The sequence below is a fragment of the Amphibalanus amphitrite genome, unplaced genomic scaffold (genome assembly GCF_019059575.1).
Source record: "Amphibalanus amphitrite isolate SeventyFive unplaced genomic scaffold, NRLGWU_Aamphi_draft 001620F_arrow, whole genome shotgun sequence".
NCBI classification, from domain to species: domain Eukaryota; kingdom Metazoa; phylum Arthropoda; class Thecostraca; order Balanomorpha; family Balanidae; genus Amphibalanus; species Amphibalanus amphitrite.
Genome location: NW_024883113.1, coordinates 74022 through 135394, shown reverse-complemented (window position 1 = coordinate 135394; position 61373 = coordinate 74022). Strand labels below are relative to the sequence as shown.

Genomic DNA, 61373 nt, shown 5'->3' with positions numbered 1-61373 from the left:
ATTGGCGTTTCTTTCTTCAAGGCTCTTCGGAATCCAAAAATCAGTCCATCAAGAATGCAATCGGCGTCTCAGGTAGCATGACTTCGGAACAATGTATAAGACTGATGATGGCGGCGGCGGCGGCCGATGTCCGTTTACAATCGCTCCAGCGAATGGCGCGGCAGGCCGGCGCCGTCCGCTGGCGGACCACTAATCGCCTCCCGCCAGCGATGGCCACCGCCGGACGCCAGCGATGGCCGCCGCCGCCCGCCAGCCCGCCCGAAATCCGCCCGGTGCCCGCTCCGTCGCCGCCAGGACCAGGGCGGGACGGGACCGGCGGGTTCGGGTGACGTGATGACGCCAGATCACCGCCTGGCGCCTGTCCGCTCTAGAGGTGGTCTGAAAATGACATGCGCCGGCGTCTGAGACTAAAGGCCACCGCACACTAGCCATTCGGCCGGTTCATTCGGCCGTTACAGCAGCGATTTTGTTGCGCGAGTCTTTATATCGGCCGAAACAACGAACCAACGACGGTGCATTCGGCCCATATTATTCAGGCATTCGGCCCAAGCGATGTTCACGCGACGACCGAAAAAAAGTTCGACCGGTTGAACTTTTCTCGCCGAAGCAGTCATTTAGCGGCCGAAAATCAACAGCCGCCATATTGTTTTCATACAACCTTGACAAGTGTTGTCTACATTCCAATCATTTTCGATGTGAGGGAGGGGCTCGTGTGGTGTGGGGTTGTTTGTGATGGAAATGAAGTAAGTATTCGAATGAATATCTGTGTTGTGTATTTTGTCAATTGCATATGTGATTCAGATTGAAATGTTGTTTAAATATTGGTTTCAACCATCTCTGCTCCACTTTTCATTTCAATTTCAATTTCCATTTCCCCATTTTATCCATTTCAATTTGCCATGATTATACATAGTCAGTGGGCATAAATTGTCTACTACTAAATGCCACAGTAGGTATTCTTGGAAAATGGCCATTTATTATCCATATAAGCAAATATTTTCTGCTTTTGCCAGTTAACTTGAAATGCTGGACACAAGTTCTAAGTTTCAAGGAGCTATTCTTAAATTATTCCATCAAAATTCAAACCTTGCAAGTCAAAGTCATTGAAAGTACCTGTAATGTTCTCATATAATGTTCTTACCATGCAATCTGGGTTTTCATTTATCATTTCATTCACATTGCCTCCGACAGGCAGGCTACTGTCACACTAATGTGTCACATATTAGATATGTAGGTACTTCATTGCATGGTTGGTGAAAGTGTTGAGCACAACTCTTTCTTATGGTACAAGAAGTGCCATAATTCAAAATCTTGATCTGAGTTGTCAAAGTATAATAGAAATTCCATTTTTCAAAGTATTTTTTTCCTTTTCTGTGTTTCTGCCAGATCAAGATGTTGGTTGTGTCAAATGCAGGGCCATGAAAGAAAAGTCTGGAACATTGTTAAGGCTTTATGGGATGCACACAAACACTTGCATGCAATATTTGCATTGAAAGAGTTGTGAGATCAGCATGCTGAATGTGTTTTTTTTTTGTGTTTTTGTCTGCTCTACAGGAGCTCATTTTATGTTAAATAAAATGTAATGGCACTGAACAAATATAAAAATAGCCACCTGTCCTTTCTGTAGTAACTATTCACCATTCAATACTGTTTTGTGTATCATTTATTCCCCAGAGATCTTTCACAATAGTGATAGTTTTCTTCTCTGCCGGGTCAATGAACCAGGTACCTAGATGTGTCCACTCCAACCAGTGCAGATCCACCTTTGTGTACAGTTGTACACATTTCAGTGTGATGAGCGGACCTTTGATAGCTGTTCCACCAACCCGCCTTTAGATGGCGCGCGCGTCTCCCAGCAGGCAGCAGAGGCGACATCTACTGTCGGCTCAGCCGGTGTGGAGGGTGTACCGAGTGTCATTACCAATATACCTATAAACACGCCATTGCAGTGGCCTCACTCGAGGTGGGCTGGACCCAAGAGGATGGATGACTCGGGCTAAAACGATGACGCGGGTCGTGGGCCCAGCAGCACAACAGGTGGCGTTCAAAATTAACAAAGTCCCTATGTTTTCAGTTGGGTCGGAGAAGTGGATCTCATTCAAGCGGTACACAACAAACCAGTTTCATGAAACACGAGTCTTCCTGGACGATGAGGCACCAGCTGAACCGCAAACGGCCGGCGCACCAGCTCTGTCCCCGGGGCCGGCGCCCCGGCAAGCAGCACCAGCTCCAAGGCCGGCGCTCGGGCCAGCCCCGTCTCTGGAGCGGTCGGTGCCGGCATCACCAGTGTCCGCAAGGAGCAGCCGTGCCCAGTCGAAACGCTCGCAGCACTTCAAAGTGTACAACAGGTGGCTAAACCGTTGAATGATGCCGACCTGGCTTTCGGTCAGTGTGTAAAAGCGGTTCGAAAAAAGCCATCGCTCCCGGAACTTCCGCTCACTGGCGCGCGACGTCTTCTCCGTCGGCTCCGGCAGGTACACTGCACCGCGGACGTTCACGATCGCGCAACAGATGTACACCAACGCGCGCGTGGTCGATTCCGCGAGCCGGTAGCTCGGCGCCAGAGCGGAAAATTCAGCCCCCGACGCCAGATAGTGGAGTGTAATCGCCAGCCGCAGCGGTGCGCTCACCGGCTGGAGGAAGGTGGTGGTCGAGCGGGTGATCTGGCCCTCGATCTGTGCTAGTAGGAGGCTGAAGACTCTCCAGCTCAGTTGGAAATACTGAACCTGTGTCGCTGGGGGTCGTTGAGCCGAAGCTCCTGCTCTCGGTTGGCGTGCTCGCCCAGCTCGTCTCGGCGCTGTAGCGGAGAAGCGCTACACTAGCGCTGCACCCTTTGGAGTGCCAGCTTGAAGTAGGTACAGTATCGCGATGGCTAGTTGAAGTGTGTACGGGTTGTTTGGTGGCTCAGCATGCAGATAACTAAATCTTTTGGTACCAGAGCATCAATACAATGCACATTAATGTTGCTAAGTTTGGTTAATCGCTTGCGATATGCTCAGACCATTTAGACCTCAATAGTCGGTGTACTTTGCTCAATGTTTGTTTTTAACAGCCAATTTGTTTTCATTATCAAGCAAGCTACCTACTCAAACTGCAATTAACCGATAATTTTGTTTCTTTTTTGAACGATGCACTAAATATATGAAGCTGGATTATATTTGGTCTTTTCCAATATTCATTATAAAACATTCATTACTTGCGCTCTTGGAATTCGGTTACAACAGTTTAGGCGATATTTCACCGACGATATTTCTGCTCTAAGCGATTCGGCCATTCGGCCGATATAGACACTTGCGCGAGAAAATCGCCGCTGTAACGACCGAATGAACCGGCCGAATGGATAGTGTGCGGTGGCCTTAAGAGTAGGGGAATGAGAGTGGGATATTTACCATGTATTGACCATATTTGTAACAGCATCTGCCAAAATTAACCAATGTAGGCAATAAATAGCTAGTGCTTTACCTAGCAGACATACTTATTTGGCAACCGAATTTAGGCACGCATACGGGCCTCCGTTGATATTGCACGCACATTTTATGCAGTAGCGCAGGGTGCAGCAGACCTTCTGTTGCTGCAATGGTGCAGGCATGCGTTATAGGGTTCCCTGCAGTGGTTTAAAAACCGCGATAGACTTTGAAAATCGCTAACTTTGAAAATCGAACGTTGCTGTTAATTACGTGCTTCCGAAATGAATATGTCAGTCATTCTTTAAAGTTTCTTCTCGAAGTTCGATCATGTTCGTCGAATAACGTCGCGTATTTGAAGCTCATGGTAATCATAGGTAGCACTACAGGGAGAAAATGATCGAAAAATAAGTCGAAAAATAACAACAAATAAAATAAATAGTTAATGGGTAGAGTTGGATAGAATGGATGTCCAGATCTAACATCCTTTTTGTGGTTATAGCGGATAAAGTTCGACTTTTACAGAAAAATACAAATGCAGGTAGCAATGTAACATCGTTGCTACCTGCATGTGCCATCAACTAAAATGCGTGTAGAACCAAAAGCCTAGGCTCCACACCACTATAATTTCTCGCAGGGAAAGCAGAAGCGAGCGGGTCTTACGACCCAGGGATCCCGTGTCCCGTTACCCTCCCCCCCCACACCCAGCGGGGTAGCGGTCCCCGCGCCGGCCGGCCCACGCATATCCGACGCATAGCCGCGGGCAGGGCAGAGGGGACCGGGCCCGTCCCAGCTAATCCCATTGGCTGTCAAAGAGTCCCTGTGCCGGTCCTAGTGCGTCTGATTGGTAGGGGGACTGGTGTGACCCCTGGGGCACCATATCCGGTGTGAATCTATAAAAGGATGCGCTCCACACTTTAATCTCAGTCATCAGCTAGTCAAGTGCCGCGACGAAGATATGCCTCCGCCTCAGCTGAAGAGCCGCCTATCGAGAGACTGGAATGGGAAAGCTGCAGAACGCGGAGAAGCTAGTGAGAGTGGTGTTGTTACCGGTGCTGCTGAGCGTCCCGAGGCTGAGGAGCGCCTCGTGCAGCGGGCGGGTGCGGCAGGGAGCGCTGCACGTGCCGACGACTCGTCTGCAAATGATCAGGACGCCGACGTCCAGGAGCCGATGCAGGTGGACAATGTGGGCGACAAGCTAGTCAATTATCAAGCAGGACCATCAGCCCATGGGAACCAGTCCGAGCAGCGACAACAGCGGCAGCAGCAGCAGCGACGGCAGCGGCAGGAGCAGCAACGGCAGGCGGCGGCGGCGGAGGCGGCAGCGGCAGCGGAGGCGGCGGCGGAGGCCGCGGCGGTGGTAGTCGTGGTGGCTGAGCGCCGGGAAAACTCTTCACCACCAGAAGGTCGCTCTCCGACGGGGCAGCCGAACCAGCCGATACCCAGTGAGACAAACGGCGAGAGTGACGGCCGGTCCGAGACCGAGAGCGACGAGCCACAGCCGGGACCCAGCAGAGCAAACGGAAAAAAGGTAAGATCACGGCTATTCTGTAGGGTTTATTGGTAAAGTTTGAATGGTTTGAGACTTTTTTAGCATGATTATAATCATAACTGTAGAAAGAGTTAACCTTTTGCTCATGCCTAAAGTAAGCCAAAAACAAATCCAAAATATATTTTGGGTGCTGGAGCTTCTTCCACTGAAGAAGGTATAGCAACGAAAATATATTTTGGATTTGTTTTTAGCTTACTTTATCTTCTTCCACTGAAGAAGGTCCAGCACCGATAATGTATTTTTTTTTTTTTACTCACCTTTGTTATGAGCAAAAGGGTATTATTAATTCTTTCTACAATTATGGTTATTGCTAAATAAAAGAAATTTCTACTATACATATTGTACAATAACTGGGAAATTTTGGTACGTTCTAGCAGCTGTTTCTGGAGAAATGGAATCTCATTTATCGATATGTTTCCCGCAGAAGGAGGAAATCCCGTGCGCCGTATGTGAGTCACCAGCCGCCGGATTCCACTTCGGCGTCTTCACCTGTGAGGGCTGCAAGGTGAGAAGCAGTAAAGTGCTAGAATATAAAATGTCTGCGTCTTATAGGTTTCTGTTTGGGCTCCTATACTCGTTTTAGCTTTCTATCTTTATTTTTTTCAACTAAAAAGCAAATTGCACGTTATGTTTTCACGTTTAATTAACGATTGGATCAATTTACTCAGAATTAACGAATTAAAAAGTGAATGTAGTCAAAGCTACAGAATACCCATACACAATACACATTCTAGCATTGACGAACTAATTTTTACAAATGTGTTCAGAAAATGAAAGGTGCGAGCGTCAATCAATGTCTCACATACATACCTGTGTTTCCGCCTGTTGTGCTCCGTTTCCCCTGTCCCGGCGTGGTATGAGTACTCAGTAGGTAATTTGTGTTGTCCTTTTTCAGTCATTCTTTGGACGTTACGCCAATAAGGAGAAACCGGTGTGCACCAAAGGCGGCAACTGCAACATCCTGCTAGATAACCGGAAATTCTGCAAGGGATGTCGCTACGCCAAGTGCATCAAGGTGAGAATGAATTGTTTTTTTTTTAGTTTCTGAGCGAGTTTCTGGTTAGGTAATACAAAAATGGACAAAACAGTGAGTTCGTTTTTAGTTGTAGCCGCATTGTCTGACCGAGTTGATTCTTACCTCCACAGGTGGGTATGGACCGCGCAAACTCCCAGTTCGGTCGCCGTCCTGCCAGCTTCCGCTACACCCATCCAGGCAGCTCGACCACTTTTCCGAAGGAGACTTCCAGCGGCTTGGCTACGGCTGGGACGTCCACGCCAGAGGAACCTGTTAAGGAAGAGGAGAACCAGCCCGCTCAGCTGAGGATCTCCGACCAGCATGAGGAGGAGCAGCAGCGTCAAAGGCAACAGCAGGAGCAGCAGCGTCAAAGACAAGAACAGGAGCAGCAGCGGCAAAGGCAGCAACAGGAGCAGCAGCGTCAAAGACAACAGGAGCAGCAGCAGCAGCGTCTGCATCATCATCAGCAGCAGAGAGGACAGCTGGAGCAAGAGATGCTGAACCAGTGGCAGAGGCGCCAGGAAATCGACCAGGAAGTCAGTCATCTGGAGGCCGAGTCTGCGCTGCTCGAGAGGGAGTCCCGCCGTGTTCGGGAGAGGATCCAGCAGCTCACCGAGGAGCGTGATCACATCACGCGGCGTCTGAGCGGCGGAGCGGGCCCCTCTTCGGCCAGACAGGTGGATGTCCAGCCGTCACGAGTTCAGGTGAGAAACGTGTTCAGAATCAGGGGGCAGAATCTGATCGTAGTGCCTTCTGGCTCTCAGTGTGACTTGGTGACTGTTACATGAATATAGAAAACCAAAGTGTTGCGTTGCGTATAATAAACCAGATTAGCAAATGCGTCTTGTGGGTCTTGATGTGATGTTGATCTCATCTAGCGTTCAATGATGCTAGTGCAACGTGCCGGTCTCTTCTTACTAACGCGTTTTTCCTGTTGTGATTGGCAGGACCGTCCCAGCTCTGCCGGCCAGCGGCACCAGCCGTACCCTCAGCAGCGACCCGGCCCGGTGGCCAGCGCTGGCCATCCGTCGCTGGTTGCCCCGGCGGCGTTCAGACCGGTACCGAGCGGCCAGGCCAACCCCGCGCCGGCCGTCAGCGGCTCGGGCGCTGCTGCACGCGCGCTGAATGCCGAGATGATCAACTTGCTGCTGCAGCAGCACGAGATGCGCACCACCCTGCTGAGCCAGCGTTTGGGCATGCTGCCCTTCCCGTTGCCTCTGTCTCCGTCTCCGCCCATGGATGAGTTGGACCTCCGCGTGCCGCCGCCGGGCTCCCTTCACCCCTCTCTGCTGCAGGCGCACCGCAGGTCGGCTCCGCTGCCCGGCGAGCAGCCGCCCCGTGTCCCAGCTGTTCCGCCGCTGCATCAGGAGCTGCTGCGGGCTTCGGAGGCGCGGCTGCCGCAGCTCCAGATGCCCCGCCAGTCGCCCGTCCAGCGGCCCAGCAGTCACGGCGCTCCGCAGCAGCTCGACGCGAGTCTGGTGGAGAGCGAGCTGCTGCGCCGTCTGCGCCAGGTCTGCGGCGGCTGCGGCCGGGCGCCGACCGACTGTTATTGTGATAGCTCGCCCGTGGATCTGACCAGAGCACCTGTCAACAAACGTAGTCACTAATCTGGTGATAGGATACAAATGTCTTCAGGACACCACCGATAAGTAAGTTTATTTACATCGACAGCCAAGGGAAGAGACAACCTTGGTCAGGGAATCAAGTTGTCAACCTTTGCGCAAAAGGATACAAAGTGTCTAAAAGACACATCTGATAGGTCATTTACGTTCGACGACAAGGAGATTGAACATCATTTGTCAACTAAATGATTGACGCCATTTTCACCTTTCCATCGTACATGCATTGTCTTGCATTTGCTGTATTGTAATTATGTTTGTATGTGTTGTGTTTTGTTGTATGCATTTGTAGTGTAATTTATTGATTGTATTGCTATGCTGTGTTTTGTCAGATGCATTGCATCATGCATGCATTGTGTTGCACAATACAATACATTGTATTGTATTGTGTGATACAATGCACAAATATTGTATTGTAAATAGTATTGTATTGCATTGAACTCGGGTCGGCCAGACCATATAGTTGCTAATCGAGCAATAGAATAGCAATAATTCTGTGAGTAAGTTATGTAGTTTTGTCCAGACATTGATAGGGTGAGGGAAGGGGATTACTAGCCCTGGAGGCTAGAGTCACGTAGAGGCTGCTAGTGTAGTTTGTTGTTGTCATGCCACGTCATGCCACCTGTCATCCCGGCGGTGCGCTGCCGGGCTGAAAGGCGATTCCTTGTCGCTTTTCATGTTAGATTTAGTTGATAGATTTAGTTAACCATTTGCTTGTCATAACTGTTTTCGTGATATTTATTCACTTTCGATGATAACACAAAAGCAAATATTCTAAATAGCCATTATCATCGAAAGTGAATAAATATCACAATGTCTGACACGATACATAACTGTTTTTGTTTCGATCGTAGATGTTTGGTAGTGTTGTGTAGTGAAAGTGAGCTCAGGTGATGGCTTGTATATATATTGGACAGGAGTGTAGTAAAGAGCCAGTAGCCTACGAATATATTCAAGAAACACTTAGATTTATGTCTAATTGTTTCTTGAAAATATTCGTAGGCTACTGGCTCTTTACTACAGGTAATGGCTTATGTACATTGCACCTGACCGATGTTTAGCCATGACGAAGTGTTTGTATTGTACCCCGACGTCCCCCCGTCCAAAAAAAAAAAAAAAACTTTCAATAAACGCTCAGAAAATGACATTTCGGCTTTCGCCGATCAATAAAAACTACAAAATGTCTTTTGTATGTTTTATTTACTTACAAAGAGCAGCCATAAGGTTGAAACAGACTCTTTCCGCGGTTGGGAAATCGCATGTGAGAACCTATTCAAAACCATTGCCTATCATGCTTCCCGTATCAATCGGACGCACCTCCCGCATGCGATTGAAGCGGGAAGCATGATAATGTATTTGAATAGGCTCTCGCATGCGATTTCCAGACTGCGGAAATAATCTATTTCAGCCTATAGTGTGATAACTACCTCAACAATCGGCCGACCAGAGTTCCACTCAGGGCTGGTGACAGTACTTTCTGAACTTTCTGAAGCTGAGGCCAGTTTTACCAACAGAAAAATAGCCGCCTGTCGGAATTGTCTGCCTGAAGGCAGTTTCACATACGGTAAAGCCCTATCCGCTTACGTGCCCATCGCGTTTACTCCGTATTTAAAACGGCCTTTAGGCAAAACAAGCTGGCAGGCGGCTATTTTCCAGTTGGTAAAACTGGCCTCAGGTCTCCAGCACATATCGCAGGTATGTTATTAACCACCACCGTACAGCAGGCTATCCAGCCTGTCAGGTCAGCCGATTTAAGTGACAAGATTTGTAAACCAGGGCAGATGGCACTATTTCCGTTTTCTGGGTGCCCCGAATTTGTATGTTAGCCATATTCAGGATACGTTGAATTGAAAATAAATATACGGCTTTCCCTATGCTTACCGTTTCGTTTCTCTTTTGGTGAGATAACCTGTGTATTATGCGGTCTAGAAATGTATTACTAATTTTTAGCATCACACCGTCCTTGGAATATACTTTTTAATTGTCCGTACATAGATTCCAATGATTATTTGCGTAATAACTCGTGCAACATAATAATGATACAAAGAAAAGCAAACCTGTTCGTAGCGTAATACAACGCCCTGGATATTATGAATTCGTAGTTAAAAGAAAACATGGATTGATGTCCTGAATGAGGACTAAAATAGTACAAACGGGTTTCCCTTTGTTTTTCTTTTTCTTTTTACTTAAAGGCAACAGTGCTGATCTAGGGCGCGATGGAGGCTCTCACCCTCGGATTCTCACGACCCATATTTGAAGTTGTTACATCTTCCTAAACAAAAAGTGGTACGGGCATCACAGGGCCACTTGAAATCATATGAGTGAACTCCATTTAACTATCGTTTACTAAGGATGTAGGCTACTCGCTTAGTTATTCTATTTTCATATCTATTTTCAGTCTGTAAAGCATCTGGTTAGGTACCGAATGCGTAGCGTATCTTTACTTTTTCAGCTACCGAGTACGGATGGCCCGCTGAGCTATCAAGAGGGCCTTCTAATATATATCGTAGCGTCGCCTGAACTACTGAGACAATCTGAGCCTCTGAAGGACCTTTGGGCATGTGGCGGCTCCTAACCTACCGACTTTTAGCACCCAACAGCGGACCTTGAGTACGCGGCAAAGCCGTCTGAACAGTCGGTAGGTAATTAGATACCATCTGAGCTAATTAGGGGGTCCTTAGCTCATCACAATACTTCTGATTAGCCGAGGAGCCCACTCGCCCAATGAGCGCTTGACCTTTTGATTTCGCCTCTGAAGTCTGAATTCTTCGTGCCTCCTGTTCAGTACCAGAAGGGGCCGTTCCAAATATCCCACCTGATCGTAACATTTTCGTTGAGCCGCCACTGCTCTGGCGCCGTGCGCCGATGGTACGGTGACGGTAGCGCTGACGCCTTGTCCGGGAGGTATGTGCCTTTTCTGGCGTCTGGTGCTCCCCTCCCAACCCCCCATCGGCACCCATTATCCGTCCGCGGCGGCCGGACCCCCGCTGTGCGGGAGGGTTGTTTGCGCGACCATTCCCAGCCCGACTAACGGACCCTCCCCCTTCCCCCCAACCCGCTAATCGTCTGGGCGCCGGACAGGGCACAGGCGGGCAGACCCTCCATGGAAAGCCTTCCTTACCCGTCCGGAAGGGCGAAAACAGGTTCTGAGACCATTGAATTACGGTACTTATCAGACGCCCGTCACATTTGGCGCGGAGCGGCGGATGGGACCGCAGTGACATTTGACCGTGCCGTATGTAATCCAGGCGGGACCAGATGTGAGGATAAGCCGGGTCGATCCCCTGTCACGCAGTCATACCTAAATTTAACCTAAAAAATGTCGTCAAATTCGAATAGAGCGAAATGAAACAGTGCATTCCTCGAGATTCATCTAAGCCTATCGTGCACCACGGCATCAACGCCCCCCCCCCCTCCCTGTGCAGCGGCCCTGTCTCATCCTCAACGCTTCAGACGCCGCCAGATCGAGCAGCTTGAAACGCAACCCCTGTCTTATTAGGACATCGTCTGAGGTCGGCGTTGCAGGCTTGTGGGATGGGAACATCTCTTGACAGGTACTGTTTAATTGGTGCCTATAAGTGATATTTACTTTGTATCGCTTAATTAAATCGACACATTTTAAACGTTGATTTCGTTAGAAGTGATATAAGCGGTTACAACTGGCACGAATTACCAAAGCATATTACACCAGGGACTTAATTATATGATATTGCCTAATTAGTTGATATGAATAACTTTATCCAAGCAACCATAGGCGCGGGAGCCGGGGGGCAGTGGGGGCAGCTTGCCCCCCCCCCCAACTCTAGGGCCGTGGGGGCGGTGCCCCCACAACTTTGAGACGAAATACTGCACTTTTTTTGCAAATGTTTTTCTTTTTTGCTGAAAAAGCCAAGGGATGAAAAATAAGTGGCCTAAAACCGGTGAGAAAACTAGATTTGGGGGTACCCTAGGTTCATCTCCATTATGGTGTGCCCCCCAGTCTGAAAGTAGTTCCCGCGCCTATGCAAGCAACCAAGAGGTTGAGCGAGACAAATAACATGATGAGATGAGATAATCGCGTTTCTTATAGAAGCTGGTTGTTACTAAGGAACAAAACATCCGTAACTCAATAACAATGCTACAATGCTATTTACTATCCATCGCCCCTTCCGTTCAGATAAAAACCATACTGGCGCTCACGCGTCTCCACCCAGTCTGTGTCGATAAGGGCGGTTTTTGCGCCGATCAGCGTGGTGCGGTGGCCCGTATAACCAGCCAGCCGACTGGGCATGGCGTGGGCGCTGCCGTGAGAGGGAGGGAGGGAGACCTTGGCACGCGGGATTAGCCCGTGCACCGTGCACGGCGCTCCCAGTGCACGCCCGCCGCCGGTGCCGAGAGCAGCCCCACACACCTGCCGAGGGCCACAGAGGACAGCCTCGCCGACACAATGGGTAAGTGACCGATAGGGTTGGGAAACTGAGGGTCCGATCTATAAAGATAAGAAACATTTGGTTTGAAAGCTTACCATGGCGGAGTAATACATAATGATCGGGAAAGCTATTGGCTAGCAGGCTCGACAAAGCAAAGAGGAACTGCATTGACCTTGGCAGTCCTTTGTGCATCTATGAACAAAGTGTCTTGCTTCAACTTGGATAAATTTGCATGAAAATAGCAGAATGCCGTGCCGTTTTATTTCTGGTACACATCATGGCTACCTTGCGTCCATTGGCCCACGTCATACCGGTTCACGTGAAGCAGGTAAAACCGGTTGTTGGATGCTGCATCCTGGACAAAGATCGGGCGGCGGCCGAGACGAAACCGGCGGGCCACGGGGCGCGCTAAGAGGGGGTCGTACTGCACTTATGTGTTGCATGCAGTGCAGTGTGGAAAGTTATTATTGTCAAAAGGGCGATTGCTATATCAAATATTAGCTAGTGTTCAGAGAGGGCGAATGTTCTATGGAATAGTAGCCACTGCCAGTGTCCAGAGGGCGACTGGTCTGTGGAGTGGAAGGCAATGCCTGGAGAAGGAAGGTTACTCCTGCATGCGATATTTAATTAGGTATACCTCCTGATCACGCTGCGTTTTTAATTCTGACTTATTCAGTGGAGGAGAAATCGCGTGCCTGTGGTTGGGACTCTGCTAGTTATGAATGGTGTGTGAACTGTGAATAATTATGGAGATGAACGCTTCATGCCAGCGGTGCAATGTTTTGTTATCTACATACATTACCTATAGGTACACCTACTGTATAAGTAGCGGAAAGGTGCATGGTTCCTTAATCGTTTCAAAACTCGTGGCATGTTAGACCCTTACAACCATTGTCCTTTCACAGGGAACCTTGGATCCATCACATGCCTGTTTTTACTGGTGAGTAAAATTAAGGATGAGCATTGAGCATTGGATTCACGTTTTTTTTTTCTAACTTATTTCCGTGTTCATTCATATGCATTGTAATAATTGAAAACTTTGTTTTATTGTGTAAGTAGGTACATTGTCATTGTCATTGTCATTGTCATTTATTATAAGGCTTATCCACCATTCAGTGGCTATTACGGCCTAGTCAGTTACATTAATAAAGACAGCATACATTACACGACATAATGAAAAGTAAAGCTTACAAGTCAGTATAAAACCGCAGCGTCAGCCGGGACAAAAATGACGCTCCAGTGGCAGTTGGCACCCGGAACGCCGTGCTCGTCACTTCCCGCGGCAGCGCGTTCCATGACACAGCGGCTCTATGAGGGAAGAGCCGCCGTGTCACCACCATACGGAAACGAGGCGGCTGCAGCACAGCCGCTCCCGCGGCGGTGGCGCGCGTGACACGCTCGGAAACAGCGCTACGCTGGACAAACATTGTCCTCAGCGACTCTGGGGCAGACGGCACGTGTAGAGCCCGGTACGATCACCTATCCGTGCTTCTATCCTCAGGAAACTGAAATCCTTCTCCTCCACGCCACAACCCCCCTCCGGGCTGGACAGGCAACTTTATCTCATGCGGGCTGCTCTCTTGGAGCGGCACCGCTGCTCCCGAGGGAGCGCACCCCGTAGCCGGGTGCAGTGAGTGCCTTGGGGCTGGGTGGCCTGTCTTCGGACGGGCTCAGCCCCGGCGACTCACTAGGATGCCTGCCCAGACCAATGTCTCCCCCTAATTCCTATCATCCTTCCGGCTCTGCAATGGTCTTGTCGACCGAAAGGGCCTAACCCAACAAAACAAACAAAAACAAAAAAGAGCCCGGTACACATTTACCGCGTCGCGCCGCGCGACCACGCTCCTGATGGTGGGCCAACCGAGTGCGTGGAGGGTTGAGGTAATGTGGTCGTTCCGGCGAAGGCCAGATACGAGCCGAGCGGCAAAATGCAGGACTTTTTGGAGTCGGTCCAGGCTGTAGTTGTAGGCACCGCCCCAGACTGATGAGCAGTACCACAGGTGTGGGAAAACGTGAGCCTGCACAAGGATGTTTAGGATTTCAGGTGATAGGTGGTGACGGATTTTGTAGAGGGATATGAGGATTGCGTTGGTTCGCCGGACAATGGAGGATATGTGGGACTCCCAGCTCAGGGTTTGGTCGAGAACACCTAACATTTTAATTTCTCTCTGTGGTCGAATGCAAGTGTCACCGACTTCGAGTACAAACCCGGAAGTTTGGTCGATGGAATTTTGAGTGCCGAAAAGAATAAAGGAGGTTTTGTCAGAGTTCATTTTGAGACTGTTTGAGCCGAACCAGTATTTAAGATTTCTAATGTTTTCCTCGCCCCGAGACTTCAGCACTTGGAGATCATTGGGATTGGGAGGTGCTGAGTCAAGGATTTGGGTATCATCCGCGTAGGATAGGAGATGACCATGGGGTAGGAAACAGGATAGGTCATTGACAAAGATAAGGAAGAGGATTGGGCCGATAATGGAGCCCTGAGGGACTCCATGTGAGAGAGGAAGAGCCGCTGAGGAACCTCCGCGGACGAGTTGGGAGCGGCCGGAAAGGTAGCTGCTGATCCACCTTGGGGAGATGCCGTACCACCCAAGCTTTGTTAAAAGTATCGTGTGGTCGACGCTGTCAAAAGCCTTACTCAGATCTATCGACGTTAATGACGCAACATCACCAGCGTCTATTCTCCGGGCAGCAAAATTGACAGCGTCGAGGACGGCATCTTCAGTTGAGTGGGATGTACGGTAGGCGTACTGGGAAGGGGAAAGGATGTGATTTGTGATAAGATAGGAACTGAGCTGAGAGCATACTACTTTTTCAAGGATTTTGGATAGGACTGGAAGGATCGAGATCGGTCGAAAATTGCCAGGGATATGGGTGTCGCCAGACTTATGAATAGGTGAGACTATGGCAATTTTCCACGCGTCGGGGAAGGTGTGGGTGGAAATGGAAGCGTTTATTAGGTGATGGATGTGGGGGGCAATGGCAGGATAACATTTCCTGATGGCACTGATGGGCATGCCGTCGACCCCCATCGCCCCGGACGCACTCAGGCCCCGCAACGCGACGGACAACTCTGGCAGCGTGACACAGTGGGGCACAAATGCCGCTGCAGGCACCCTAACTACGGTCGCGGACCGGCACGCGGGACGCCGGACAGGCCGGTGGCCCGGGCGGCCTCGGCAGCAACTCGGGCACCGACACAGGCAAATTGCTCATTGAGCTGGTCGGCGCTCAAACAGGTCTCATCTGGGGGTGTTTACATTCCACTTGGGAGTTGAATACCTGCATGTATATTGTACATATATCTACCTGTAAGTGTAGGTATTTAACCCTCGCCCGCCCATGCCATTTTCCCATCCTAGAACGCACATGGGGGGGGGGGTGCCACCCCCGCGCCATTTCGTTGCTGTTGGAGATACATAGAGCTTCGCGGTAAAGACCAAAAATATTCTTTGGGAAGAGACAAATCCAATGGGCAATGATACCCAGTCTTACCTTCTCAAGTCAGGTCAAACTAAAAAATGTTGCTGTTTTGGGTCACCGTTGGATATCAAGTGCGCTGCTCATCATACACCGATGACGATGCCGAATCGTGGTGCCAAGCCAGCTAGAACCTCTTTGTCACACTATCCGACCAGGTTTTTGCTGCTGAGGTCATTTCAGGTCAACTTAGGCCAAGGTCAATGATATTTGTTTGTATGTCTGTGTGTGTCTGTGTGCATACTGATGTGTGCACCGATTGATTGTGTCCATATTACATGAGATCATGAAATGAGAAGCTTTTATCAGCAATACAGTCAAAGAAACTTCACGAAAAGTAAATTCAGCCCTAAAACGTAATGTTTTTAGATGACCCAGGTTGACCTTGATCCTGACCTTGACATCTGCACATCGTCGAACAACATGTTCCATGATGGTTGGGAGGTAAGACTGGCAAAAAGGCCGAAATCAAGGTGTCAAAAGCTCACAAAACCCATAGCCAACGCAAGATAGTGGATATTTGTCATTTGGGTCATGACATGACCTGAAGAACAAGGTCACATCTCCGAAAACAAACACCACAGAAACTTAAAATTTTAAGTGGACATCGAGAAAGGATAGAGGAGCAGCTATACGAAAAATCAGGCTTCTAGTTCTAAAAATGTTGAGTGCATAGCAGAAAAACTACCTGGGGGGGACCCCCATGTGCGGGCGAAGGTTAATGGGAACTGACATATCCAGCTGTGGTTTTTAGGAAACTCGCGGCCAAAGTTTCTGACCAAAACAAAATGTACCACCTGCATAAATCTAAATGCCCTCTCTTTGACCTGCGATCAACCGTGACTCCATATGACATGTCACCCCTCTGGGAACGTTCATACCTTGCTTGCCTTGTCCCTCAGGCGTTTTTTATGACCCGGGGCACCCATTTTGACTTCCGACCCCGTTCCCCCAGATCGGCTCTGCCCTGGGCGGTGACATGCTGCGGAAGTCGATCGTGTTCAACCCGCGGACGCCAGACGTCTTCTACTGTCCGGTGCACAAGCCTAAGTCCTTCGACGACATGCTGGTCAAGTCTCGGCCGCTGAGCAAGCTCTGCGAGTTCAAGGGCCGGCCTCTGCCGCCTGGCCACCAGTCGGATTGCTATGGAGACGTCGACGAGACAGAGTTCGCCTGCGCAGAAAAACACCGCATCCTGGTAAGATAGGGGCGAAGTGCGGTAACATATAACACTGAACGAGGTCGGTGTTAATACATATTCAAGATCGAGGTCCTTACTGGATTTTTGAAAGAGGTCTGAGATCGAGTTTAAAAAAATAGGAAGGAATGGGGTTTTAAAATTTTATCACCGGCCGAGTTTGGTATGTATTTTGTTTTATGTCAGTTATAAATTTATTTTCTAGAACTAAGCTTTTAGCCGACTTTTGAACGAGACCATCCGAAAATGTTGACTTCAATGCAAACTTTTTTACCGTGGTGTGGTCACCTTGCTTACTCCAGTTTACACTACAACTCCCCGGCTAATATATTTGAATTGGCCAGTTATACAGTAAACGAGCCGGTAGGCATGCGTCAGGGCTGTTGCGTTTCATGTTAGGGCTGTTTTAACCGTCACCTATCTACCCAGAGCTGCTCTGACGCACATGATTGATGTGTTGCAATTGAGGTGTCTGCGTCTCGCTTGAAGACTGTAACCGTTGCGTGACTAGCCCACTGACTGCTTTGTCACGTGGTTTACCACGCAGCTGCCTTAACTGCCGCATAACTCGGCTAAGAGCTGTGCTAACCGTCACGTGACTGGCGTTCCAGCCGCGGCTCCGGTCGGAGGAGGATCAGCTGAATGGCGTCTGGCACTGACCCGTTGACCCGTCTAACTGGTAACTAACACCGCCGGTCCAACTCGAGGTCGAACATCAGTGCTGGCAGCGTAACGTTACGGTGAATGTATAATCCTCAGCGTGATGCTTCTGAAACACTGAAGTTTTTTACAGCAATAACTTTATTTCATACCTTGGTAACTTCTCTTTTACCCGTACCCTCGTACGTAACTAGGCAACGACTGTTCGTGTTTGATATTTCTTCTGTACACTTTCTCTCAACAAAACAGGCACCTTCCTACCATTTATCGCTGTCATATCTCAACTCACGCTGTCATTGCCGTCTTGCCACACTCTTGCATGTGTGGCACATGAGTACCCTGAGCTACATGACCATTGACCATTAACCAGCCACGGTATGAGTGATTTCTAGTAAGTTAGGTAAATACTGGTCTGTGTTTTTTTTTTTTTAGATCTGGTCGGTGCCCTGGCTCCCCACACCTACATTATTCACCCCACCTCAGTCTAACACCGACATGCATTACACGGGTTCTCAGTTCTCTGCTGCGGGGTCCTCTGGCGCTATGCATGGCATAGAGTGTTCACTGTTCAGCCAGCAGAGTGCTGGGCCACAGTTTCCGTTCTGCATCCAGCTGATACCGGCGCTGATGTGTTCGCCAGGGCCGCCTCTCGCCACCGGGGCTGGAAAACTCGATCGACCTGGGGCCCCACCTGGCCAGAAGTCTGCACATGTGGCTCTAAGATTGCCGCAGTGACCGCGTGCTTTGATCGGAGCCGCACTAGATGAAGCCGCAAACAACTCCAACGGCTACTAGAGTGACATCTTCACAGCTTCGGCGGCTTCTGAAGCGACGTCTCACTGGTCGGACGGCTTTTGCAAATCACCACCGAAGTCAACGCGCCCTAAAGACCTAATAAACAATACTTTCTACAACGGCATCTATACAGGTCCGATGGCTACTAGAGCGACACCTATATAGGTCAGACGGCTCTTACAGCGACATCTATACGGTATACAGCTTCATAATGGCGCTCAATCTGGGCCTTGTTTCACAGCGCGCTACTAGCATTTTCGGTTTCTATAGATTGGAACCGTAAACAAACCAGGACAAGCACAATGAGAGTTTGTTGATGCTTCCATGAAAACCGAAAGCGCTAGTTGCTGCTGGCACCGGTATCACCAGGGTGTGTTACTGTTGCCTACCGCAAAACAGGGCTGTTCCTCCGTTTAACGCTCATCAACGTTCGGGTGCCCGATGAGTTTGTGTTTTCCGATGTCAAGCGTGCTGCGTGATTGATGGCGAGATTATATTTTTCATATTGAGTTTTTTACCATCAGCGCTATTAACTTATAATAATGTGAATATTGCATGTGCAATGAAGATGTTAGTTCTAAAGGCCATGGTGAATAGGATTCGCTTATAAACACTAATATTTGCCATTGTGCATGCCGCGAACAGTATGTACACTTACAGCTCGACAGGACTTAAAAATTGGCCAACAAATACAAAGCAAGTTTAAGGAACATCCTGTTATATGTATTATAACACGGTTTGATCGGTAACACTTTTCCAATTATGATCAGTAGTGTTGGAGCTGTTACTTGTTTAATGTGGTTATCCAGGCCAATAGTTTTTAATGAACTTGTGTATTTCGCAACAAAACACACTACAGGTGAATGGTATTATCTAAGACAATTTTTTACCAATACAAGTTATGAAGAGATCATAGGTATTAGGCATGCATCTTTCTTAATGATTTTACAAACTGTCTGCTTACCCAAATGTGGGTATTCTTGCTTTATAGTTTATAGTCATAGGATTCAGGCTGAACTTGTGAACTCAGTGAAGTCCTTGAATAATTGAAATTTAGTGGTCATGTGTTTGGGACCGTATTGATTTTTGTAAATACATAAAATATTTACATATAAACCGCAGTTTTAATGAAGCATTGGGCGAACAAACTTTACGGAAATTTCTAACTATCGTTGCCAACTTGCAATTAACAGCAGAATCGCACAAATCACCTTTAACCTTGAAGACTGAATTAAAATACTCCTGAATTAAATAGGTCATCAACACAGGAACTTTCTCTGACCTGCGTTAACCTCATGGGCCCGGGGGCGTTTTTCGCCCCCTGATATATATTTCCGATAGCTCTCGAATGTTTAAGGAAAGGAGCATGAAACTTTCACTATCTTTTCCCTATCAATTTGATGTCTCCTGGGCCAATCTAAAAAGGCGTGTTATTCTATTCACGACATTTGGTGGCATTTACTGTGATACCACTGCTTGCAAATGCTTATGCGTGTCAACGAATGATTCTTAGTCTGTCAGTTGGTGGAATATTTCGTAAACGCCCCCAGCCAATAACTCGAGAACCAATACGCGCAGCGCAACGCGTGATGCGGCAAAAGAAAGAAGGCGACGAGACGCTTAGAATGAGTATTTGAAAGTTGAATCTCAATCTTGATGTCAAAGGTCGGGTCAAGGTGAGGTCGAACACCTGACATTGGTCTTCAGTAGCATGGACTTTAAAATCTCGCACTGGCCGTCTCTCGTCATAAACTCTGTCATGATTGCGCAATACCCTTCATTTAAGTTCTAAACGAGTGTCAAATTCATGTAGGGGTCAGTCAAGCATAGGTCCGGGTCAAGGTCAGGTCAATCCGGTAAGAGCATATCCCCGAAAATCAAAATTGGCATTCGCAACATGCAACACATGTCTTATGGGTACCTTTGGGAGTAGAACAACACGATGGTGACATTCGATGTTATAGTTGATGTTGTTGAGCAGGGACAGTGGTATTGTTCTTGGTAAAGATTGTTCAGGACACCAGCTTTGTTTATTTTCATTGGTATAGCTTTCGGAAGACATCCGTCTTCCTTCATCAGCCTGTCTAAAGCACTAAAATTACCTATAAAAGACCAACACAGAAATCAAAATGTGTACTGTTAACCTAGAAACTTCAAAACATCATTCGTTGAATTTAAAGGGAGATTATGACCTTTTCCCACTTTATTGGAGTTGGGACCATTTTTTAGTAGAAAATGTATAAATATAACGTAAATTCATTGCATTTTGCCGAACTCACAAAATTACCATGTTTTTTTTTAAGTTGAAGTAGCTCAAACGCTCCGCGCTTGGTAGTGATGGGTGAGCAAGTACTTGCAGGTTTAAGTGAAATCGGTGAGTAAGAATTAAATAATATTTGAAAATTTTTATTTTAATTGATTGCTGCCTTTATGGTCGATTCGTGAATAAAAGGTTTTCTTATACATTTGTTTTTTCGACGTGTACGAATGCTTTTAATTATAAGGTACCGGACAATACATAATTTAGTTGCAGCATATCTCATTTTAAATAAGGAACGAATGAGAGCACAGTCTTGCTCTTTATTTTTGGAAGAATTTGGTATAAGTTATTTCATTAGTCAGTATGTCAAAAGATTCTTTTCATATATTGATACAAATACATTACCTTTCTTAGAATACCAGTGCGTCGAAATACATGTGTACCGGATGCCATAAATTTCGTAGCTGCGTTCCATCTGATTTGAATGGCCCCAGTACCTAGACCCAGAGGCGGATCCAGCTCAGAGGTTTGGGGGGGGACCAAAACAATTTATCGATTCTTTCCATGCATCGTCCATAGGCGTAATGTTAAAATTATGCCGTTTGGGGGGGGGGGCAAATGCCCATTTTGCCCCCCTGGATCCGCCACTGCCTAGACCCAAGGCCATCTATAGAAGGTACAGTCACTCCCCCGCCGACCAATCAGAGACAGATCCTGAGTGACGTCACCCCTGATGCTCGCAAGGGGTGCTCCATTCCTTTACAACGTAAAAATGGCTAATTTCATTTGAAGATTGTTGGTGACACTCTACACATATCGCTCAACCGTTGATGTCATTGGAAAGTCCAACTAATTTTCTAGCGATAAAAAAGAGCAGCAATATGCTAAGAAATGGCCGGTTTTGAAGATATAGACGATTTAAAAGTCCTCTGCAGTTGCAGGAAAGCAACGTAAAAACGCATCGAGCTTATATTTTTACTATGAATAAATCATTTTTCAGTAAGTTTTTAGATTAGGTATCGATTTAATCAACAACTTAATTACAATATTTTTATTACTTGTAACTTTATTTCAAAATAATATTTTCAAATATGGCAACTGTTGGCAAGTAGCTTTGAAGCGATTGTGGCGCACCACGCCATTATTGTCCTGAGGCCCCCTTATGATGTCATCAAAAGTGGAGTGCCATGGGCCTGCCTAGACCTACACACGTTGGTTGTAGGGTACTATGCACCTACAACCAACGCCCTACACACGACACTGACAACCAAGCCATGACCAAGCTAACAACAAACAGTAACATAAACGAAAACCCAAGCGTCGCTGTTTGAAACAAAAACGCCATACACTGCGATTTTTTTTATCGAGAAGGGCAACGCATTTCGGTGGGTGTTGCAAGTACTGCAAGTACTGCTTCTTTTTTGCAAAAATAAAAATCATTTTTGACATACGAAAATGTGCTAGGAAATTTTCATATTTTATAGAAACCACAGTAAAATAGCATAGATGTCGAATAAATTTTATTTAAGAAAAAAAGAAGCTAATTATCTCCCTTGGCTTTAACACAATAAAACACGCGATTAACCCTCGCCCGCACAAGCACATGCCATTTTCCCATCCTAGAACGCACATGGGGGTGGGTGGTTGCCACCCCCCGCGCCATTTCGTTCCTGTTGGAGATAGAGCTTAGCGGTAAGACCAAAAAGATTATTTGGGAAGAGACGAATCCAATGATACCCAGTTTTACCTTCTCAGGTCATTCATTGACCTTCCAGGTCAGGTCAAACTAAAAAATGTTGCTGTTTTGGGTCACCGTTTGATATCAAGTGCGCTGCTTATCATATACCGATGACGATGCCGTTTTCTGGTGCCAAGCCAGCTAGAACCTCTTTCTCACACTACCCGACCAGGTTTTTGCTGCTGAGGTCATTTCAGGTCAAGTTAGGTCAAGGTCAATTATAGGTGTTTGTATGTCTGTGTGTGTCTGTGTGTATACTGATGTGTGCACCGATTGTTTATGTGTCCATATTACATGAAATCATGATCTGAGAAGCTTTTACCAAAAATGCAGTCAAAAAACTTCACAAAAAGTAAATTCCGCTTGCCTAAAACGTAATTATCTTAGATGACCTAGGTTGACCTTGACCTTGACCTTGACATCTGTACATCGTCGAACAACATGTTCCATGGTAGGTGGGAGGTAAGACTGGTAAAAAAGGCCGAAATCAAGGTGTCAAAAGCTCACAAGGCCCATAGCCAACGCAAGATGTCGAGAATTGGCCATTTGGGTCATGACATGACCTGAAAAACAAGGTCATATCTCCGAAACCAAAAGTCACAGAAACCTGAAATTTTCAGTGGACATCAAGAAAGGATAGAGGAGCAGTTATACGAAAAATCAGCCTTCTAGCTCTAAAAATGTTGAGTGCAGAGCAGAAAGACTACCTGGGGGGGGGGGGGGTGGCAACCACCCAACCCCCCATGTGCGGGCGAGGGTTAAAATGCGCAGACACTTCATTCGTTAACAGACACTTTTTTGCAAAGTGTCTGTAATTTAACCATGTTTGAAGTGTACGATGAATATATGTTGTGATTCCTTCATTCGTTAAGACGTCAGCGATTCGTCTTCGGGTTCTTGGTTCGTTTCGGCTGTTTCGATGAATAAATCGTAGGTCGTAGGTTGGACGTTCAGCTTGATTCGTTAACATTTTCTTGTTTTTATTATATATTATTATAAAATAATAATCTTCTTTTTTCCATATTTGCCAAAAATTGATCTTGAATGACTACTTTAGTGAATATTTATACCTATATAATCATGTATTCTTCTGAGTAATTTAGTGCTTCATGACCATTCATTGCTCGATGATGATGTTACCTATCCTTGAAATGCTTGAATGGTAGTAGACCAAGGTTAATGTCCATCACGGTCAAAGATAAAGAATAATTTAACATGCTTATCATACAAAGAACGACGCGAAAGAATGAGAATTCCCCAACGTCCATGGGCGTCGCCACCGGGGGCCGGCCAACCCCACTTTGCTTGAGTGTGTGTGGAGGGGGGGGGGGCTGGCCCTCCCAACTTTTCGGGTTCTGATTATCAATTTAATCGTATTTTATAAGACTGAACGTCACCTTATGTGGAAGTATGTCTGTCAAACAAAGTGAGAAGCGATGATAGACTCAGCATGATCAACAGTGAGCAACACTAGTCAGCATGGCAGGTCCCGAACTCCCGACCTTTCAACGCGACGATTACGACGTCGACGCAGAGCTTAATTGTTAAATCAGAGGGGAGCTGGAGGCGTGAAGAACATGGAATGCATGGAAACATATTGGTTTGTAATCCATGTGATAGGTATGGAATACGTGGACTAACTCAGTCTTTTTTTTAGCAACAGCTCTTAGCGTGCTTCGGTGAAGACTGGGTACACATGTGATTGAGTGCGGATGACGTGTTGAGTTGGCATGCCGTTCACTCAGTGACAAAGTTTATTATACTCAGTTTGGTCGAGTGCAAGAAAAGATGACATAGCAAAAATTACCCGTTTTATCATCACTCGTTTCTCGCTCCTGAACCATGAATGACTTCATGTACGATCAACCTTGACTACCTTGGGGCCTTTTATTGCTCTTGGGCAGCTACAAGGTCATGTGACGTCATCAAGGGTCACCAAAGTTTTTTGCTAATAACTCCTTACAGGAGCGAGGTAAAGCCGCGCGGATGGTTTCATTGTGTTAAGCTCGTCAAGACGCATCGAATGATATACATGACCACCTTGAGGTCACGTGACCTGAGGTCAACCTTTGACCTTGACGTTTCGAGGTCAACACATAGGTTTCGATGCGGATTGACGAGAGGAACACGATGGTGTCATTGGTTTGTTCCTAGCTTTGCTACTTTAAAATTTATTCGAGAAAAAATCTTTCCTCATATCTAGCGCCCCCATTTTAACCTTTTTGACCCCTGTGACGCCATCTTTGACCTGACTTGAAAATGATCTCAGTAAAAATTGTAGACCTTGTCCGTGCATCCTGCTTACCGCTTGTCGCTATCTTGCTTCGTTCTCGAGATCTCAAGGGGGGGGGGGCGGGGGGCGGTCAACCGCCCCTATCCGTCGCGTCGGTTCTAAGTTGGCGCGGACCCCCGTCGGTGCGCGGGTTAAAGAAACGCATGGGGAAGAGAAACACTCGCTTATCAGTCAGCTAATGTTGCTTTGCCCCCCTCTCCCCACTCGAAAATCGGTGCCTAGCCAATGTCCTCTTGACTTTAGACTTGACAACGGTCAAACCAGGCCAGTAGCCTATACCATGAAGTTTAAAATAAGGGCAAGCTTAAATGCTGGTATACGAATGCCAATATTCTGAGCAACATGATAAAGGAGTTTCGGTCATGTATCGACAAGGATATGCCAGATGTTATTGGTGTTTCGAGTCTTCCGACACTGGGGCGGAAGCGCCTGCCGGTTCTGACGGTATAGAACATTTTATTTAACCTTTCCCTTTTTCTTTCTTCCTGCCTGTCTCCTGACATTGTACGGGTTTTGGTGACCTGACCTGAAATGTCAGACCTAAAATCAGGGAAGGTGCCAAAAGGTTGCCCCAGAGGGCATGCTAAATTCCACCGTTTTTACGTTATTCGCGAAAAGCCTTAAGGGGTTGCATCAACCCTCCCCCTGGCCCGGCAAGGGTTAACATGGATATAATTGCTTGACAGAAACGCGTGCGGTGCCAGCACAACGGCCGCACCAAGGAGGGCGCAAGAGGGAGGTCTCCACGAGACACCGGGTGTTCCGTCATTCTGAGACTCAAAAAGTCCGGAGAGTGGTTCCGGCAGAGAACTGACAGCAGGTTTGTGCATCGTAGGTGGGTTTTGTGCAATGTTACTGGTTAGTGGGCTCTGCATGCTACAGTGGCCTCGTAACCTTTAAGTGTACCTTTTAGACTTGTTTTGCATACTTGCGAGTCGCGGGGAATCGTGTGTCTTGCAACAGTGAATTGGTAGGATGTGGAAGGTAGTCATGATTATGATGACGTATTTTCCAGTTATTGGTAGCATGTTTTTCTCAGACAATCATTGTCTGTGGGAAAACAAAATGTCTGACTCTTCTTTGTAGCATCATTTCGATTATTCAAGAATCAGACACATTGACCCTAAAGGTAAGCTTGAAAATATCAGGTCAATCTGCATTTTCGCCGAAGTCATGATGCACATCGCGTGTCGATTTGTATCGTTGAGCTGAGCCATAGACTACTACATATCTGGACTGGACACGAAATTTCGCCGATTACCATAAGGGTACCAATGGAGTTTTATGTGTTAAATTTGATTGCCTTTCATAATGGATATATTATAATGAACAGGTCGCATATTTGATCCCATCCCATGGTTATAACCGCGTCATCATTTTGTCGCTTCTGCCATCTTCGTTGACAAGGAAACTCGCAGATAGTGGTTGCTTGTTTATGATAATTCGCACATCACAATGAATCGTAATACAATGAATGCAAGCCACAATTATCACAGAAATTGATCACAATGATACACTATTGGAACTGTGACGCTCCTGCGATGTCACTCTTCCAGCTCCAGAAACTAACAGGACAAAACACGGAGAACTTGCGGCGGGCGTATATACGTTTGACCCGGGTCGCGCTGAGCCATACTGTGCCGGCGCACAAATGTAACGTACATACTGGCCACTAGATGGCACTGTGAGTCAGCGCCTGAAGGCATACTGTGCCGGTGCACAAAGATAACTTAACCCTAGAACGCCTAGGGGGGGGGGGGTTGTATCAACCCCCCCCCTGAGGTTTTTTCGAAGTGCACGCTAAACGGCTTGTCGTAGCGGGCTGAAATTTTCAATGCCCTCTGGGGCAACCTTTGCGCATCTTTTGCCGAAAAAAAAATTGATTGGGTCATGTCAGGTCACGGAGTTATGACGTCATAAGAGGTACAGCCTCCGGCCGGATTTTCACAAACTGAGTGCCAACGCCCGAGGTTTCCTGCCGGTGGTACGGACATCGGTTGATGGATCGTGATGAAACTTCCCATGCATGTTGGGGCAAGTATTGGCTATTATATGGTATAAGAAATTTGACCGGGTCAGGTCAGGTCACGGAGCTATGACGTCACAAGAGGAACAGCGTCCGGTACTATTTTTGAAAAGCGCCCGAACCACTATTTTGCTAATTCTTGTCACCTCAATGGGAATATGCAGCAATATTAGCTTCTATAGGGAGCAAATGGACCTCCCAAATCCAAAAATACAATCAGATTTCAAAAATTTAAATTTTGATTTTTCGAATTTCTGCCGCCGACTGTGACCTTGCCGACTTCCGGCGCTCCCAACGCGCCATTTTTAGAGCTAGGGAAACGAAATACATACCAAACGATAGAGAATTGATCAAGGAACACGATAGTGAAGGTTTCAAGTCGATATCTCCCACCGTTTTGCCGCAATCGCCGCCGAAAGTTGAAAAAAAGTCTATTTTTCCGAAAATTTGACCTTTGACCGGTCAAAAGTAGGTCAAATGTTGACCTAGGACCAAAAAATATACCACCAATCGCGAGATCTCGTTGAGAGCAATCCGTTGGTTTTTTCCGCTAAGCTCTACGACCTTCCGTTTCGAAACGCCAGGGGGGGGGGGGTCGTAACAACCCCCCCCCCCCCCTGGTCGTTCGTGTTATGAGAAATGGCCTGGTCGTGCGAGGGTTAAATATCGGCCACTAGATAACGCTGTCAGTCAGCGCCTGCAGATGCAGTGGAGCCGAGCTGGTCCTAAGTCTTCTTACTCCCACTTAACTTGCGGCGCTTCTGGTCTTCCCTAGAGCATCTCTCCTTACTGGTACTGGCGCCGGGGTCTGTGGAACGCTTCCATTTTCCGTGTAGACGGCTGTTGGCGTCCCTGACCATGTTGCTGGCAAACAAATTGAATAGGGAGCCTGCCATACGCGATACTACAGTTGCAAGACAGTGGCCTCCTTCACAGCTGATGTCTGAGACAGTCACGTTCTCGGCCGATGTGATGACTTCACTCACCACATTCACGAAGACTGCTCGCGGCAGGTTGCTGCCGAACAGACGCTGCCTGCTGCTCTGCTCTTTGACGAGAGTCCTCCAAACTACTGGGCAGACATCGCCATCGCTGGACTCGGCGATTGTGTCGAGGAGCGTCGCGGCTGCCGACAGACGAGCAGCAACTGTCACAGTGACACTCTTCAGACGTGCAATCACGGTCAGCACTTCTGACACTGATGAAAACGCTCCAGGCACGCAGCAGATATCAGAGACTGTCTTGACCGAAACATCAGTTCCTTGGCAGTGCAGCTTGAAGCGAAGGTCGTCGTATATGGTGATGTTGTGGGTTATAACGGGCATGCCAGCCGGTTCTCTAACTTCCTCCTTTCTTATGCTGATCACTGTCACGTTTTCAACGTTGACTTCGGCCACCCTGAAATAAGAAAATTCATTAGACGATATTCAAGCATCTATTTGCCGACACTGCAACCGCCCACCACAATATGTTGTATCTTTTGCGCACTTAGCAAATCATATTTCTTTTGTTTTACGTATTCGATTGTATTTCAACATATTTGTTTTTATATAATTAATTATTTTAGAATGGTAATTACTATTTTTGAATATTTCAGTAAGGTAGGTACCTATTATGTTGTATGATCAGAAGACTTATTCCGCATATGAAGGTACTTATTTTTTTCAGTAGTATCATTTTTTTCAAGACGTTGCAACGAAACAGTTACCTACATCAAATATGTAATTGGTGGGTTAAATCGTATTAATTTATCCATCACTCCCGTTAAGTACCTATTCAACATAGTTGGGCATAATATCATTATCATTTATCATACCTAAAAAATTAAATACATATTACAAAACACTATAGGCGTAGGAACAGGGGGGCCAGGGCCCAGGGGGCCATGCCCCCCACTTTGCGGCCAAGTTTTCATGCTACATTATTTAATGTTGCTCAAAATGCAAAAATAAAGGCAGCAAACGATTCAGCAAGACGAGAGGAGTTCAAAACTGCCCTCAAATTTTTCTTAGGGGGGTTGGGGTTCTCACAAACTGAGATCGAAGTGTCCCTGACCGGGGTCTGCCCCCCCCCCCCCACTTTTTGTGACGTTCCTACGCCTATGCAAAACATCAATTCCGCTGATAAACATACCTGAAGCCCACGGGCAGGTGCTCCTTTTTTAGTTTCTGACAGCAAGAGATCAGCAAGGTTCTGTATCTGGTCGTCAGCGAAGAATGCCTGTGTCCGGTTTTCGGCCTCTTGTTCCTGTCGGAGTCGTCGTGCCGATGGGTCCGCAAATTTCGTCGGACGAGGTGTTGAGTGGCCTGTTACGAGTTCCACAAACGGCACAGCATCTTTCTTCAGAAGTCGCCGTTTCCGATCCTTGCCGCGTCTGTTAGCACCCACACGAAAATCATGAGGATGGAAATGCTTTTTCGCATATGCCACAGTTGACCCCGTTCAGGTTTTCCACGTTCCGTCCAATGGCTTCAGCCCATTTTCTCTTGCTTGCTTTATTTCCGGGGAATCGAAAAACGCTAAATCGTGGGGTAAGCTTATTGTTTTCCCTGTCCCATATCGTCGGCTTGTGTCCTGAACGACAGTTAGCAACTGCACAATATCTTGGCATTGTTAAACAGCTTCCATACTGTATACAACCAGAAGTTATGAATTCATTGTGTTGTGGAACGATTGTACAGAAAGGGGAAATCACAAAAAAAAAATAATATTACAAAGATCCACATTAAACCAACTTGGTATTAAGATGCATAAACTACAATTTCGACAAAGCTCAACGAACGAAAACAATACGTTGAAATTTGGAATGTTTGAGATTCTATAAGTAAAGTAAAATACTCATTATTGCAGCACGTGATAAATGCAATTAACATCCGCCATCCACCGCCTGCAGTACCCTTATGGTAGTCGGCCGAAATTCGTGTCCAGTCCAGATATTTATTTATTTATTTTATTTATACATACAACAACATCCACAAGCATCGTGGCTTTTCAGTTGAGGTGATTATGAGGTGATGCGTTAAATACTATGGCAAGGATACGGATAGGATACGGGACGTTGTGATAGGATTGTGCAGGACTGCGAGTGCAGCTGCTGCCCAGCTGGCGCTGCGCACATCTGCAGCCTGGCAAGAAGGATAAGTATGAGGATATTACCGGGGCCCTAAGAAATGAAAACTTGACAAAAGAAAAGCTGATGAGTGCATGACTTCATGGATCGTGGTCGTAGTCGAGTTTCATAGAAGTTCACCGATTTGTAAATCTTGCTTCCGTTCCCAATGTTCTCCCATTTCTCGATAGCGTCCTGGACACTGGTCTTGATCACATGTCGCTATCTATTTATCATAGCAGGATAAATCACCAAACGTGTCTTGATACTGCATTATGCATCATCATATCTGTTGGCACACCACATACGCTTTTTGCCCGTTAAAATGCACTTTCTAAACTGGTTCGGTTCATTCATTTTCCAGAAGTGTCAAAAACAATCACGCGACTTGGAGGCTCGAGACTTGAAAAATCGAACAATAAATTGTGATGTTCTTGCCGGGCCAAATTGAAATTGTTCCATCTGAATGCCAATAAAATGCAAAATAAAATGCAAGATATCATCAAATTTGAAATATATCACTGGAAGATATGAGGTGCATCAGAAGCACCATTTTCTTCTCAGTCTTGTAATATATAATAGATCCATCAAAAAGCTTACAATGCGCCTTAATTTTGCAATGATTCAGAGCAACGTAAAACACGTCTGCCTTGTTCAGCTGCTACTGCTTTTTGTAGTAGTCTATGGCTGAGCATATTAAGGACGACTTATACGGCTACCGCTGACCTCATTTCTGACTTCACGGCTACAAAGAGGGGTCACGTGTGCAATTTGAAGACATGTATATCTATGCCGAGAAGCTTGAATGAAATTAGTATATTGTCTCCTACTGACTTAAGACGGAGAAATTGCAAAATTTACCTCGATGGCAAATTTCCGGAGGTAGGTACATTTCATACACACTATTGCGCTTCCCAATCGCTGGAAGTTTGAAAATCATCAGTCGGTCGATCTATCTATGGTTTAATTGGAAATTTTCCCGACGTAGGTCGTTTAATTTAACGTGATCTAAAATTGTGACATGTGCAGAGAAGATAAATGACGAGGAGTGGCAAAAAAAAAAACAAAAAAACAGCAGTACTGTAACTCGCTGCTGTTTTTCAGATATTCGTGAAAAACCTTAAGCGGGTGTATTCAAGCACCGCTTCCGGGGCACGAGTAGAAATGCGAAAAATTAAAGCATTAGCGATGTGTGGTGGTGTTTTGTACGAGCCCAGTACGAGCCATCCTTCAGCCATTCCTAATCCTGTTCGTCAATGAGCCCATCTGTAACTTATTTCACAGATATCCGATGACATCTACGACGGGGCCCGCCTCCACGCGGCACGCACTGGGCAACATATACGGACGACCTACCGATTGCTACCGAGTACCGACCTACGACAGGACGACGTGGTGGCGGCCTTGGCCGCTTGCAGTTCCGCTCGTACCAAATCTGACGACTACGCCCCGGTGACGGGGCTGAGGGGAGAACAGGTGTGGTTGCCCCAGCAGGCCCACGAGACGCCGTACGTGGTCGACGCCGTCATCGCCTCCTGCTCCTGCGCCAGCAGCCGGTGGAAGAGTGTTGTGCAAGCATCTCTGACGGTGCTGGAGCAGGGGGGCGATGAGATGCCCGATGCTCATCTGACAGAGTCGGGCCTGGCCCGCAGGGTGGTTTGCGCCTCTTGCGGAAAAGCCTGGGACTAGCGCAGCCCTGCCCGCCGGCCCATCTGCTGCGCCCAGCGGGTGCGAGGCTGCGAGGCCGTCAACGATGATGCTGCGCCTCAGTCCCCCCATGGCGCAGGATCCACTTCGCCCTTCGCAGGCCAGGCGCATGCGGCTATGGATGAGCAGCAGCTGGTGGCCTTCAAGGATGAGGTGCTCCACCAATTCCGCGACGGTCCCGACCGGAATGCCTGGGCTAGCGGTCTCAGAATGTTAATGCGCCGCTGGCATGACCACCATCGCCGGCGAGCTCTCCGTGCTCCACGGTGCCGCCCGCGCCGGTCCGGGGTCGGTACGGGACCCGCACTGGCGTCCAGCCCTCTGCGACGCTCCAGACGTGCAGCGGGGAAATGGTGGCGTCCCCTCCGGTCGGCCCACAAGGGCGTCACGGACGGCCGAGCACGGAAACAGTGCCTCTGAGCAGGGCTGCGGAGTCGATGGATTTTCGGCGACTCCGACTCCGGCTTTCAAAAACCAGCTCCGACTCCGACTCCGGGCAGAATTGTCGACTCCGACCGACTCCAACTCCCGACTCCGCAGACCTAGCAGGGCTGCGGAGTCGACAGATTTCGGTGACTCCGACTCCGACTCCGGCTCGGGTTTCTAAAATCGACTTTGAGTCCGACTCCGGTCACAACTGTCGACTCCGACCGACTCCGACTCAGACTCCTACTCCGCAGCCCTGCCTCTGAGCCCCGTCGTTCCACGGCCCCGCACTCCCTGACAACGTGCGTGGCCGCGGGGCGCGGTCTTGGCCGGTAATGGGTCACTTTGGGACTGGCAGGGCAAAGCGCGTTTGTAGGGGTTTCGACGCTTTAGAACCAGCGAACTGTTCATTTGTTACCCGTGTTTATACAAATAACGCTATACGAAGTTACAATGATCGTCCTGCCACCCGTGACCCGGGTTTCTTAAACTTCGCGGCCCGTATGATTGTTCGTATGATTGCTCACCGTGCCCGGCATTTGCCTTAACCTGAGAAATTTCGCTTACATTCCAAATCTAGACTATTTTTAGCACATGAACATGCGCCGCGCCGACGTAAATAATGAAGATGGGATCAACCTGAATATGCGTATATACAGATTGCAACAGAGATTCGCCGTGGTGTTGACGCTTTGTTCTCGAGTCGCTGTGAGAGCCATTTGTGCGAAAAGCAGCTGTTTCTGTTAAATACAAAAATGGATTTTCTGATAACTTTGACCTATTTTGGTGCTAATTTATACTAACTTAACCGTGAAGATAATTCTACATTAAAATTAAGTTACACCTCCCTCCACAAACAAACACTAACCTAAAATCCACGGTGACTATAAATACGGTGATCTCATCTGGATTTGGTCACGTGATCATTTTCGAGCGCAGCGCACGTGCAGTTGTGGCGAGGGCACTTCCAGAAATTCTGGATCCATGCGATTTTGGAGCCAATACAAAGTCTATGGGAAAATGGTTCATTTTTATTTGTTTTTCTTATCACACCTAAACTTTCAAGTTTTTCTCAAAGATACACCCTGATTCATGTGTAGAATTGATTGGTCTTCAATATGGTATCAATTTTAGATTTTTATCGGATAATTTCAAAAATTACTTACCATTTCAACTACAAAAAGAGGTGATTGCGGCTAAGCATTGTGACAGCCATATGATGTCATTGGGAAATTACGCTTTCTTGTGCATCTTCATTTTAACTGCTCTCGAAGTTAGTACCTACTGGATGATTCATCCGTAGAATTTGTTGAACTTTTGTCTTGTGTCACTGTTAATGCCTTTATGAAATAATTATTCAAGTCATTTCGCCCCGGCCGACATGGACGCCGTTGTGAGCCGGTTTTGGCGTCGGGGAGAGAGAGAGAGAGAGAGAGAGAGAGAGAGAGAGAGAGAGAGAGAGAGAGAGAGAGAGGCGGAGGCGGAGGCGGAGGCAAAGACGGAGACGGAGACGGAGACGGAGACGGAGACGGAGACGGAGACGGAGACGGAGACGGAGACGGAGACGGAGAGAGAGAGAGAGAGAGAGAGAGAGAGAGAGAGAGAGAGAGAGAGAGAGAGAGAGACAGACAGACAGACAGACAGACAGACAGAGACAGAGAGAGATAAAGACCAGGGGCCATCGGTGAGGCGGCGTGCCCGCGCGGGAGCTCCACGACAGGTACTGGGAGCGGGCTCGCCTTTTCCTCGTAGTGACCCATCAAGGCTGGGCGGCGGCGGTACTAGTTTCGCAAGAGACAGAGACATGGAGCGACTCGGGACTCGTCCCAGTCCGGCCGCCACCCAGCCGCCCGCCGCGCCTGGCCGGGCTGCTGCTTCGCCGGCCGGATGGCGCGGGCGCCCCTCCCGGCTCCCGCCCGTCTGGGATGCGCTCCCCATCCGCAGGGCGTCGGCGGCGCCCAAGAGGCACAAGAATAACGGCGTTGCTGCGGGCGGCTTGTGGGGTGACGGTGCCGCGCTCCTTCCCGGCTCCTCGCCGTCCGTCCCCCGTCCCCGGTGCCGTTTTCTTCCAGGGGAAGTGCCCCGGCCGCCGTGCCGGGGCGTAGCGCAGTCCGTGCTTTAAGCACAACAAAATATTCACCCAGGCTAGATTAAGGTAATGACAAACTAGGATTAAGAGGGGCTACAGACTTCAAACTTTATGCAGACTTAACATTAAGATATTACATATGCAACTAAATGACACACATGGTGTTTGTTCTAACCTTCTCAACAGAAAGTGAACATGTCAGGACAGCACCCCCTGGTGACCATTATACTCAAGGGGTGTTGTAGGCACTGATTCCCCAGGGGTGAAGTGATAGGAGCACAAACATGAGTCACTAGTTAGCTCTGTGTCTTTCCTCCTGCAGGAAAAATATATATGTGATGCCCAATGTGACTGGTAACTGCATATTATAAAGCTGGAAATATTGTACAAAGTTATGACAACACAAGCAAACAATGCATGTTACTGCTCTTGTTATTCCTATATGAGACCTCACAAGGCACAAAAATATGCATGGTAAAAAAGGGAGCAACAATACATTTCAAATGTAGCTTGTCATTAAAATGATCATGGATTTCACTACATCAAAAGTGAATGAAATTAAGTGATAATCAAAGACTCTGGAAAACAAGATCAGCATAACCATAGATATGTAGACTACATAATACATATGTCTTGTTTCCAAAGCTAAAGTATGATCCTCAATGCTGTAAAAGTTGGTTGGCTTTTACAATAACTTTGAATAAAAAACAACATATGGTAAACACAATTCAAGGAAATCCCAAGATCCATCCAACCTTTGACATGCCCTGTTTGGAATGCTGTTAAACATGCTATGGTCTTCACAGAATAGGAAAAATCAACTCAAAATATTACCTTCTTTTATTACAAATAAAATCTTCCCATGAATTTCACTATTGTGATGTGACTGCAGAGCTCATTCAGTCAATCAGAGACTGTGCAGAGACTTCATCATTTAAACAATCAGAGAATCAATATGCAGAGACTAACACTTTAAAATCTAGTGACTTTTCAGAAGCATCTTTTATGCTACAAGCTTATGCTTACTCAACACTTTTTTCATGACTCAAATATGGTGGTGTTCATTTTAAGTGAAAACATTCATCCAGCACTAAGCAGATTATTTCTAAGCTCCACTAAGTCCCAATTTCTGCTATATTTCGCTTGGAGTCACTTCATAGTTTGAATTCAAGGTGCCTTGTGGATTTACCCCAGTTATGTAGGTAAATACACAAGGATTTATCGACTTTACCTCAGTTATGTAGCTGCTCCCTTAATTTAAGTTTCTCGTGAAATTTCATTGAGGCGTTGCAAGATGGGCTGTAGCCAAATTCTCTTTCCTGTTTAGCTGATGCTCATAATACCTCAACATTTTTCATTCCAATTTTTGTAGCTGTTAACAATTGATGAAGACCCATCTACCTAGACAACAATGACGTTACAGAGGAAACCCCTGGCTGTTTCACCGGCGCGCTGCCAGTGCCAGCCGCTGCCAGCGCATTCCGTGAGCTAGCGTCAACCTCTGGTAGTGTCGGAGGTATAGGCTTGTTGATGTCTCTACGTAAGCCAAAAATGGCTGGCAGAGTGCCGAGAGACACCACCCTTATTTTTGCACAATAATGGTGTGATAACTGTTCCTGCAAGAACATATAAGGTGAAATGAAGTAAAATCAGGTTTGATATAACCAAAGGTTTGTTGTCAATAGTTAAAACACTATTCTTTAGAATTGTGTTTTTCTATTGAAAAACAAATCTGAGTTCCCTGACATTTTGGCAAAAGCTGCCTGAGATCAGTATACCCACAAGAAGCAATGTATGGAGTCCCTCTGTTCACATTACCAATAATATGATGCACAACAGGCCATAGAAAAACCGGTGAATGTTGAATTGTAAGTTGTAACCCAATTTCAATATCAACATGGCACTTGGCATTGACATGAGTAAAACACACCGTTTTGGATGTTAAATCAACAGAAAAAAAACTCCTGAACATAAACAAAATGATCAGAATATATAATAAGGATAATAGTATAAATAAAAATCGACGAATCGGCCTATCATCGCCCGTACACATTCACCACTCCCAATCCCCATTCCACACACAGATTGTTTACCTCTTGGTTTACCCCGTGTTCGCAGTCTCCTGGACGACGAAGATTCTATACGCCGACCGACCAATCACGTTCAAGATCCCGGGGCTTGGCCGCGGTTCTCGAACGCCATTGGCCAGATTACGCAGAATCTTCGTCGTCAGAAAAACTGTGAACACGGGGCTACATTTTTCGCTATGGTAACAAAAGCGCCAGAATTGACTACCAGAATTGGATCCGAAGGTCAAATGGGTCACGTGACTGTGCAGTTCAGATGGACAACACCTGCTAAAATCCTTGCTTAGCGATTTCAAATGTCATCGACAAACCATGCTCTGCCCACTGTCGGGTAAAAGATTGAAATATCCTACGGCGGAAGTAAAATATCCCACGGCGGAGCACGGTTGCAATTTATAAACGCGTAAACGTCAACATCCAAAGGGCTTTGTGCATGTGGAATGGCACATCTCGACAAGAACAAGGTCTTGATGGAAGGTCTCCTATCCGCCCAAGTCGATCCAGCCGTTGCCGGAGCGCCCATCGAACGGAACCTTCTGGAGCATCTCGAGAAAAAGCGTGGACCAGACCCTGACCGCCCCGACAACCAGCGGTTGAGACGAAGTGGACTGAAAACGCAATCAGAAGTATCTGACAGCAGGAGTTCCTCAAAGTCGAAGGTTTACTAGTGGGCGAAGCTAGAGACTGACACAAGGTTCTCTGACAATGGCGAGGAAGGACCCCCGAGGGAGGTGACAGAGCAAAGGCTTACGATTCTAAGCTGCCAAGTAGGGACGGCTCGGGAGACAAATGACGTCATGGGGTTTCAAGACTTTGTCGATTAAAGAAACATTGATGTGCAACAAAGGAACGGGACCCGGTGTATCCTAAGTGAATTGGAAAACTTCGTGAAATTTGGGACACCCTAGTGTGCATGCACGGTGAGCTTGTCAACGGCGTGGCTAAGGTCAAACCATGTGAATTTTACGTGCACCGTGACCGTGCTTACAAAGTTCTCCGGTTTCATTGTAAGACATTTTTAAAGGGACTATCCCACCTTTAACATGGGGTTTGAGTTGAGATAGCCAAGTTTGCGGCGAGGTTCAGAAACCACTATCTATCTAGGTTGCAACCCCCGCGGCCTCTTGGTGTTGAAGAAATTCGTTCCCTTCATTTGAAAATGGGCCTTGTACAAGGCCCTATCTTCAACATGGAGCGACCGTTAGTGTGACGTCACCTCGTTTAGTCATTCTGATTTAAATGGGGTTGTTCGTTGAAAAATCGCTTAAAACTTGGTCTGAACTTTGTTGTGGTGCCTACAGAGTAAAAAGAATCAGCTTTATGACAGTAATGTGGCCTGGGGAAGGAGGTAATTTTGGGCTGTGACGTCACATATTTGAAAGTTTGTGTTTGGAATATGGGAAGCCTAAGATGTTTAATGAAAAATAAATGCCAGAACCGTGTTCCTGGTCATCCAATCTATAAAGTCGGGCACAATTTAACTGGTTTTAACAACATTTTAGAAGGTGGGATAGTCCCTTTAACTAGCGAGAGAAATTTCACTGGGCTGGCTCAAATACAATGAAATAACATTGTTCACAGACGAAGCTAACGATGACGTCCTACCTAAGCTCGACGTTTATAAGACGGGGGCACTGGGATCGAGACGGCCTCAGTGGATTACGGAAGCCCTGGCCTCGAAGATCCGAGGGAACAGAATCCGGATCCACTCGGCCGTCTGGGTACGTGTTAAATGAGACCCCGTGTGACTTGTGCGGCTAACCCATCAAGCCTGTCCCTAGCAGCGTACAAACTTGGAGCTTAATCGGTTTATGTGTGAACGGCCCTTGCACGTCCACACGTGCGGTGCAGCACCCCAACCGTGACGCATCGGAGATGAAACGGCCTCGGCCGGTAGGTGCTTGCTCTACGCAGCTGCCGGACATTGGTCACGTGACCACATTTTCCGTTTGACCTTGAGTTGGCACCAGATTTTGTCGACAGATGTGGCGCAGCTTATTTTACTGCATTATTTTAGATGCTAAATATTTAGACTGTGGTGGTAAATGATGCCGTGCAAATAATATTGAATCATCGGTGACATAGGTACCATTGAAACTTGAATAGCATCAATAAAATACAATTAAACCATTATTACTCTTCCATTGATTTTATTGTGTTTGCAGGCATAGGTGGAAACTGAAGAGCTGAGCCTGCAGCTTACAGTTCTTCTATAATTCTTAATGCATAATTCAAGGCTACTGAGGGCTGCAAATTTGGTTCACTTATCTTTAATAACTTATACCCTACCTTCATCAACCATTATCTGTAAGAATCTTGCATCAATCATCACCAGACTAATTAGTTTTTTTTACATACCTACGCCCCGGCCGCGAGAGTGGGCGGATACGACTCCCTCGCCCTAATTGAGCTAGCCTCGCGGGAAAAACGAGCATGTGTGCCGTTACGGGACCGGGGACGCAGCGATTGATGCACGGTTTAAAAGTCTCAGGTCAACTGTTGGCCTCTGAGTGTCAGGTCAAGTGCCCCGAGGGCCAAAATACGATTTCGGGTTTTGAGAAATAACTTTGCCAAAAAAGCACAGGGTCGCGATTTTAGTACCATCATGTTTGTCATGCTCCGGTGCGTCAAATGGTACACTTTTGTTTGGGTGGGGTCAACATAAGGTGTTCACATCGGGTCAAAGTCAGGTCAGAGGCACTCAGGTCACGAAGTTGGTCGGAGGAGGTTATATCGTATATCATTCGATTCGGTAGGTCTTCCCGAGTCCATTGACGACTTTTCCGACTTGCCAGTTCAATTTTATCAGGAGTTATTGGCGAAAAAACTTGTGACTTGTGACGCTAGGTTAAAGATGCAAAAGCGGAGCATTGGACATTGCAAGAAGTGCATGAAATTGCGATTCCATGTGCTTGAGCTAGGTTTAGATCATTCTCGGCGTCAAAATTACAGTTTCCATATTTTCCCCAATGACTTGTAAGAATTACGTCACGCGATCGGCCTGAACTCATGTGACCTCTAGGAGAAATCCGAGATATACAAGTTTTGAGACTTCTAGAGGATACTAGGTCCTGTGAGTATCATCTCGCTGTGACAGCTCTTCTGGCACCGAGGGCATTGCGAAGTTTCGGTATTTTGGGACTATTGCAGAGGTTCACGTGTGACGCCATAAGTCAGTGATCTGACCTGAGACGGAAATGCAATTGGTTTCCAAAGATGCGTATGGAAGCAAAGATAAGGTGTGCCAAATAGCAGCCCTCTAGCTGTAAGGTGTTTTGAGCTATCGCCAAAAGTCGTGAGTGGAGCGCTACTGACTCCTCCGGTCGGCCGCCGGGTGTTAGGAGGCGTGCAGGGCATCGGAAAACCACCTGGCACTTAGCGAATTTTGCCGATAAAAATACGTTTCTTATGCCGACTTATAGCCAAAAGACGACTGAATGTCAAACCAGTCGTATCCTTGCACTAAATGGCTTGGTTTAGACACGATAGGTCTGAAAAGAAAAGGTCCCATGTATTCTCTATGGGCGCCGCGAGGCCGTTGGCACCAGAGTTTCGGGAAGTGCCCTCACCACAAACGCACGTGCAGATTTGGTCACGTGACCAAGCGCATTTGCCGCCACTGTATTTATATACACTGTGGCTCTACGTACTCCACGTACGCCACCCTTACCAACCAGGGTACTGATGCATATTTACGTCTGGACAACGAGTTGCGGGGAAAAGTGCTGATTGTGTTGCAGTTTTAGGAGCCCGTGATTAGGCTGGATTTTTGGGTTACTTTTTCGTTCCGATTCATGTATTTCGTAGTGTTTGGCTTTTGAATATTTTAGTTCTTTCAGATAAATATTACTAGCCTTACAACTTTTGCAAAAACGTTTCATTTTTTATAAGCCGACGTTCAGAGTCCTAAAAATACATCAGCACTACAATCATTGTAAACAAACAAATGGAGCACCACTTGGCTCTGTTCCTAGGCCATTTTTTAGTTTATCTGGTGGTTTTCTTGCTCTTGTACGTTGTTTTGTTGGATGTTTTGAATCCCTTAAGATTGACTTATATCATATTTAAGAAGCATGTTGACTGAAAACAATCTGAAGTATCCAGGAGGCTGAGAGAGGTCCTGACTACTGAGCAATATCAATATCCTTCCCCATTGATATCAAGTTGAACAAGTTATGAAATTTTGGTTGATAAACGCAAGTTGATCGGGCTCATATATCAGCAAGAAAAAGTAAAATTAAAAGAGCTTATTGTCCAAAAACAAGCTATAATATTGCAGACCTTGGAGCAATACTGAAGAGCACGCTGACGGCTGAGCAGGATCATGCCAGAAAATGTTGACTGATGAGCGCATATTGATGTATTGGTATGAATATTGAATGATAACTTACAACAGCAAGATAAATTAGTGCTAACTATCAAGTTAAAATCTAGAATGAATGGACTTGGGCAGTTTTACATGCTTAGATGCTATGCAGATTGCAGATTGTAATGTGCATCAGGTACTCAGTGTCTGGCAAATGAAACATGCGATCATTCCATTGGTACTGGAGGAGAAAGCTTGGATCACTAAATCCACTTTATGTTGATTTTGATGTTAATCATCATCACTGTATTTCTTGAAAAAAGGATTGTAGTAAAATTGTCAATGTGACAATCCATGCAATGATGTGATCATATTATGTGTTCATAGTCGTTCGTGATAGTCATTAATGGTCCAATATACAATGGCAAAGCTCTCAGTCTCAGCGTTTCTTCCTGTGTATGGCCAGCAGTGACTCAGAGCTTAGAAGTATTAGTTTTCTTCACAGGGCTGGGATAAAAAGTACTGAGGGTAATCTTCCACCAAGGAACTCTACTTTGACATGGTATGAGATGTAGGCACAAGTAGGTAGGTGCTCAGTTCCTATAGTCAGCAGTTGTGTATGTTTAGTCGGGTTAGCTTAGATCAGATTGTTAGTTTTTTAATTTGCCAAATGTCCATAAAAATGTGACCTGAGCAATGAGCATACCTGAACCTGACTAACCTGACAGCTGACCTAGCCTCAATCATCACACATATTTGCAGCCTACCCAAGACCTGCGTGGCAGTAGCACCCAGTTATAGGTAGGTACTCACCCTAACTCAATCTTACCTGCTAACCTTCAACTTGCCAAAAGTTAGCTCACATTGCCAAGCTGTGTCCAGGGAAACAGTCAACTGAGGAACTGGCTCATTGGGTGGCTGGTGTGAGTCTGTGCATTTAAAGTACTTCTTCTCTGAAGCTGCTCTGCACTGCTGTATGTCATGTTAGATGCTCAGAAAATGTGGGAAATGATTACTAAGCTACTTTAGTGCTTTGTTAATGCTCAAGACATGAACAAGTACAGATCCTGCAGGGTACAGCTATGAGTTAGGTGCTAGGTGAGCATGTTATGTGAATGTGCTGTTCCCTGTTTGACCGTAAGTATACAAACAAGCACAGGGTCACAGTTATATTCAATCTCCACATAAACATACAACAAAAACGGCCATATAGCCTAACTCCGAACACACCACAGATAACTTAAGCCTTTAAAGGCACAAAAATGTTTTGATTAACAGGACAGGTTTACAATATATCCTCTGTCCTTGGGAGATCTTGCTGCCAAGTTGAGGTATGATGACTGAACTTCAGGATTGATCAACCTTTTCTTAGCCACTGCTTATATACGAGAAAGACCAAATGCTTGTTTGTTTTGATTTACAGGACATGTATACAATATATCCTCTGTCCTTGGGGGATCTTGCTGCCAAGTTGAGGTACGATGACTGAACTTCAGGATTGATCAACCTTAATTCTTAGCCACTGCTTATAAACGAGAAAGACCAAATGCTTGTTTGTAAACTGCGTTGAAAATTTAATGATACACCTTCAATTCTGACATGAAGGCACAAATGAAATAGTTCCCTCTCCTTTTGGAATACACAAAGCAAAATATTTCATAAATTTTAGTGGATGGACAAGAGCAATCTGCATAGCTTCCCCTCAAGTTGACTTCTGGCACTGTTGATGAATTACACCGACGCTTATTCGCTTCATATTTTGTAACAAACGCGCTAAAACTGCAATATAACAGCACTATATGCTTCTTGACAAATGCAATAGTATTAAAAATTTAGCCCTGATGGCATTCATTCTTGGTGGAAACGTAATTACAAAATATTGTGTAGTAACTATTAAATTTCGACCGAAAACAGTGCACGGTTTAAAAAAGAATCATTCCAATGACGGTCCATTCTTGCGGTCCTGAAATCGCCACTATTTCTGGCCTCTCCAACGCAACTCGTTGTCCAGACGTAAATATGCGGTACTTATCAGACATCTGTCCACAAGTATATTGATGTCAAACTATGCATTCCAGGCAAACGATATGCGAGCCCGCGGTCTCCTGGAAGACATAACCGAGATGGACATCGCCGAGATACGGTGTCAATCAACCCCGGCAGTCGAAAAGGTGTACCGCGACATGAAGAAGTCAGAGCGGAAAGCTTACACACAGCTCCGCCTTCGCCAACTCATGGAAGTAAGTTGTTAATGGTGTTTTATATCGATTGCGTGATGTGCGATTCTAGTAGGGTCGAAAGAAGCCCGAAGACTAAAATCAAACTGCCTTAGAGGCTAAAATCTTCGAAGATAAATATTGGCGAAAACTGGCAGACAACCATCTATTCAAGGTGACCGGTGTTAAAGGGACTATCCCACCTTCATAAAAGTACCATTTAAATGACTTTTCCCGCCTCGACAATGTTGAAGGAAATCCTTTGAAATCGGAGGAGCCGGGTGATAAATAAGGTCAAGCAATGCTGAAGCAATGCTGAATATTTAAGCACTAGTGCATAAATATTATTTAAACGACTTTGGGTTTATTGAACCCATTGACCTATTTAAGTAATAAGTACGATTGAACGTCCTCGGCATCCTGTCTGGCATACGTTCACAGACTCTTGTCACGGATGGACCCCTTGTCCCTTCGTCACAGAGCGAGTGAAGAGGGTAACCGGACAAAAAGTCAAAAGGAATAAAGTCAAAAGACAAATAGTCAAAAGACAAAAAGTCAAATGCAAAAAGTCAAACGGGATAATGGTCATAAAGATAAAAGTCAAAACGGATAAAAGTCAAAAGACAAAAAGTCAAAAACAAAAAGTCAAAATGTGCAAAAGTCAAAAACGCAAAAAGTCAAAAATGCAAAAAGTCAAAAATGAAAAAGTCAAAAGGATAAAAGTCAAAACGGAAAAAGTCAAAACGGAAAAAAAGTCAAAAGACAAAAAGGCAAAAGCAAAAAGTCAAAACGTGTAAAAGTCAAAAGACAAAAAGTCAAAAATGCAAAAAGTCAAAAGGATAAAAGTCAAAACGGAAAAAAGTCAAAAGACAAAAAGTCAAAACGAGTAAAAGTCAAAAGACAAAAAAGTCAAAACGGAATAAAGTAAAAAGACAAAAAGTCAAAAAATTAAAAAAAGTATAGAATAGAAAAGTCGAAGTTAAAGTCTGAAATAAAAAGTCAAAAGGATAAAAGTCGAAGCATCGATCTTTTCATCCTTTGAAAAATATTATACAGCGCAACGTACCCTACCCACTGAAGTTGTAAGGAACATGTGAGTACGCGAGGGATTGACAGGTACCGGGGTCCGCAGCAGCGGGGCAGGGACGCTGGCTGCGGTGGTGGGGCCCACGCTCACATAATACGCGTTGAGCGCTTCCGGCGTGCACGCTGGCGCAGCAGCAGTGGCACTCTTCCCCGCCCCGATCACCGGCCGCAGCACTGTTTTTTTTTTTTTTTTTTATTCAGGGCTCCCTCCAACGGGCACTTGTGTCCCATTTACAGGAGGGCTCCTCCTCCTCCTGCCCTCGTTCCCCCACCCCCCAGGCTACGGCTGAAGTGGGAGCCTACCCCACACCTGGTGACACAGCCGGGGACGACGCCCGCGGAACGGGCGGAACCGGGAATCGAACCCGAACCCGGCACCGCCCGCACCGCGGGTCGACGCCTTAACCGACTGCGCCACCAGGGCCGCTGTCCACATCCTCGCCGGTCCTGCCTCACGCAGCTGGTCAGCATAGTATGCCGCGTGGTCACGTCTGATGGCCGCTCGACACTGCGTTAATTACGAGCGAGCGAGCGCAGCGAGCGATCGAGTTCTTTCGTGTTTAAGGCAAAAATCTGAGCATGCGCGACCCGGCCCGACACGACCCGACCCGACACGACCCCATCACGCTCTTCAAACCCTTATAACTCAAGAACCGCATGCCGCATCGACAAGCGGTCTTCTTTGCTGAATACCACTTAAGATGTAAAAGTTGTATGGCATGGACACCATGTTGTCTGAGTGTCGATCTTGGCACGTGGCGCGGGCTAAACTTGGGGTACTTTGCACACACCCGAAAACTATTATCCTCAATAACCGCACAACGGCTGGACCGATTGGGCTGAGACTTGGGACACAGCTGGGTACCCAACAACCAATTCATATCAGTGTGTCAGTATAGGGGTGTTCCAGCACGTGCGCACGTGCAGACCGCGCTTCTATATCTCGAGAACGGTTGGACCGATTGCGCTGATAGTTGGCATGTGGCTAGCGGCTAGATAGTTATGTGGCTTCCATACGCCCATAGGGGTGTCGGTGTGACTATTGCACGTGCGCACGTGCAGACCGCGCTTCTATATCTCGGGAACGGCTGAACCGATTGTGCTCAAATTTGTTACGTTGGCAGAGACCGATAGGTTATGTGTCTTCGACAACACGATAGGATCGTCACTGCACGTGCCACGTGCGCACGTGCACAGCATACCCCGCCTGTTTTAAGGGTCTACTTAGTTGGTGTGATTCGGTGTTGATTGTTGAATTTTAAGACGTTAACTTTTAGCTGATAGGTATCACGTGTAAATTACCCTGAGAAACATCTCATTCGCTCGCTCGTTCATCGCCCAAAAGGCGTTATACTGGTGTTAAAATTTGACAAAAGTTGGGGGGAGGGGCTCAGCCCCCGCAGGCCCCCACGGCTCCCGCGCCACTGTGTGGGAGACAACTTTTCGCGATTATATTACGCAGCGCTATTATGGATACCTCGCCGGCGGAGGTACTTGCGTTAAAAGAGCTCAGGCGCTGGCGCGCGTGGCGCGTACAACGGCGGCAAAACACAGCTCGGGGCCGTGGCGGATTCAGTTGTCACTGGGTTGACGAGCGCGGTGCAGTGTGCGTGATGAACGTCGGTGATGAACGTCGGTGACCTTTTGCGGTTTTGACTTTTTGCTTTTGGCTTATGGTTTTTGACTTTTAGGAATTTTGACATTGATCATTTGACTTTATGTCTTATGGTTTTTTAGATATATGACTTTTTACTTTTGACTTTTTCTTATTTGACTTTTTCCATTTGATTTTTATCATTTTGACTTTTTTGCCGTTTTTTCACTTTTTGTCTTTTGACTTTTCGCGTTTTTTGACTTTTTGCTTTTTTGACATTTGACTTTTTGCTTTTGACTTTTTGCGTTTTTGACTTTTCGCCATTTTGACTTTTTGCCATTTGACTTTTTTTGCTTTAGACTTTTTTCGTTTTTGACTTTTCGCCATTTTGACTTTTTGCCATTTGACTTTTCGCTTTTGACTTTTTGCGTTTTTGACTTTTTGCCATTTTGACTTTTCGCCATTTGACTTCTTGCTTTTGACTTTTTGCGTTTTTGACTTTTTGCCATTTGACTTTTTGCATTTTTGACTTTTGGACGTTTTGACTTTTTGCCATTTGACTTTGTCTTTTGACTTTTATCCGTTTTGACTTTTTTCCATTTGACTTTTATCCATTTTGACTTTTTGCATTTGACTTTTTGTCTTTTGACATTTTGTCTTTTGACTTTTTGTCCTGGAATCAGTGAAGAGATGGATTCATCTGACGAAGAAGTTTTTTCACAAATGGATGAAGAACAACTGTTGCGCTTGGAACGAGAAGCGGAACAGGCAGGCACAGCATCTGCCACAAAATGGGTCATGCAAAAACTCAACAACTGGCTTGAAAAACGACAAATTCAATGCGACTTGGGCTTGGCAACAGTTCAAAAAGACGATTTAGGGAAAATACTGCATAAGTTCTATGGTGAGCAAAAACACACGAAAACTTCTGGATCCTTAAGCCCAAGTACTTTAAACGGTTTGAGAGCAGGAATACAGCGTGCCATCGGACAGCTCAGAAGCGATGTGCACATCGTGAACGATAGAGTTCACCCGCGCGAACAAAATTCTCAACGCAAAGTGCCGGCTGTACGCCAAACAAGGTAACCCGAAGCCGCAACACAAGGAAGAGATAGGGGAACAAGACCTGCAAAAAATAGCAGCATACCTGTCTGAGAAAGAAACGATGGAGAACCCGCGCCGTCTGCAGCAGGCGGTTCGGTTTATCATCGCGTTTTCCACGGGCGCTAGGGGTCGCGAGATATACAGACAGCTGCAAAGATGCGGAGTCCGCTTCAAAAAAGATGATGCCGGTCAGGAGTATTTCTCGATCGACCAGTGCGTTGTTGAAAAAAATCATCCTGGCGGACTGAACCGGGGCGACCTGGTGTCCACTCAGCCCCGGATATACGACAGCGCGTTCGGAGGAACGACATTTCACGCACTGATCAGGCTGTATCAGTCGAGGCTGAACGATTCGTGCCCCTGGTTCTTCCAGCAGCCGAAGCTTCAAGCCAGCTCCGAAGCTTCTTGGTACAAAAACCTGCCGGTTGGTGTGAACACCGTAGCCCAGATGATGGCCCGCATTAGCAAAGAAGCAGGGCTCAGCGGCGCTTACACAAACCACTGTGTGCGCGCCACCACCACCACGCAACTGTTTCGTGCAGGCGTGAGTGAGACCAGCATCATCTCACGAACCGGCCACCAGAGTGCAGAGAGCCTGAAGCCGTATATCGGACGGAGCTCGCACGCCCAGCTGCGCCGTGAAGCGGATGTTCTCGGGAGCGCCGTGGCGGGACCAAGCGGCAGCGGAACACTCGTCGAAACAGTGCTGCCAGATTTGGAGGATTTCCGCAAATCTGGAGGATTTTGAACTATTTGCGGACAAATTTCGCTTTTGGAGGATTTTTGATTCTGGAGGAAAATATGGAGGATTTGTCGTCCGATTATTATATTCAATTTCATGGAGAAATATAACACATTTAAGACTAAAAAGGCATTTTCCTGCCCAGCGTCACCCTACCCGCTAGGATATACCACGTCCTTTATCACCGTGAGACTGCAGAATGTCTCAGTCTGTAGCTATATCTACGAGGGTACCAAACTACTGGCGGATCTAAGGGGGACATTTGGGGCAAATGCCCCCGGCCCCCCTGCAGCGCCCGAAATCGACGAAAATTTTCGTTTTTTTGTTAAGATAAAACGAAAATTCAACAACATTTACAGAAAAAGTATCTTTTAAACTGCACAGCAGTGCGAAAGGATTAGAAATCCAATGAGTTTTTAGAATTTGGTGAAACTTTTTTGGGGGTATAGGCCCCCGCAGCGTCGAAGACCGCCTTTCTATATCTACCAATAGGATTTGGAGGAATCTGGAGGATTTTTGTAATTGATATGGAGGATTACAGCCTTCCCCATCTGGCAGCACTGCGTCGAAACGGCGGACGGGAGGCCGGCGGCAGATGAAGAGACGGCCGCCGCAGAAGCACTGGCGCAGCGTGCTGCTCTGGATCATTCACCAACTGCACCATCACGGTGAACGTCACATACAATGCGCTGCGCCAGTGATTCGACTTCATCAGCGCGTGATGTCACTCACCTATCTACGATTTCTGGTTACATGTATGTTAAAAGCTTACCGTTGAATGGTTGAATGTTAAAGCACATGTTTAAAAATGTCCCCCACCCGTAACCAACCCGGCTTCCCACATATCCCCTAGTGTGATGGGGTGAGAAGGAAACCAAAGTAATTTGAAAGCGTGATCGAATAAACGTGTACTATATTTCTTGATATAATTGTTTTTTAATCCACGGAATACATCTGGCTCTCTACTGTTCTGTAACCAGGAAATGGTTCGATTTCTTGCAATTTACTGACGTCTCGGCTGGAAAAATCATTTAAATGACTTTTATGCGACCTTTCCTTGTTGAAATGTATGTTATGTCTCGCTCGACTTGTTTAAGCATTCGTTTATAAATGAACTCGTTTCACTCGTTCATTTATAAACTCGTGCTTAAACAAGTCGAGCGAGACATAAAATACATTTAAACGAGGAGAAGGTCGCATAAAGTACCATTTAGGATTCGGAAATGTTACTCATGATATTGTGACGAATTCTGCAGTTTTACGCGTTTTCATTGTATACTTTTTGAGATATTGCGACTTTTATATTTCTTCGTGACGTCATTTAGATCGGATCTGTGACGTAATTGTAACGAATTCAGCACACACAAACGATCTTCTCCTGCTTTCCCTTCTATTCCGTTCAAACCGAGTTCAAACGAGAACGAACGAGCGAATAACGAAATAGGCAACGAGACACGTGCCAGGGAACGAATCAAGCGAATGATTACTTATGCGGCGCACAGCGAAGCTTCTCGAGACTTTACGACACGAGGCGAGACTACGATCAGCTGATCGCCCGCGCACCGCACACTGCGACGAGCGCACTTAGTACTTAGCGCCCGCCCGACGGGGAAATAATTAACAACATCTTCCCCCCTGTTGGAGTAGGCAACCCCTGTTGGATACATGCCACTCCAACCCAAGTACACTCGATATGCAACACAGCTTATCACTAAACGATCACTAACTACGATCACTGATACACACGAACACAGTCACAGAGCTCGATCGCGCGCGCCCTACCTACCTACACCTCTAGATCATGGAGCCTCTGTACGGCTCTTGTACGGACACCCTTGGCCGTACGGAGGTCCACCGCACGCACAACCCCGTCAGACCCCGGGTGTAGCCGGGTAACCACGCCCAGCGGCCACATCAGCCTGGGAACGTTATCCCCTCTGATCAGAGCTACGGATCCGACCTTCAACTGTCCCTGCTGACGGAACTTACGGACCGTCACCGGAAGCTGCCGCAAATACTCTGCCGACCAGATGTCCCAGAACCGATCCAGACGCTCTCTCCGGAGCCTGGCACGAATCGAGAGCGAGTCACGTGACACTCCGGTCGGCTGCTCCACCGGCTCGGACTGGAATCCCGAGGCACGTCCGATCAGGAAGTGACTGGGTGTGAGCGGAGACGACGAGTCAGCGTCATCACCAGAGTACATGAGAGGACGCGAATTGACACACGATTCGATTTCTAGCAACAAAGTCTCGAGCTCTGTCTTACCCAGGCAGCGCCTGCCAAGGGACTTCTTTAGTCCCGACTTGACCGTCCGAACGAGACGCTCCCACCAGCCACCCCACCAAGGCGACTGTGGAGCGATGTACCGCCAAACAGGAGCGAGGTGACCGAGCTGAGCCTGAAGGTAGCTGTCTGCACCCTTCAGAGTGGCGGCATTGTCCGAGAATATCTCTGACGGCATCCCTCTCCGAGCTGCGAACCGCCTCAGAGCCAAGAGAAAGTCAGAGAGCGACATCGAATCCATCAGCTCTAAATGGACAGCACGAGTTACTGCACACGTGAACAGACAGATGTACAGTTTTTTACGGGGCTGGTCGAGACAAAACACCGGCCCAGCAAAGTCGAGCCCCGTCACAGCGAATGGCGGAGCCTGCGTCACTCGCGATCGGGGCAGAGGCGCCACAGGCGCGTTGCAGGACCGAGCGTCCTGCTTCTGGCACGAGACACACTGACGTTTCACCCTTTTCGCGAGCCGTCTGACACCAACGATCCAAAACGAGCCTCTTAGAGCAGTGACCAGAGTCGGAACTCCGGCATGCTTCATCAGCAAGTGTTGCTCACGCACGAGAAGCTCACACACATGACAGCTCGGAAGCAGCACAGGATGAACCTCATCATCTGACAGGTCTGCCAACTGCAGCCTGGTTCTCACTCGAACAAGTCCGTCGTCACCCATAAAGGGGTTCAGACGGCACAGCGGTGAACCTTTGGGGACAGGCCGTCCCGACTGCAAAGCTCTCACCTCCTCAGGGTAGGCGTCCCGCTGTGTCAGCGCCCATAGCTGTCGCCTGGCCTCCGAGAGTTCCTCAGACGTCAGCTCACCTCGGAGACAGCTCGCAGTAGACTGTCTCGTCCTCCGACCGCGCGTCCCACTAGCGCGGCGCGCATTGTAGATGAAACGCCGCACCCAGCCAAGCACTCGCACAGCACGTGAAAGAGAGCTGTACCGCTCGAAGTCCAGCGGGCTCTCTGTAACGGACAAGGTCGTGGTGAGAGCAACTGCGACCTCCTCGGCAGCTGCTTCAGGGTCAGCTCTGTCGGGTGCGTTTGGCTCGTCAGATACGACAGGCCGTCCAGCTTGCTCAGACAGCCAGACCGGGCCCGACCTCCACAGACGAGAGGTCACCAACTCCTGTGCAGACAGCCCCCTGGTGGTCAGGTCTGCGGGGTTATCAGCACTGGGCACATGCGACCAGCTCGACGGGCTAGTCAGCGACTGAATTTCTTCGACTCGATTTGCCACAAACTGTTTCCACTTCCGTGGACTGGCTCTGATCCATGCTAAGGCTATCATCGAGTCACTCCAGCAGAGGCACGGAGTGACGTCAGACAGGCGGAGTGCCTTCCTCACAAAGACAACCAGCCGAGCAGCGAGCATACAACCCAGCAGCTCCAATCTCGGCAGACTTATCTGCTTGAGAGGAGCGACACGACCCTTCGCCATGACCAGCGACACAGTGTACGCACCATCGGGCTGGAGAACGCGGAGGTAGACTGCCGCACCATACCCTTTGGGTGAGGCGTCGCTGAAGGCGTGAAGTTCGACGGCATCTGAGCGCTGCCACTCCCTCTCCGAGTAGCGGCGCGGAAAGTGGAGGTCCTTTAGGATCTCCAGGCCCTCCAGCCACAGGCCAAAGACCTCAGCGCTCTCAGCAGGCAGAGGGTCATCCCACTGCAGCCCCATCTGCCACAGTTCCTGGAACAGGCATTTAGACGTCATCACAAACGGCGTGAGAAATCCCATCGGATCGAAGAGACGAGCCATAACACTCAGCACGACTCTCTTTGTCGGCACAATATTCGATGGGAGTGTCACACCCTGGAAGGAGAAAACATCCTCGTTTGGAAGCCACGTGACTCCCAACACCTTCACGCTCTCTCCCTCTCCACTGATTGAGGTAGAGTGTGCCTTGTCAAAGAGCACACAGCTGTTCGACTGACACTTGGTCAGTGCCATGCCAGCTTCTGTCATCACGGATTGTGCCTGAGACAACAAAGCCCTAGCCTCCTCCTCTGAGTTGGCTCCCGACAAGAAATCGTCCACGTAGAAATTCTCCCTCATCTCGGTAATGAGTGGGGAGTCCGGGTACAGCGACAAGTGGTAACGAATGGTCGCGTTCAGTAGGAACGGCGAGCTACACACTCCGAACATCACCCTCTGGGACCGCATCACTCGCGTCTGATCCCCACACGCCCACAAAAACCTGTGAGAGTCTTGGTCCTCTCTGCTCAGTCTAATCTGAAGAAACGCCTTTGTCACATCTGCGGTAACCGCGACAGGCCATCGTCTAAATCTAAGGAGTACCTCGACTAAGTTCGGCAGCAAACAAGGCCCTACATCTAAACAGTCATTTAGTGACACACCGTTTGGTCCGCGCGCAGAAGCATCGAAAACAGGTCTAACCTTCGTCGTTGTACTGCTCTCTCTGACCACAGGCCTATGTGGCAGATAGAAAGTCGGGTACGGACTAACTAGCTCCTCTGCAGGAACCTCGACAACAATCCCTGCGTCCTCCATCTCACGGAGAGCGGCATTGTACCTCTCTCGCAGGTCGGGCTCCTTGTCCAGTTTACGAACCAGTCCAGACAAGCGCGCCTCAGCTGCCTCTCGGTTGTCCATGAGGTCGGAGGCGGCACCCTCCTTCCACGGCAGCTTCACCTCGTACCGGCCATCCACCATGCGCACAGAGTTGTCAAAGTCAGTCAGGACCGTCGAATCAGTGCTTTCATCCTGACTAATACCTATACCCTCGAGAGACCACAGATTCCTCACCACTGACTCATGCAGATCCCCCAGTGTGAGCAGTTGGCAGCCCACTGTACAGCCGCTTCCCTGCACCAGACCCGACAGAACCCACCCGAACACGCTCAGTTGGGCCACAAGCCCCCCAGCGTTCTGCACTCGACCTGGAACTGTCAGTGCCCAGAACTGATCCAAACCTATCAGTATGTCCACAGACACCTGGCGGTCAGAACCATAGCTGTCCGCCAGCTCCAAACCACTGAAGAATTCCAGTACATGAAGGGGAACCCTCGGTCGCTGTAGCGGCGCACACAAAATGGGAACCTCCATCGCGGTCACCTGGTGCATGGCAGAACCAGTAGTCATTGCCCCTGTCAGCCTAAGTTCGTACACATCACGGCTACAGGCACCAGATTTTCCACCCCCAAACGCCACATAAGAACTATCTTGGGAACCCACCCACTTGGCTCCTACTTTCCGCACTAGGGATGAGCTCACATAGCTCTTGTCCGAGCCACTGTCAAAAAGAACAGTGGCCTCCACAGGCCCATTGGAGCCGTGTACCACCACACGTGCTGTGGGCAGCACGGTACACTCCTTCCCCAGAACACATGACAGAGAGGCTCCTATCGCCACTGCATCCTTGGCCCCCACACTGTCAGCTTGAGCCTTATCACAGTCCACAGAGGTAGCGACACCATGTTCTCTGAAGCACACAAGTTTATGATGCCTCCCTTGGCACACTGAACACCGAGCAGAACAAGTTTTGGCAACATGACCTCTTTTCAAGCAAATGAAACAAAGGCCAGCGGCCTTTATCCGCTGATGGCGGTCACTCACGGTCATTGAGTCCATGCTGGAACACTTCCCTGCTGGGTGTGGTCCTGCACAGAAGCCGCAGCTCTCGGCCACAGCCTGAAGAGCAGCTGCTGATGGCTGGCGTCTCTTGAAGCGCTGCAGCCTCTGCTCCTTTTGAGATGGTCCAGCGTCCGGACCAGCCAGAGCTCCAGACCGCTCACGGCGGTCCACCTCCTTCGACAGGAACTCCAGCAGGTAGCTGAGGTCAGCCTCCTTTCCTGCTCCTTCTCTTGCCCACTCAAGTCGAACACCAGCAGGCAGCTTGGACAAGATCAGTGGGGTGAGGAACAGTCCATACTTGTCCCCACCATAACCAAGTCCTTCGAGACTGCGGACATGCACTAGCAGCTTATCCTGCAGCCTTCTCAGGTCAGAACAGTCAGCACTTCCAAATGCCAAGAGACTTTGAACATGTGCAAACACTATCTGTTCTGTTCTTCCGAATCGTGCTTTCAGAAGCTCACAGGCAACTGAATAATTTGCACTGGTCAGGGGTAAGCCTTCGATACATCGCTTGGCATCACCAGATAGCAGAGATCTCAGGTACGTTAGCTTTGATATCTCAGGGAGATCAGAGTTGTGCACAGAAGCCGTGAATGACTCCCAAAACTCAGGCCAAGAAGTCACATTACCTGAGAATCTGGGAAGATCCAGTTTCGGCAGCTTGATACACTGGCTCAGCTGAGAGCAATCACTCTGCGGTGGCGCAGCTTGGCCCAACCCAGTCAGACGTAGGCGGGCCGCTCTGTCTTTCACCGCCACACAGCTGTCTCTGAACTCACCAGCAGCTACAATGTCATCTTGCAACTCTGCCTCACCGAGTTCGAGCTCAACTGCCTCCTGCGCTGCGTCCCAACTGTCAAGCCTCTTTTGAAGCTCACTCACTGCTCGCTCGACAACAAACAAATCTGGCTCCTTGTCATCCAGCAAGCTCTGGAGCTTGGTAACCTCCCTCTGTAGCCAGCTTCTACAAGAGGCTCTGGAGCGTTTGAGCTTGACGAGGTCCGCCATAATCAGTCACAAAAAAATCAACAAAACGAACGATCTTCGGCAGTTCAATGATCTTTCCCGGGTTTCGGCACCATGTAACGAATTCAGCACACACAAACGATCTTCTCCTGCTTTCCCTTCTATTCCGTTCAAACCGAGTTCAAACGAGAACGAACGAGCGAATAACGAAATAGGCAACGAGACACGTGCCAGGGAACGAATCAAGCGAATGATTACTTATGCGGCGCACAGCGAAGCTTCTCGAGACTTTACGACACGAGGCGAGACTACGATCAGCTGATCGCCCGCGCACCGCACACTGCGACGAGCGCACTTAGTACTTAGCGCCCGCCCGACGGGGAAATAATTAACAACAGTAATGAAGGATTTACTTCATGTCAATGTGGGGGAAATTTGGCAGCAAATATAGGTATTTGCTCTCAAATATGACGCGGCTCATACAATAACAAGTGTCTCTGATTAGCTTATTAGCTTAATCAAGTGAAACTTCACATGCGTGACAGGCGTTCAAAATGCAAATGACATCAAATGGCCGTTAATAGTTAAGAGATAGGGCCTTGCCCACTTTTCAAATGAAGGGAACGAATTTCTTTAACACCACGAAACTGAGGATATTGCGACCAAGATATGTGTATAGTGGTTTCTGAACCTGGCCGCCAACTTGGCTATCTCAACTCAGAACTAATGCAAAGGTGGGACAGTCCCTTTAACAATTCGGTATTAGTAAGCCTGGCGTCACACGAAGATGCCAGATGTCGACGGTTGAGAAATTCCCTAGATCTAGAGATATTCCTCGGAACGCTGTGTACGCTAAAGTTACTGTCCGATTACCAAAGTTAAAGTCTCAAACGAATCCCCGATTCACGGACTACCTTCACTGAGGTGCATGACCTCCAAGGTCATGACCTTCCAGGTCAACATAAAGGTCAAACGACGGAATCCGCGTCGTGCACGCCAAAGTTAGCGACCAATATCCAAAGTTAAGGTCTCAAACGATTCCCCAATTCACGGACTACCTTCACCGAGGTTCACGACCTGCAAGGTCATGACCTAGGTCAACTTCAAGGTCAAATGACAGAAAACGCCCTACACGCTAAAGTTACCAACCGATTAACAAAGCTAAGGTCTCAAACGATTCCCCGATTCACGGACTACATTCGCCAAGGTTCGTGACCTCCAAGGTCATGACCTTCCAGGTCAATATCAAGGTCAAACGATGGAAACCGCTTTGCACGCCAAAGCGACCGATTTCCAAAGTTACGGTGTCAAACGATTCCCTAATTCACGGACTACATTCACCGAGGTTATGACCCTCAAAGTCATGACCTTCCAGGTCAACACCAAGGTCAAATCACAGAAAGCGCCCTACACGCCAAAGTTACCGACCGATTACCAAAGTTAAGGTCTCAAACGGTCTCAAACGATTCCCCGATTCACGGACTACCTTCGCCAAAGTTCGTGACCTCCAAGGTCATGACCTTCCAGGTCAATATCAAGGTCAAACGACGGGAACCGCTCTGCACGCCGAAGTTAGCGACCGATTTCCAAAGTTAAGGTCTCAAACGATTCCCCGATTCACAGAATACCTTCACCAAGATTCGTGACCTCCAAAGTCATGACCTTCCAGGTCAACAACAAGGTCAAACGACGGGAAACGCTCTGCACGGCAAAGTTAGCGACCAATTACCAAAGTTAAGGTCTCAAACGATTCCCAAAGTTATGTCAAAACCTTTTTTTCGCGAAAACTTTTAACTCCCAAAGTAACACCCTTAACATTGGATATCGGTCGCTAACTTTGGCGTGCAGAGCGGTTTCCGTCGGTTGACCTTTATGTTAACCTGGAGGCTGGAAGGTCATGACCTTGGAGGTCATGAACCTCGGTGGAGGTAGTCCGTGAATCGGGGAATCGTTTGAGACCTTAACTTTGGTAATCGGTCGGTAACTTTGGCGTGTAGGGCGCTTTCTGTGATTTGACCTTGGTGTTGACCTGGAAGGTCATGACTTTGAGGGTCATAACCTCGGTGAATGTAGTCCGTGAATTAGGGAATCGTTTGACACCGTAACTTTGGAAATCGGTCGCTTTGGCGTGCAAAGCGGTTTCCATCGTTTGACCTTGATATTGACCTGGAAGGTCATGACCTTGGAGGTCACGAACCTTGGCGAATGTAGTCCGTGAATCGGGGAATCGTTTGAGACCTTAGCTTTGTTAATCGGTTGGTAACTTTAGCGTGTAGGGCGTTTTCTGTCATTTGACCTTGAAGTTGACCTAGGTCATGACCTTGCAGGTCGTGAACCTCGGTGAAGGTAGTCCGTGAATTGGGGAATCGTTTGAGACCTTAACTTTGGAAATCGGTCGCTAACTTTGGCGTGCAGAGCGGTTTCCGTCGTTTGACCTTTATGTTGACCTGGAGGGTCATGACCTTGGAGGTCATAAACCTCAGTGAAAGTAGTCCGTGAATCGAGGAATCGTTTGAGACCTTAACTTTGGTAATCGGACAGTAACTTTAGCGTACACAGCGTTCCGAGGAATATCTCTAGATATCTAGGGAATTTCTCAACCGTCGACATCTGGCATCTTCGTGTGACGCCAGGCTTACTAATACCAACAATTCTACCTCCTATATACGGCCTTGACCAGGGGTAACCTGAAACAGCTGGTAGCACTAGACTAGATGGGCGCTCTAAAACTACTACCTATCACATTGGGTTCCCATGTTAGACTTTTTCAAACGAGCCTCACGTATAACACGAGAGAAAACGCTTAAAGGGACCCTCCCACCTTCAAAAAAGTTTATGAATTGGCATGAAAGTGATGTCGCTCGGTTCAGAAAGAGCGAAAACGAATATCTACCAAATTTCACCGAAAAATATTCACCGGTTTTCAAGATATTAGACTTTTACTTTTGTTTACTTTTTGGGATCTCCGCTGTTTCTAGCGACTTTATTTTAGAAGTGCGGCGTTTGCGGCAGATGTTGCGCGCAAATAGCATATACCAATGCGTGCTACAAAACGTTTTAGTCAAACATTTAAAAATCGTTAGATATCTTCGCTGACGTCACACATTCAGAGGGGTATTCCTAAGCATTAGCCCCTCTGAATCAAAATGCTGCAATTTTGAAATTCAATATTTCCGATTTAAGGCATTTCTCGATGTTGTGAGTGCCGAAACCGGTAATTGTGAGCCAGGGACCCCATTTTGGCTATCTCAACTCAAATCTAATGTTAAGGTGGGAGGGTCCCTTTAACCATTGGTGGGGTCAAGGCCGTATAAGAGGGTGGGGTAAGGAAGACAAAAACTTGTTTTTTTCACTACAAGCTGATTATTCTTTTTCGACATGATGTCGCATTGTGAGTGTCTCCGTTCCTGATGAATTTTAGCGTTATTCGATGCGAAGGCCAGAACAGGTTCAATAAGCTTTCGGCCCTGCCCGATGTTCCAAAGGCCCCTCGATAAGGCCAAAGTTTCTGCGCATGCGCGCATTGCCGCAGCCTTGCACGTTTATTCAATCAAAATTTCTTTATTATCATCTCGTTATCATATGTAAGCAATTTCATAACTTTCAATTTGTTTGCCTTTTACTAGCAAAATAACTTTCTGGTATTGGGTCAACATAGTGGTGTAGCAGCAGGAACCATATCTGGCAAAACCCCAGTACCTACATACAGCCAAGGCCCTAAATACACATGGGTTACGGACAAAAGTACGTATCGCTAAAGTACGTAGGACAAAAGTACGTAAGCAAAAGTACGTAGGATTTAAGTACGTATCGCAGAAGTACGTACAGTATAAAGTACGTATGGACAAAAGTACGTCAGGGACAAAAGTACGTATCGCAGAAGTACGTACAATATAAAGTACGTATGGACAAAAGTACGTCGAGGACAAAAGTACGTATCGCAGAAGTACGTACAGTATAAAGTACGTATGGACAAAAGTACGTCAGGGACAAAAGTACGTATCGCAGAAGTACGTACTGTATAAAGTACGTATGGACAAAAGTACGTCAGGGACAAAAGTACGTCACGGACAAAAGTACGTATAGCTTATGTACGTAGGGTAAAAAGTACGTATGGACAAAAGAACGTATCGCAGAAGTACGTAGGGTATAAAGTACGTATGGACAAAAGTACGTCACGTACAAAAGCCTACGTATAGCAAATGTACGTAGGGTATACCTAAAGTAGGGTAGCCTTGGGCAAGACGCCCCAGATAATTTATTTTGCTACATAGGTACCTACTTTTATCTCACATCACCTGGAAGGCCAAATTTGTGCTCAATGTGTTCTTTGGACATTTTACTTTAAATTCCATCCCTCAAATCCATTCACTTATGATCGGACTCCCAGCTAGGAAGTGCTTTGTGAAGCAACTGCAAATGGGGCATTTTGCCCCAACCGTTTGGTATCGCTTTTGTTTGCGTAGCTCTCTTATTTACGGAGTTAGACAGGGGGGGGGGGGGCGAAAAACGCCCCTCCCCGGGCTGCGGTGGTTGGAATTACCAGAAGAGAGGATTTTTCCCAGAACCCTGCCAGTTCCGAGAAACATCGGTGAGGCGTTTTACCTCGGCGGGGCGACTTGCCCCGGTCTACCCTACGTGTGGACAAAAGTACGTCACGGACAAAAGTACGTATAGCAAATGTACGTAGGGTATTAAGTAGTAGTACGTACCCTACCCTTGGGTTAAAGGGACCCTCCCACCTTCAAAAAAGTTAATGAATTGGCATGAAAGTGATGTCACTGGGCTCAGAAAGAGCAAAAACGAATATCTACCAAATTTCATCGAAAAATATTCACCGGTTTTCAAGATATTAGACTTTTACTTTTGTTTACTTTTTGGGATCTCAGCTGTTCCTAGCGACTTTATTTGAAAGTGCGGCATTTGTTGCGCGCAAAGCAGCATATACCACCGCGTGCTACAAAACGTTTTAGTCAAACATTTAACGGACGTTCGAAAGCCTGATGACGTCATCAGATTCCCGTAATGGTTAAGAGATAGGGACCACGCTGGTCCCACCCTGCAAGTAAAGGGAAGAAATTTCTTGAACACCATAAAGCTGCAGGGGTTGCGACCAGGATAAATGGTCGTTTCTGAGCCTGGCCGCAAACTTGGCTATCTCAACTCAAAACTAATGTTAAGGTGGGAGGGTCCCTTTAAGTTGATCAATGTGCAATACCTTTCTTATTCTTTATTTAATGAGCATTTGTTACAAGGCATAGCAAAATTTCTCGATGAGTAAATGGGCGAAATGGACAAAGCTATATTATTTGGTATATGAATTTATCATGAGTTCCCTTATAGTATGGCAACAGAGCAGCAAGAAAAAGTGGCTCAACTTACACTACTATACCCTACTTCTAGCATACGTACTTTATACACTACGTACTTTGGCATATGAACCGTACGTACTTTTGGCAACGTACTTTTTACACTACGTACTTTTGCATACGAACTTTTGCGTACGAACATTTGCGTACGTACTTTTGGTATACGTACTTTATACACTACGTACTTTTGCATACGTACTTTTGCGTACGAACATTTGCGTATGTACTTTTGGCATACGTACTTTATACACTACGTACTTTTGCATACGAACTTTGGCGTACGAACATTTGCGTACGTACTTTTGTCATACGTACATTTTACACTACGTACTTTTGCATACGTACTTTTGCGTACGAACATTTGCGTACGTACTTTTGACATACGTACTTTATGCACTACGTACTTTTTCATACGTACTTTTGCGTACGAACATTTGCGTACGTACTTTTGACATACGTACTTTATGCACTACGTACTTTTGCATACGTACTTTTGCGTACGAACATTTGCGTACGTACTTTTGGCATACGAACTTTATCGCCTACGTATATTTGCGTACGAACATTTGCATACGTACTTTTGTCCTACGTACTTTAGCGATACGTACTTTAGTCCTAAAATCCAATACACATACAGCAGAAAAGCAGCCACCAGGTGTCGCTACAGTCGCCGAACAGATGTCGCGCGCCTCGCCAATCGCCACACTACCGATTTCCATAAAGACGCATATGTACGGATATGTAAAAGAAAGTCGCCCTTAAGGGTTACGCTTACATCCTTTGCTTAAAGGTCGATGGTTGGAAATTGGGAGGGGCTCGGCTATTTTCAACCAATTTTCGACCACGGATATGGCTTTATCACATGATGAGGAACATGCTGATGAGCGTTTTATGTCATACCAGCACAAAAGTATTTTTAATCATTTTTCAAAAATGGCCGTTCTGCCGTATCTTTCAGTGCAAGGTGCCGTCGGTCATCCCCGACGTTACGTCACGCCGGGGATTGCCAGATTTTCCTTCCGCCCCCTGGACTAGCTTTTAACTAGTGATCGCCGTCAATGACGAAGCCGTGCGCATTCGTGCGATGGATAAGTGCGTCGGTAACATACAAATGTGGCCGAAACGGGATGGCATCCTCCAGTACTAATTGGCAGATGCGAAGAACATGGGGGCCCGATCCTAGTGGGCAGTGCCAATCGTGGTTAATTCCGCTTTGAGTGAATAACTGGTGACGGGCAACTATGTGAAATGTGAGGAGAGCTCTTGTGCTGAGCCACCGCATTGACTCATTCAGTTTCTATGCGATTTTGTGATGTGTTATTGTGATGGATTGAGCCTTGAGCAGAGATACCATCTCTAAGGCTTCTGAGTGGACCAATGTGTAGCTAACATCTAACAATTATCCTGTATGTTTTTTATATTGGTAGGTTGAAGGATGGCAGGCTGTAGGTTAGTAGGTGGGGTTAGGTGAGGTTGAAATGTTTTTTTGAATCATAATTGGAAAACAATGGGAACGTTTTTGGGTTATATTACTTAAAGTTGGCTACACATGTGTTTCGATATAAATCTTTTTCAAGCCATAAAGACAAAGTCACTGTAAATAATTCGCCTAAGCATCAAAGTTGTTAAAATAGTTAGCGACACAGATTAAAATTCAAATTGGAATGCTTCACACACGTCGTTTCTCACTTTGCACTTCTCGTTCTTAGATTCTGCAAAATAAGATCAGCCGTAAATCTGCTCAGTTTCACTTTTCCTGCATTGCCATTCAGATTGTCAAAGTTGTGAATATAAGCTGCTTCTACAGCCTGTCCAAGAGCCTGTCTATGCTTCTTTGTCAAACCCATACACAATACAGACATGTCATGATGTCATCCCAGTTGGGGAGATGTCCCGCCTCATCTACGTGTTGCACAAGGGAGTTGGAATAGTGATGTGTGGAATAGTGATCTTTATTTCAAGACATTTTCACACATACATTTTTATTTTGCAATACTATTTTCTTGAAATTGTGTGTGTCGCCAAGCTGTTCATATGCATAGTTGGTATAAGTGACTTGCATTGTTTTCACAGGACTGCTAGTATTGATCAGTTCAAGTGAATCAAGTTCTAGTTGAAGTTCAGCAGCCGAGGTAAGTGAGGACTTATTTTTACTTTAATCCCTTAGCGATTTTAGCTTACAGTAGGTACCTTCTTAAATAGCCTAGTTAATATTCCAATATATAATGGTGACATT

General features: G+C 47.1%; 3 protein-coding genes and 1 long non-coding RNA gene across 4 annotated transcripts; 3 read left to right on the top strand and 1 right to left on the bottom strand.

Annotated features, from left to right (window-relative positions):
- The first annotated feature begins 701 nt into the window (after positions 1–701).
- On the top strand, positions 702–3091 carry LOC122374209. Its single transcript, XR_006255174.1, has 2 exons — positions 702–743; positions 2075–3091. It is a non-coding gene; the product is annotated as an uncharacterized LOC122374209 (long non-coding RNA).
- A 1271-nt stretch (positions 3092–4362) lies between these two features.
- On the top strand, positions 4363–8542 carry LOC122374212 (alpha-protein kinase 1-like). Its single transcript, XM_043352822.1, has 6 exons — positions 4363–4504; positions 4736–4935; positions 5381–5461; positions 5852–5971; positions 6103–6675; positions 6919–8542. Exons 1-6 carry the CDS (start codon positions 4363–4365, stop codon positions 7576–7578), a joined length of 1776 nt encoding a protein of 591 aa, XP_043208757.1. The 3' UTR covers positions 7579–8542.
- A 3387-nt stretch (positions 8543–11929) lies between these two features.
- LOC122374210 lies at positions 11930–19248 on the top strand. The gene is made up of 4 exons (XM_043352819.1): positions 11930–12020; positions 12905–12939; positions 16435–16677; positions 17978–19248. The coding sequence occupies exons 1-4, from the start codon at positions 12017–12019 to the stop codon at positions 18056–18058; spliced, it is 363 nt and encodes a 120-aa protein (XP_043208754.1). The 5' UTR covers positions 11930–12016; the 3' UTR covers positions 18059–19248.
- Positions 19249–27119: 7871 nt separating this feature from the next.
- On the bottom strand, positions 27120–28729 carry LOC122374213. Its single transcript, XM_043352823.1, has 2 exons — positions 28583–28729; positions 27120–27847 (listed from the first exon to the last, which is right to left on the bottom strand). The coding sequence occupies exon 2, from the start codon at positions 27772–27774 to the stop codon at positions 27175–27177; it is 600 nt and encodes a 199-aa protein (XP_043208758.1). The 5' UTR covers positions 27775–27847; positions 28583–28729; the 3' UTR covers positions 27120–27174.
- Positions 28730–61373: the final 32644 nt, after the last annotated feature.

Bases quoted from the DNA above. Each gene is read 5' to 3' on its own strand.
- LOC122374212 (XM_043352822.1), top strand. From the start codon at position 4,363: ATGCCTCCGCCTCAGCTGAAGAGCCGCCTATCGAGAGACTGGAATGGG. The intron at 4,936-5,380 runs GTAAGATCACGG...TGTTTCCCGCAG, and splicing joins GCAGAGCAAACGGAAAAAAG to AAGGAGGAAATCCCGTGCGC. The intron at 6,676-6,918 runs GTGAGAAACGTG...TGTGATTGGCAG, and splicing joins TCCAGCCGTCACGAGTTCAG to GACCGTCCCAGCTCTGCCGG.
- LOC122374210 (XM_043352819.1), top strand. The intron at 12,940-16,434 runs GTGAGTAAAATT...CCGTTCCCCCAG, and splicing joins TCACATGCCTGTTTTTACTG to ATCGGCTCTGCCCTGGGCGG. The intron at 16,678-17,977 runs GTAAGATAGGGG...TGTGTTCGCCAG, and splicing joins CAGAAAAACACCGCATCCTG to GGCCGCCTCTCGCCACCGGG.
- LOC122374213 (XM_043352823.1), bottom strand. From the start codon at position 27,774: ATGCCCGTTATAACCCACAACATCACCATATACGACGACCTTCGCTTC.